At 35.4% G+C, this 72,089-nt stretch overlaps 2 protein-coding genes across 4 annotated transcripts; one reads left to right on the top strand and one right to left on the bottom strand.

Annotated features, from left to right (window-relative positions):
* The first annotated feature begins 21,568 nt into the window (after positions 1 to 21,568).
* On the top strand, positions 21,569 to 35,640 carry LOC116023491. Of its 3 annotated transcripts, XM_031264495.1 has the most exons (11): positions 21,569 to 22,358; positions 22,580 to 22,671; positions 23,028 to 23,130; positions 23,358 to 23,623; positions 23,888 to 24,019; positions 24,263 to 24,385; positions 24,836 to 24,874; positions 27,596 to 27,700; positions 27,800 to 28,017; positions 29,064 to 29,220; positions 35,245 to 35,640. In XM_031264495.1, the coding sequence occupies exons 1-11, from the start codon at positions 22,136 to 22,138 to the stop codon at positions 35,461 to 35,463; spliced, it is 1,677 nt and encodes a 558-aa protein (XP_031120355.1). In that variant the 5' UTR covers positions 21,569 to 22,135; the 3' UTR covers positions 35,464 to 35,640. The 3 variants fall into 3 exon arrangements, with proteins under 3 accessions (XP_031120355.1, XP_031120359.1, XP_031120365.1); XM_031264499.1 differs by lacking the exon at positions 24,836 to 24,874 and having other exon boundaries at positions 27,569 to 27,700; XM_031264505.1 differs by lacking the exon at positions 24,836 to 24,874 and having other exon boundaries at positions 21,570 to 22,358.
* A 14,319-nt stretch (positions 35,641 to 49,959) lies between these two features.
* LOC115998428 (transcription initiation factor TFIID subunit 15-like) lies at positions 49,960 to 51,605 on the bottom strand. Its single transcript, XM_031238012.1, has 4 exons — positions 51,547 to 51,605; positions 51,013 to 51,394; positions 50,395 to 50,532; positions 49,960 to 50,297 (listed from the first exon to the last, which is right to left on the bottom strand). The coding sequence occupies exons 2-3, from the start codon at positions 51,378 to 51,380 to the stop codon at positions 50,439 to 50,441; spliced, it is 462 nt and encodes a 153-aa protein (XP_031093872.1). The 5' UTR covers positions 51,381 to 51,394; positions 51,547 to 51,605; the 3' UTR covers positions 49,960 to 50,297; positions 50,395 to 50,438.
* Between the last annotated feature and the right edge of the window lie 20,484 nt (positions 51,606 to 72,089).

The following is a 72,089-nucleotide window of genomic DNA, read 5'->3' on the forward strand; positions in this document are numbered from 1 at the left end:
ACCACTTTTTTAAAAGGCTTAAATGAAAGCTATGCAGGTGTTAAATCTCAAATTATGTTTATGATGTCGTTGCCTATAGTTTGTAAAGCATGCTCTTTGGTTCAACAACAAGAGCGTCAAATTTTCCATGGAGGTCTAGGGACTTTAAATTTGGTTAATGGTGATTGTAATGCTCTTTTCTTGCGAGGAGTACGAATGTCGGTATTAGTAACGTGGCCTAAATGCAACATAAATACAATAATAAGAAATCTATTTGTAGTTTCTATGGATTGACTAGGCATACAGTAGATAAATGTTACAAATTTCATGGCTATCCTCCGGGTTGGAAAAGAAAAAATAAACAAAGCACAACAAGCATTTCTAGGCAAAATTTCATACTCGCGACAGTAAACTCTGTTGCTAGCATAGTCACACCAGTTTATAATCAAACTTTCCCTGGTTCAGCACTAACATCTGGTCTTCCTTCAAATTATTCTACTAGTCTTCCCATTACTAGTGTTTCTAGGCAGGTTGCTACCACAAATATAGGTGAGTGTCAAAACAACACGGTTGCTCCACTTCCTAATACACCATTGGATGATAGGCCATGTGATGCAAGTGAAGGACCAATAGGAGCATTTACACGAGCAAATGCTTGTCTTACAACTTTCAAGCCTATTGCTCAAGATGGTAAGTTCTCCCTTTCTGCTTGGATAATTGATACATGTGCTACTAACCATATCATAAATGATGTTGGATGGTTTTCAAATTTTCATGAAGTGCATCATTTTTCAGTCATGTTGCCAAATGGTGATCATGCCATGGTAACTCATGCTGGTGATGTGTGTTTATCTGCTGAAACAGTACTACAAGATGCATTATGTATTCCACAATTTGAATTTAATTTAATCTCAGTTAGTAAACTAACGAAGGATCTGGGTTGTTGCATGGTGTTTTGTGCTAATGGTTGTAAAATTCAAAGTGGCAAGAAGATGATTGGCTTAGCTAAGGAACATGATGGATTGTACCATTGGGTAAGGAGCAGGCCGAGTTTGCATCCTAAAAATAGTTTGGTATTCGCTTCTGTCACTAATTCTAATATTTGGCATTTTAGATTAGGTCATGTATCCTATTGTAGAATAAAAGGTTTGCAGGACCTTGATAGTTCAATAAATTGTCAACCAAATTTATTTTGTCAAGTTTGCCATTTTGCTAAGCAACGACGTTTACCATTTCCTGTTAGTGTCACTGTCACTACGAAATGCTTTGATATTATTCATACAGACATTTGGGGGCCTTATGGTATTCCTTCGTTGTATGGTCATTATTATTTCTTGACATTAGTTGATGATTTCAGTAGAGCTACCTGGGTTTTTTTTATGCGAACAAAGAAAGAAACACGTCCTTCCTTGCAAAATTTTTGTCAATTTGTATCAAATCAATTTGGAGTTAATATCAAGTGCATTCGGTTAGATAATGGGCAAGAATTTAATATGCAGACTTTTTATGATTCTCTGAGAATTGAACTTCAGACTTCGTGAATTGAAACCCCAGAGCAAAACAGTGTAGTAGAAAGAAAACATCAACACATTTTAAATGTAGCCCAGGCAATGAGATTCCAAGCACATTTACCAGAAGAATTTTGGGCTGATTGTGTGGCACATGCAGTCTATATTATTAACTGTTTGCCTTCCCCAATTATTTGCAATAAAACACCTTATGAAGTACTATTTCATAAACCACGGGTCTATACTACATTAAAGGTGTTTGGTTGCCTGGCTTATGCAAGTATCAGGTCGAAAAATATTTTCTCCCCGTGCACGACGATGTCTTTTTATTGGATATCAAAAAGGCACCAAAGGTTACAAGTTGTATGATACCAACATAGGAGAAATTTTTGTCTCCAGAGATGTTATATTTTACGAATATCTTTTTCATTTTGTAGAAGAGACTACTGGACAGCTACAACATAATGATGCTCCTCTACCAATTGGAGTCCGATTTCTTGGAGATGATTTCAGTTCACTACGTCAAAACCAAGTACAGCAGTCCTGTCTTAGACTTGGTAATAGTGAACAAGGTGGTACAGATGGCAATTTTCCACAATATGGTGCATGCGATGGCAATTTTCCACAATATGGTGCATGCGATGGCATTTCATCATCTCCTTCTGCAGGTAGTCAAAATTTTTTAAATGAGTTTTTCCCTGCCCCAACAATGGACAATGGTAATGAGCAACATGCAGACACCCCGTCATCATCACCATCTATTTTTCAGAATGACCCTTCTATATTTATTCATCAAGAAGGACTTCATGAAGTAGATATGAGGGGTTCCAGAGATGATATGAGGGGTTCCGGCGTAAATCTACAGAATCATGGTGGAGTAAATCAAAATGGGTTAGGGCGTTCTACACGTACTCGAGTTCCGTCGGCTTATTTGAGAGATTATCATTGTTAGTTGAAAAGAGGTGCTCCTTCTAGCTCTTGCGTTCAATTGTAAGATACTCCGCATACTGTTTCCAAAGTGATAAATTATGATAATCTTGCTATTTCACATAAAAATTTTGCACTAGCTACATGTAGTATTTCTGAGCTAAGGAGTTATAATGAAACTATTAAGTCTGAATGTTGTTGTCGAACAATTAGAGTTGAATTGGATGCTCTTGATGCTAATAAGACATGGGTGACCACTGATTTGCCACCTCCTAAGAAACCCATTGGTTGTAAGTGGGTTTATAAAGTCATGTTAAATGCTGACGATTCAATTGAAATGTTGACAAGGATGTAGTTTATGGGGTGAGGTGGTGATAAGTGGTATGGAAGTGGTAAAACGAAGAGTCAAGACTCCCCGAGTTTCGTGTCTCTCAAGGATGACAAATTGGAGCGAATACGTGTTGGCATTTAGGAGGTTGAAAAGAAAGAGTTACAGGAATAGCTAAGGCTAGAGGTCATTTTGTACGAAAGTTGGAAGGTTTAAAATGGTTGTGTTTAAGGAAAAAGGAAAGGTGGAGATTGGGGCTCGTGTCATCAAACACCTTGTCTACCACTCCTCTCGGACCTCTTCCTTTCGGACTAAGGGCGGAGATGTGGGTGAGTTGGACTCGTGAGTGGCCGCTATCGCGCACACACTCACTTTCACTGGGTTTGCTGCCTAATGTGGCCACACTTAGGCACAAAGCATAATGAACATCATCCACACAAGTTTTATCATCCAACTATCACAAAGCTCACATTTTTAAAGCAATGTTATATCAAATCAACCACATAGTTAGTTTCTAGGCCACCAATCCCCTTTCAACTACAAGTAAAAGACTTAATGAAATATAAGATAACATTGGGAATGCCTCCCAAGTGCGCCATGGGACATTTCCAATTGAAATCATGTCTCTTAGCTTTAGGTACTTCGCAAAGGTAATCAATTTCATCATGCACATAATCAACGTAAAAACATTCATCACCATCTAAAGGATATTTCATTATTTTAGTCACGTCGAAGCTAGCAGACTCGTCTCCTACACGGATAACGAGTTTGCCTTCTCCCACATCTATTAAAGCTTTAGCAGTCGCCAAGAAAGGTCTGCCCAAGATGAGAGGAATCTCCACATCTGGGTCCATATCTAGGATCACAAAGTCCACAGGAAAAATAAATTTATCAACTCGGACTAAAACGTCTTCCACTATACCCCTAGGGTATTTGGTAGATCAGTCGGCTAACTGAATGCTCATGCGCGTGGGCTTAAGGGTTCCTAGATTCAACTGTCGATATAATGCAAAGGGCATTAGATTGATGCTAGCACCTAAGTCTGCCAAGGCTCTATTAAAAGTCGTTCCTCCTATATTATTTTGACAAGGATTTTCCGTATGGGTGAGTGGATGGTTAAGGTATGGAGGGTGTTAAAATGAAGAGTCATAAACTCCCCGAGTGTCGTATCTCTCGCGGATGACAAATTGGAGAATATACGGCTTTGCTACCTTGGTTGGTTTGAATAACATTAAAATGGATCATGTGGATTTTGGTAAAAAGGAGATATTAAGAGGGCAAAGGTTAATGAAATGAAGAGGTAAACAAAGGGAAATAGAGGCGGATGGGGCGAAGATATCATGGAGATTGGTTAGAAGGTGTAAGGTAGAGTATTGATTTCTATTGAGTCATGATTGAAGGAGCTTGAAACATAGTCTTGAGTGACGTCACACTCAAGCTCCCAATCCTCAGTCGGTTGGGGAATTTTATCAAACACCTTGTCTACAAGTTCCCTCCGGATCTCATCTTCTCAGATTGAGAACGGGAAATGTGGGTATTGGGCTATATCTCTTTGCGATATCTCGCCAAAGAGATGATCCTACACTCTTGGAGAGATCGGGGCCCTCGATCCAACAAGATCATACAAGACATACTCACAAATTCAATATTCCCCAAAGAAATCAAACTCATAATCAAATTAGATCATGAACACCAATCATCCATTCAATCTAGCCCCTATCCTAGGGATTAGCCTCTCATAGGCTTTAACAACATCAAAGCATCAAAATAGAAAAGCATATCTACAAGATCAATATATAAAGTAAACAACTTTAAGGAAAGAGGAAAAGTAAGAGGAAGCCAAAGAGAAAACAAATCTTTAATGAAAGAGGTTACCCAAAAGATCTTCAAAGCTATGGAGATCTAGTTCTCTTCTCCAAGGAGCTCCTCCTTCTCCCCTAATCCTCCCTAAACCTAACCTAAAATGTAGAATAGAAAAATGTGACAAAAGACTCCCTAAACCTAGCTGAAATGTCCCTTAAATACTAAAACATCGCGCAGGTTTTCTGGTGCCGTCCCACGTCTGCCACACGCGTGTGGACTGGCGTGGATAGCTACTGGAATAATTCCACGCCAGCTCACACGCGTGTGAGGCTCGTGGGCGTGGTTTCATCATTTCTGTTTCCTTTTGTTGTTTTCGGTTTGGTCTTTGTGTATTCCCCTGTGGATTGATTCTTCCTTGCAACGATTTATGCTCCCTTTTGGTTGATTTCAGCCTTCATTCCTGTGGGAATTCTACAAAACACTCCACACAGAACTCATTTGCAATTCGTTAGTAAAATAGCATGTAAACACGTAATTGCACTCTCTAAGACTTATTTTAGCAAGAAATCAACTTAATAAGTTATAGAAAAATAGGTACTTTCGGCGTCTATCAAAGTTTCCACACTTTAGATTGCTCGTCCACGAGCAAATTGTTCATTCAAAACCTTCTCATTTAGATGCCAAAAGTATCTAAGCTAAAGGTATGCTCAATGTTAAACATTCATTCAAAACACAATCTACCAGGAGATGTGAAATCCTTCACAATATCTTCAAGGAATGATATAAATGTGCCATACACTGCTATGAATATTCAAACAAAGCGAAACCCCTTATGGTCATAAGTTGGACAGTTAGTTAGTTTCCACAATATCAAGCATACAGTCCAAAATTTCATTCACCTCTCATTGTGCAAAGGCCTTAAGCTGATCTTCCTAGTGGGAACGATGTACAAAACCTAATCAATCGACCTCCCTTATCGCCAAAGCCCAACATAAAAGTAAGTGAAAATAGATCCATGGGCCTCTCTCCGCCAGTGGCTTGGGCGATTACTCATTTTTCTCACTTCCTAGGATAACATCGTCAAGCAACCCGACTTCACATGGAGTTCCATGCTTTATTTTTCGAAGGCAGTGCAATGGGTGCTCGAATCCTAGCGAAGCGGCTTCCCTCATCTCAATTTTCTCATCTCCTAAGGCCATTTTATTGTGAACAACCGACTCCAGATATAACATTTGTGTATTTAGAAGACTATGGTTGTTCACCACCTAGCGAGATGGCTTTCCTCGTATCTTATCTCGGGGATTGGCCTTATTGCCTTTTCTACTCATTTCTCCGAACAACAACCCCTCATGCCTTTTACTTGGGAAGCAGGGATATTTCTCTCAATGCTCACAGAAAGCTCTCCTTTTGCCCCATGTTCTATTCTATGATTATTCAATTCCGGGCTTCGCTTAATCTTATCTTTCTGAAATTAGGGGTTGCACACTCCCACTTCGAGAGATCTTTAACTAAGGTCTTTACAGAATATGAGGTGAATACCACACAAGCATACAACGTTTTCAAAATTCTTAAAGGTCAAAGTAGGGGTACTTCTAAGGTTATTCAAAGAGTAAACTTTTTTTGGCACAGATTTAGCATTCTTCGAAGATAGAATGAATAACAACACATGCTTGTGGCTTGATTATTTTTCAAACAAATGAGATAGAGCCCTTAATTAAAATTTTCATTTCAAGCACAACTCTTTCCACACTTTTAGACCAAACATCGTCCTCGATGTTGACTTAGAATATGATAAAATAAGGAAACAACAAGGTATGCATTTTTCCACACTTTAAAATGAGAACATGAGGTTCAAAGAATAGATAAACAAGGGATAAGAGGTAGATAACCTAGTAAGCATCCCTTGTCATGTTGCTCGAAATGCCTGGATGGGTGCTTCGCATGTTCCTTTAACAAAATCTGCATGGAAATATGGAATCTACAAAAATAGGGAATTTCAACTCGGATGTTATTTCGACATAATAAAGTAAAGATAGTAATTGTCAATGGTGACAATTCTCTCTCCTTGTCCCTTCTTTTCTTCTATGATCTCTAGCAACTCCTCACCCTTCCATGTAGGATCATCATATTCATAAAACTCACTTTCACAAGAATAAAAAGATTTTATATCATCATCACTCCCCAAATCATCACAAAATGGTAAGGAATCACACTCCCATGAGCAAAAAGAGGCTTTATCACACTCATCAAGATTACCATTATAAATCGTAAAGGAGTCATCCTCACAAACATCATAAGAATTTTCAATAAGAGTTTGAGTGAAAGTCTTACCTTGTGTGGGTTTTTCTTCTTCCAACACAATTTCAATGTGATCTTCGTCTTCACTCTTAATCTCTCCCCATCGTTGCGTGTTTAACTCAAGAGTCGAAACTTCTTGAAGTACCGGGGCATCAAGCTCTGTGGATTTTTCTACACTCACCTTTTCATCATTAATCCTTCTTTCCATCTTTCCATCACTTCGTGGTTCGATTTCCATTGTCAAGGAGTCATCTATGAATGGGTTGTTAGCCCGTGGTAGCATCTTCTTCATGAACTCTTCCGACATTGATAACATTTTAGTCTCAATTTCGTCTAGTGGAAGTCCTTCCTCGCGAAGAGTGACAAGATTCTTGTAACACCCCGTAAATTCGTTCAAGCCTTGAGACCGGTAATCGTTTCCGCCGAGTGATTTATTTGATTTAATTGGGCTTAGTCTTTCCAATTGATATATATATTTCTTGAACCCAGAATTAATTATTTTATTCAAAAGGCCCAATTCTTGATTTAATTCTTGTAAGGGATTTATTTATTTTATTGAATCCTTACAATTTCTATGGAGCATTTTATAATGGCCCAATATATATATATATATTTAATTCTTGAATGGTTAATTTCCTACAACTAGTAGTATAATACATAATGTGAGACCCATTTCTTTTTATAAGGGCCCATTATTTCATGTCTTACCCTAGTTGATACATACATAATATATGTAATGATCTTTCCTTACTAATATAAAAGCCTTGTACTTCCAACCCTATTTCCCTTTTCATCCTCCTGCAAATACATTTCATCCTATTCTTTCCACTTCTAAAGAACCCTAAGTAAATCCTACACTTTCTTCTTCAAGATCCAAGATCAAGTTTGCTCTTTTAGGATTGATAAGGCTTGGGTAAGTGTTTATCTTTAGGAATATACCTTGCATCATGTTATTTTCATAATCTTTATACAAGTTCTTATGTTGTTCTTTTGGGGATCTTTTGGGAAAAGATGATCAAGGTGGAGGTGAAGCTTTGTAGGGAGTTTTGAGGGTTCTTGGTTGAAGTGTGCTTCAAAGAGGTAACCATCATGTCCACTAAAATCTATTTTACCCTCTTAATTTATGGATATTATTTGGTGTATTGGAATCCTGTGAAATTCTTTGCTGCTTAGCCTATTTTGGTTGTCTGTGAGATATTTGGATGGATTTATGAACTTGTGTTCTTGATCCTTTGCATCTTGATGTTTATGAACATTTGTGGGTATAGATTCCATGTTTATTTGGCTTCTGGGAGATGTAATCTGGACAATCTTATCTTATTTTTGTATTCTGGAAATGAACATTCGTATTCTGATATGAGTCTGGGAATAGTGCGTTGGGTTTGCTCTTGCGGTGCACCCTAGCGGTATAATGTGTCCCGCTAGAGTCTTCCGCAAGAGTGTGGTGGTGGAGGTTGGCGGGGGAAGGTCTTCCGCCGGTGTACTCCATGTGCTTCTTGCGGAGAAGGGTGGCGGAGGGGGGAGTTCCGCTACTCTATTCCGCCAGGTCTTCTTGGACTCTGGTTCCAGTGAGTTGTCCTGTGATCTGTTGTTTGGTTGTTCCACCTTTGATTCTGGATTTTTATTGGGATACCTTGTTGAGTATTTTACCATGCTTTTGGAGTGTTTATTCATATCTCTTGGTTCGTTATATGAGTCTGTTGGATTGGTTGAATTCTTGGTTGTACTCTCTGGGAGTTTGTTGTGTTCATAATCTGAGATGAACACTGTGGTGGTTTGTGCTTGGGTTGAGGCTATGGTTGGATATGGAGTGGTGAATCTTTGAGTATCTCTTGGGCTGTTTGAGGGTGAACTAATTGTGGAACTAGCCTTGGGTTTTTACCCCTGTGATTGGACTATCGTCCCTGTGATTGGACTACCGTCCCTGTGATTGGATTATCGTCCCTGTGATTGGACTCTCGTCCCTGTGCTTGGGCTTTTGCCCCTGTGTTTGGGTTTATACCCCTGTGATTGGACTTCAGTCCCTGTGCTTGGGTTCTTACCCTTGTGAACTAACTTTCGGGCTTGGTGTTTGGTGTGAGAATTGGTACTTGGGTTGGAAGTTAAGGTTTTGGTGCTTATCCTTGGGTTGAGGTCTGTTTGGTTCTTTGTTGACTCTTGAGTTGTATTGTATCTTGTTGATTTTTGGTTATTCTTTGATATATCGCCGTTTGGTTGTTTCTTATGAGTATTCGGTTGAGTTTGTGATTCGGTTGGACGTTGGTATTGATGAGGAGTCTTGGTTTATATATTCATTCAGCGTGTTGTTGTTGAGTATCTGATTTAAACTTGAACAGTTCGTTGGTGTGTATATTCTATATGGGTGCGTAAACCTATTTACAAACTTACTCTATATCTATACTTCCTTGCGGGTGTGAATGGTGGTTGCTTAGCAGTCTTTTGCTAATGGTTTCTTGTATGTTTTCTAGGTATGCAATAGGTCTAAGCGTGAGCGCGATAGAGATATATCCGTATGAGGCAGCTTAGACTAGTTTGTTATGTTTTAGACTTATGTTTTGGGCCTGTGCACCAATATGAGATTCTATATACCCTTGTTTTAGATTTTGGATCTTTTGGATATGTTTGAGGATTTATATACTACTTGGTTTCAGTTTTTGGTTAGCCTGTGCATCTAGGCCGTGTTTTCTTACCTAGATGTGGCATGATACCCCTTAGGTTATAAATCGCTTCCGCTATGTTATGTTTTATGGTTGAGATAGGCAGCTTTTGTGTTAAAGTTTAGCTATCTCAGCTTGTGAAAAGTTGGGGTGTCACAATTCTTCTTCAATTCGCTTCTAATTTCATTTCTTAAGTTGATAGTATCTTCATTGGCCATTTGTATGAACACTTCTAATTTGTCTTTCAAGATCTAGATTTCGTCATTGACCGGCGGAAGATACTCACAAGATGGTCTCTCATATGGCATAGGTTGGGTGAAATTCTGAACGAAAGGTGGTGTTTCATAGAAGTATTTTTCATTTTGTCGTGGTGGGGGCGAATAACTAGTATTGATGTAAGAATGAGAATACCAATTTCTCTCAGGATTATGGTTCGATTGAGGGGTATAATGAAATGGAGGCTTAACAGTTGAAGGAATTGTGGCCTTCAATGCCGGTTCACAACTTGGGTCAATCTCCTTCATGACTTGAATAAGCCGGTTGTTAATACTCTCAGCTATAGAGCTCAATGATTCCTCTCTGTCTCGTAATGTTGGTCTCTCAACTCTTCCATGATCAAGCATAGAGGAGGTAGCATATGGATATGGTTCGTAGTTAGGATAAGGTAGAGTATTTGGGTAGGGTGAGTAGGTATATTGTGGTGGTGGATATTTATAAGGATTTGGATAGCAATATGGGTGTTGTTCATAGGTTTGGGGTGGAATATTTCTTGTATATGGTCTTCCATGGTATGGGTAACCATGGCGATACGTATTAAGCACTCATTTGTAGCTTCAATTGCTTGATGGTAGAAAATTTCCTGCTCAAAGCTTAACAAACAACAAATATTTCGCAACTAGAAGTAGTTGCAAGTGAGTAGCAAGATTTTCAAGGAAAAATAAGCTCACTTCTTCAATCAAGTAACCAAAATTAATAAAATAAAACAAACAAAAAGAAAGCAATTCAAGAACTCTTAAAAATCTACTTCAAAAATGTCAACACAATTCAAAAACTGTTTGCCATCCCCGGCAACGGCGCCATTTTGACAAGGATGTAGTTTATGGGGTGAGGTGGTGATAAGTGGTATGGAAGTGGTAAAACGAAGAGTCAAGACTCCCCGAGTATCGTGTCTCTCAAGGATGACAAATTGGAGCGAATACGTGTTGGCATTTAGGAGGTTGAAAAGAAAGAGTTACGGGAATAGCTAAGGCTAGAGGTCATTTTGTACGAAAGTTGGAAGGTTTAAAATGGTTGTGTTTAAGGAAAAAGGAAAGGTGGAGATTGGGGCTCGTGGCTAACCTATGTGGTCTACTATCTAGTGGTTTTGTAAGCAAAGGATTTGGATTTGACTAGGGAGTTCATGGCACTTCACCAAGTGGCGTCACACTTGGACTCCCACATCCTCATTCGATTGGGGCATTTCATCAAACACCTTGTCTACCACTCCTCTCGGACTTCTTCCTTTCGGACTAAGGGCGGAGATGTGGGTGAGTTGGACTCGTGAGTGGCCGCTATCGCGCACACACTCACTTTCACTGGGTTTGCTACCTAATGTGGCCACACTTAGGCACAAAGCATAATGAACATCATCCACACAAGTTTTATCATCCAACAATCACAAAGCTCACATTTTTAAAGCAATGTTATATCAAATCAACCACATAGTTAGTTTCAGGGCCACCAATCCCCTTTCTAATCTAAGCTATCATTAAAATAAAGAAGCAAGAAGAAGAAATGGAAGTCTCAAAGAAAACAAACATTAAAGCAAAATAAACATTGAAGAGAAGAGTACCATCCATGGTGAATGGTTATTTTACATTTTGTTCTTGAAACTTCAATCCTTCTATCTTGATCTTGAATCTATTCTAAGAGAAAGGAAGTTTTCCCCCAAGAGGGGAGAAAACCCTAAGAAATTTCAGATCTAAAACTATTATATGGCTCTTTTTTTTTTTAGGTTTTCGGAAAAGGGGTTTAAATAGGAGACCCAAAGCCAAAATTCCCGAAGTGGCCCCTATGGCCAGACCACGCCATCACCACACGTGATGGGGGGCGTGGACAGCTACTGGAAATGTTCCACGCCCATCCACACGCGTGTTGGCCGCGTGGGAGGTTCCTGCTTTGCGGTTTCTTTGCTTTTTGTTCAGTTTTGGCCTTGAATCCCTTTTTGATCTGTGGAAACACTTCAAAACTTTTTCTAAAATTTGTGTTAGAAGATTTTGATCACATCCGAACTTAAAATGCATGAGATTGTTATAAACGGGTGGCAAAACTACGCATTCTTATCCTATTTTTGACCCTTAATATGTACTATTGTTGGTGCTTATCAAATGTACAAAGTGAGGTTGGTTGCAAAAGGGTATACACAGACCATAGGCTTGAATTATTTGAACACTTTCAGTCCGGTTGCAAAGGTGACTACGATTCGTGTTTTTTTTGTTGTTACTGCTATGAAAGGTTGGCATTTACATCAACTTGATGTAAATAATGCTTTTTTGCATGGGTATTTAGATGAAGAAGTTTATATGACTTTGTCACCCGGAGTATAAACTGAGAAGCCAGGAAAAGTTTGCAAGCTAGTTAAGTTTTTATATAGGTTAAGGCAAGCTAGCAGACAGTGGAATGCAAAGTTGACCGCAGAATTGCTTGCCCAAGGTTTTTCACAGGCTTCTTCGGATCATACTTTGTTTACTAAAGGTTCAGACTTTTATTGCATTATTGGTCTATGTAGATAACATTGTGGTTGCTAGCAGTGATATTGAACAGATTCAGGCAGTTAAATCTCATTTGGATTCAGTATTCCATATTAAGGACTTGGGGCTTTTAAAGTTTTTTTGGGGTCTCGAAGTAGCACGTAGCTCTCGTGGGATCAATATTTGTCAACGTAAGTACGCTTTAGAATTGCTTGAAGAAACAGGTTTTCTGTGTTGTAAACCAGGTCATAGTCTCATGGTTGTTTCTTCTAAACTTCTCCATGATGATAGCCATCTTCTTAGTGACGCAACCCTTTTTAGAAGAATTATAGGGAAGTTGTATTTAACGATCACACGCCCAGATATCACTTATGTCATGCAACAACTCTCTCAGTTTGTCGGTGCACCTACAGAGGTACATCTTAAGGCGATTCATAGAGTGCTTCGATATATTAAAAAATCTCCAGGCCAAGGTATTTTTTTCACCGAATCCAATTTTTCAATTGAAAGGGTTTTTCAGATTTAGATTGGGCTACCTGTCCTAAAACAAGGACATATGTTATTAGTTATTGTGTATTTCTTGGAGATTCTTTAGTTTCTTGGAAGTCGAAGAAACAGCAAACTGTCTCTCGTTCATCATCTGAGGCGGAGTATAGAGCACTTGCTACCACAAGCTGTGAGATACAATGGTTGCTCTTCTTGCTTGATGATCTTGATATTGTGCCATCAACCTCTTCGGTTTTGTTTTCTGATAGTTAGTCTGCTCTCGCAATTGCTGAAAATACTATGTTTCATGAGCGAACCAAACATATCGGTGTTGATTGTCGCTTCGTTCGTGAGCGCATTTAAAATGGAATTTTAAAGGTGTTGCATGTTTCAAGTTCCAATCAACTTGCAGACTTCTTTACTAAACCTCACGCTCCAGCTGTTTTTAACAAGTTCAAGTCCAAGCTCGGCATACATTCTATCTATGATCCAGCTTGCGGGGATATTGAAGCAGCATGTGAATTGACTACTTCTTGATTTTTTAATTAATTTAAATTATTATTTTTGTTTTGTGTTAGTCTAGCACCAAAGTAGCATGGAGTTAGTTGTAGCCTGATCTATTTATTTTGGCTTTGTTTAGTCTTTGTAAATCATCAGAGAATTCACGAATAATATTTTTTCTTTCCCTTCTTCCTTTGTCATTTTATATTAATTACATATAATATTTTTCTAAAAAATGTAACTTAAAAACTAAAACAATAATACTATATTTATAAAACAAAAAACAAAAAAAAAAAAACAATGCAATCCATGCTCCTTATAACATTTTTTCGAATAAATGTAACGACATAAAAACTAAAAAATCAATGTAATTCACGTGGTTTAAAATCCATACATAACATGCCCTCCTTAGATACATATAACATGGCCTCACCGAGAGCATGTTATGTAAATATTGGTTAAAAAAAAGAACACAGAAAGAACTTCAATGTTTAATGCAAATAGAATGGGAAAACAATTATAGCTACATGTCATGCATGCCTTTCAAATGAAACTGGGATGTGCAAAACATGCATGTGAACGTCCTCAATCTGTGTCTATGTGCTATAAAAGCTTCACGTATAGAGCTACCCAGTGCCAAATTACTCTATCATTTGCATATATATATTTCTGACTTATTTTTCTACATCTAAGAAGCACTGCTTCAAAGTTCACCATGCTCTTTCCTCAATACAGTGAATATAATGCAGGTAAGCTACATTGATTACCCTACATATACATGCATGTGTGACCAATAATTTCCATTTCGTCAGAAAGCTATATATATATATATATATATATATATATATATATATATATATATATATATATATATATATATACTTATGCACTACAAAGACAGTAACTTTAATTTGCCCCTTACATTATCATGATAGATTTTCTGTACAGTGTACTATGAGTTCAAAGTGCATTCTAAGTTGAGAAGTTTCTTCAAGTCATTCAAGATTTCAAATCATGATGAGAACTTTTACAACATGCATAATATATGTAGCAAAGAAGGAAACAAATAAAATAGAATGACAAGAATTAATAAAGGACAAAGACTCTTTAATTATACAAAACACAGAGAATGACTAAAAGAACCAACTAAATTTTTTCTGCTTAGTGTTAATGCAAATTCATTCTTTAAAACAAAAACTCAAAAACAAATTTCATCATATTTGAAAACAAAAACCCTAAAGAATTTTCAAAAAAAAAAAATTAACACGGACCTGCAGTGGCGTGGCAGGCGGCGACACAGTGGGCGGCGACGCAATGGTCGCTACGATAGGTTTTACAATAGTCGCTGGGATGTAGTAGAATTAGGACAGGTGGTTTTGGACTCTCTATTTAGGTATTTATTATCCTTATATTTCAAAAAAAAATAGAAGTAACTACGTATTTATTATTATGTATTTATTTACGTATTCTTTTCGTATTCTCTTCGTAGAATGTACCGTATTCGAATTTGAAACAAATATTATAAAAGATAAAAATGCATGTTAAAAAGGTAAACATGCACCCTACATTGTAGTTTTTCCCATATTTATATCCCAATAATATCCGTCCTATTTTTGTATCCCACCCAAAAAACAGGCATAACCGGCGAAACCCCCCCAAAGGAGTGGGATGATCTTGCGGTCATCAGGAAATTGTCTAACAATCTTTCGGAAAAGCTAAGTATTTCGGTTTTAGAACAAATATCTATACATGCATGCATATATTTATGGTTATGTGCAAATGATTATATATTTCATTATTTCCCTAAAATCTATCTTTTATCAAATAATTGTGTCAACTTGGAGGGTGTGGTTAAGTGAAAATGACTCATTCATCCTTAATCAAAAGAGGGTTCGATCCTTGACTTTGGGTATGGAACAGTGCGAGGGGATTGGTCAAAAGATAAATTTTCACTACGGCTACTATTTAAGAGGAAGATATATGCCAATATGTAATTCCATTTAATTGATGTCAGATTTTGAGAATTTGTTTGAAACATAGTTTATTGTCACATGTTACGTTGCTCTCTTATGCTTCATGGCTATGTGAACCGTCATTAAAAAAAAACATCTATTAATTAGCTCTTATTGATAACAATTATTTTCTATAGGTCATAAATGTTAAAATTTATCTCACATTTCATAATTTGAGAATTTATTTAACTATTTTTCCTAAATTATAATTAAAAATGAATGAGTTGTGGCTGGTATATGTATAGATAAAAAGAATGTTCGGTAAAATTATAGAATATTTCCATCCTCAGGGGAACAAATTTTATCTAATATTTGATTGTCAAAAAAAAAAAAATTTATCTAATATTTGGGGCTCAGAGAATATACATTTATTTTATATTTTCACCTCTTGGCATGAAAATAATTTTTTTTATTCATTGACTTTTATGAATTGGTCAAGCTCACATAATATTAAAACATGAATCTACTTATTAATAAATATAAAGAAAAAAATAACCAATCAAATATATGAACATAAGGTGGTAAAATAAGAAGAAAAAATGCAATATTACTTTATGCATTAATACTTTACGTGACTTAATATAGGATATAATAAAACTAAATGTGTCATTTAATTTATATTAAATTTTACATCAAATGTATGCAGAGGACATATTATATTAGAACCTGCACACTTAAAGTCTAGCTTAAATGTGCTCAACTACATAAAAGCTGTTGGAACTAATTGATAAGCAAGCCACACTCTGATGGATAGGGTACACTATAGGGCGCAACCGACTGATTACATGTTGACCGATCGGATCCACTCTTTAACAAGTGATTGGAATCATGGGTTCGAGACTGGGGCGCGCTGATAGCAAGTCCAAAAAATTATTGGGCTATACAGGCAAGGGTCGTAGGCCCCACAACCCTGCAACGGCAAGAATGAGCATCTTGGTCCTATTCTTAGTATAATTGGATTGAGCTTCTTATTCATAATGTAACAAGGACTCACAGTATGAGGCAACTTAAACATTAGTTTCATTTTAGGCTCGAAATCCACTCGTATACATATTCCCTCCCAATGGATAAAACATATTCAACTTTTTTCATTATAATAGACTTAATTATTGTCTCGATATTCCTTTATACTTGTTATTTTAACGGTTGTTTGGATTACTAGCCAAAAATCATAAAGTCAACACCCTCCAATATTATACGGAGTATTATTTTATCTCTTCACAATTTAATAATTGGGTAAGTTATAAACATGCAAGTCATAATAAACTTGTACTATATAAGTTTCCTAACGCGTGGTGTTGGAGATGTTTAAGAAAGAATAAACAATTTCATATAGCACAGCCACACGGCCAACAACTAATCGTGATGGAGACATGCCTGCTGTATTTTTTTATTTTTTATTTTTTTTTGAGATTTGTGTATGTTGTTTGTTTTATCTCTGACGCAAGCGACGTCGTATTCGTTAGTCATTATATTCATGTGTTTCCAGTTTCTGCAACAATTTGAACCCATATCTTTAAGCTTTAATATACTTGTTTAATTAGTATCGTACTGCCCACGAAAACACCTTCATGTTTATATTTTTTAAAAAGTTTTGGTGCTCGTATCAATAATTTATGTTTACTGCATACGTAAGTATGTAACTGGGTGTTCATAACTGATAGCTGCAATTATATATATGTTTGACTAGCTATTTACTCGTTTTGCGCAAATTGCGCGCCCAACGCTAATACTTTATAAATTTTAAAATATTGTTTAATAAATATCAATACACATAAATATTATATATATATTGACTAGTATTTTCATCCGTGCGATGCACGAAATAATGAATTTGTTATAAGTGGATTGAGGAAAGAAGGAAAATGTATAACTGCATTTTATACAAAAGAAAATAGGCGTGTAGGCTATTAGAAAAATAAATTTGCTCACCATTAAATTTCTAATGAACTAGATTAAATGTTGAAGAACAAATCGTTGTTTGTAATACCGACTCATTTTCTTAAAAAAAAAACATAAAAAGATTAGTATTTAGACGATTCTTATAGAATGATTCGTACTTTAAATACACAACTATGAATGCATCTTCTATTTGAAATATTAAATCTTATATATTAATTGCATATATATTATTTGGTTTGTTAATTAATCACTGCAATATTTTTGAGAAATAATAAATCAAATAAGTACATAATAATTAACACATTAATTTGAGTAAATCAATAATTTAAAACAACAAATAAATCAAAATTTGTATATAATAAAATGTAAAGTTTATTACAAATAATTTAAATTTGAGTTGTATTACCATTTTTAGGCATATTAATAGGTGTTCTTGGAGAGCAAACCATAAATTCACCGTACAATGCTCCAATACCAGCCATTGCAATTATTTATATCCAAGGAAGAAAAATTACAAATTGCATTTTATTTAAATAAAATAGTTATGTACGCTATTGAGATAACAAATTTGCTTACAATTAAACTGAGATTAGCTTGACTAAATGCTAGTGCATCAACAGCTGGTTCTAAAGCCGGCTGAGCATTATCAAAGAACATATTTGGTTGGAGCAACGAGTCTTGTTTATTATTTTGATTACACAATGACTCGTTTTCTTAAAAAATAAAATGTTTGAGTTAAATCAATTATCAATGAATGACTCGCAATTAAATAAATAACGAAGAATTCATTCAGTAATAAACATTTCATTTTATAAGTTTATTAGATATTTATTACTTAATCATTTTTATTCAACAATTTTCAATTACATATTATATTCAAGATGAACATAGCTGCCAAAGACCTTGTGGTCTAGTGGCACCAGTGTCTCGGTTTACTCCAACATAGATGATGGGAGTGGGTTTGAGCCTCAGTGGAGGCAACTGTTTTCATTTGGTCATTTTCTTTTCGTTCTCCTACTCAGTGGAGGCAATTTCATTTGGTCATTTTCGTTCTCCTGCTCTGGGTGTCTCAATTTGAGAAACCCTAATCTTTTTTAACTTGTAATCTCTCTCAAATAATTTAAAATCCGCGTTTCTCAAATTTTTAACTTGTAATCTCTCACAGATAATTTAAGATCCGTGTTTCTCAGTTTGAGAAACCCTAGTCCGAATTTGGTCCAGTCTCCGGAACACGGATGCGTGTAGGAAAGAATATATTGTATTAGAAATTGTATTTGAGTAGGCTAGTAGTAGTTTCAATCAAGGTAGGTATAGTATGACTTGCCAGAATATGATCTCGAACATGAACCAGATCAAAACGAAGGGTAGCCAAGGCAAACACCATGAAGAACTCTTCACATTGCTTTACATGACCATCAACAGTCTTCTCATGCGATATCAGGTTATTGAATTCAAGTCTCTTTGAACATCATTAGTGTAAAGAGACTTGCTTTATTCCAAAAATCATAGCAAGTTTCATATGACTTGTAAATGTTATGGAGTTTGGGATCAATTGACTGCCATAACATATTGCAGAATAAGGCATCCACTTTCTCCCATTCACCTTTGTTTTCTGCAATTTCCTCAACCTTCGTGTCTAGATGGGTAGGCATACCTTGGCCTTTGAACCAAAGTTTCACCGATGTAACCCAAGATGCATAATTTTCACTCCCAACCAACTTATCTATGGTAATAGTCGTAAAAGAGGTAAGAGTAGTTGAAGATGATACCATAATGACGAGTAGGAAGAAAAACACACACTATTCTAGACTCTGACGACAGCGACCGGTGGCCAGTAGTGGTGACTAGCGAAAATAAGAATCTAAGAACATAGGCAGCGGCGTCTTTAACGGAGATTTGACCGGAAAACAGTGGAGGTTCTCGGCGACGGCAGTAGACGATGATCAAATTTCAGCCCTAGGCTCGCAATGAGGCTCAAAGTAGGCCTGTGGTGTTGGTTTGGGAGAAAAACCACTAGGCAGATGTCGAAACGAGAGAAAGAGTCGCGGCACTCTGGTGGCGGCAATGATCGGGAAAGAAAAGGGGTATTTAAGGTTTATGCTCTAATATCATGTTAAGATGTGAGAGAATAAAGTATTCATATATTTCACACCCTCCAAGAACTGTACATACAACCACTATTTATACATGAATAATCTATCAACCTAAAAGGTTGTTAAACGAGCTTAGGGTTTCAACACATACCACTAACAGATGCTCATAGAGTTACAGTCTCACAAAGTCACTCAGTCATAGACAGTAAGGACAACATTACAACAATAATAAGTAACTAATTACTAATTACTAATTACTAATTACTTAGAAAATATAAATTACTAATTACTAAATATTATTTACTTATCAATTACTTGGAGCAGTGGATAGATTAATTATCTATATCTATTATAGTACTGCCATCGGAAAAGGGAGAAGGAAGATCGATCAGAAACACTGATTAGTGCTGCTAGAGTCAAAAGTGATAATTTCAACCATATGCAGAGCTTGTCCCAAGTGAAACATGCGCATCAATCTCAACCACTGATCTAATCCAGATCAACTGCCCAGAATGAAGAAAAGTAAAAAAAAAAAATGTGGTGGCATTTTGATAATTTTTTCTAACTTTGAAGTGCACAAGTCTTGTTACTTAGTTCTACAAGTTTGAATCAATGCGTGTATACCTTTGAACCTACGGGTGCATAACTTTGAATGTATGGGTGCATCATTTTAAACTTTGAGCTGCATAACTTTGAACCTTCAGGTGCATGTTGTTGTGCTTTCTAGTGCACATTGTTGTGTCTTCAAGTGCATATTGTTGTGTCTTCGAGTACATATTGTTGTGTCTTGGGTGACCATTGTTGTGCCTTCATGTGCATATTGTTGTGCCTTCATGTGCATATTATTGTGCCTTCGGAAGGAGAGGTTAATCATATATCTCCTTTCAAAATTAGAATTACACCTTTAGAAGGAGTGCGTTCCTTCCAATTCGGAAGGAGGGATTATTCTTTGGGTGCATGAGTCCACTTTCAGAAATAGTGTACTCTTCCGATCTGGAATGAGAGATTGTTCTTAAGTGCATAATTTTTGTTTTTTAGGTGTATAAGTTTGTTCTTCAAGCGCGATTTTTTATTATTTAGAATCCCTTCGCACCTGGGAGCTTCTGTGCACCTGATCTCATCCCTACACACTGTTAATAATTTTTTGAATATCAATAGAGACTTTCTAAAAATATGGATAGAATGCCTACAAACTTATAAATACTCTTTAAAGGTTTGAATTGAATACCAATAGACGTTTTATTTAAAGACTCTATAAAAGCCTAGATTGAATAACACCAGATTCTTAAAGTCTTTGAACGATTTTAAAAGTCCATACAAATCCAAATTGAGTGCACTCCCCTTAGTTAAGCTTTACCAACTCATCCATACAAATCTAGATTGGATACACCTCTCATAGTTAAGTTTTAACAACTCATCAACTGTCATTAATATCGCATTAAGAAAACTTAATTTATTTTAATATTAAAATGGTTAGAACATGATTATTATTTTAAATTATAACTATCTACAATAATACTTAAATACCCAATATAGTTATCGACTATAATGATTTTACTCAATTTAGTCCAAAATGACTTTTTGTGCTCAATTTAGTCCTCGACTTTGATTGTTTTACACAATTTACTCCTTTGTTAAAATTATGTTACTTGACTATTATAAATAGGATCGTAATAGTGATTTCTCATCCTTCATCCCATTTGGGATGATTCCTTCTTCTTCCCCTTATTAAGATCCATGCAGAAATGTAAATTTTCGTACCCAAATCAAGTTCAACCCTAAATAAATAAATTAGAGTAAATAATAAATATTTGGGTATAGAGATTTACATTCTGTGTGGATCTTAATATGGGGAAGAAGAAGGAATCATCCAAAATGGGACGAAAGATGAAAAATTACTATTAGGACCCTATTTCTAATCGTCAACTAACATAATTTTTAATAAAGGACTAAATTGTGTAAAATCATCAAAGTCAAGCACTAAATTGAGTACAAAAAATTATTTAGGACTAAATTGAGTAAAATCACTATAATCGATGATTATATTGAGTATTAACTCATAGTTATATCTACTACTACTTTTATCACAAGATTGAAAATAGTTATTCCGTATCTTTATTTTTTATTAATTAATTCTCATATTTTAAAATAATATTAATTAATTAATTATTTAGTTGTTATATTGGACATTAATTTAATCTAGGTATTATAACCAGTATATAAAACGAAATAAAAATTTTTGGTGAAAATAGGAAGTAATAATATGGATATGTGAAAATCATAAAACTCGAATGGCAAGAACGAAATAACATAAAAGGAGTCGTCCATTTAAGAAATGTGTTTGAAGTTTGTGTTCTCAGCCTCTGAATCTGCAAAGTGCGAAGTGGGAAAAACGCGAAGACGGGTAGGAAGGATTGTGATTTGTGAGTTCCTTGAAGAAATGGCATGTTTCCCGTTTGAACTTCTCCAAAGGGTCCCCTCCTTTTTCCCCTTCTGTCTTCACGCCAATCCCTCTTTTCTCTGACCCCTCAAAAAGCATAAAGAAAAAGCAAAGGAGGAGAGGAAGAAGGAGACAATCCCACTCCCAAACCCACCCTCTCTCTCTCTCGCTCATTTTCATCATTCCAAAAAATCCTTCTTTGTTTACATTATCTTCTTTCCCGTTTGCTCACTTGTATGAAACAATTGCCAAGATTCGAACTGGAAAGATCCTTGAAATCTTCAACATCTAACCCATTCTTCCAAATCTTTACTTTTTCCCCTCGAATCCTGTATATTCAATTCATTCTTTCTCCTTTTTCTTTTCCTCATAAACCCTTTTCCTTGTCTGTTCCCATTCTTTTCTAATACAGGCGCATATATAGAGTCAGAAACACAGTATGCGGGTCTGTTATTGGATGGGGTGAGTTGAGATGGGTGGCGTAGGAAGAGTGGAGGTGATTGGTAGCAAAGGGTGTTCTAAGCTGTTTGTGGATATTTCTTCTTCATTCAGAGGGCTACAACCTCATTCTTTAGACCCACCATTGCCCATGAGCCCAGCTTCCTCTAACACTGTAGTAACAGAATCGAGGGTCGCAGCTCGATCCGTTGGCCCACTTTCTGGGCTTGTCATCTGTGTCACTGGATTATCAAAAGGTATTCTATTGCCTGCTTTCTTGTATCAGGATAAAATTCACTATTGTACTTTGTGTCTGATGGGTTATGATTGGATCATGGCACTTGTTTGGTTTTGCAATTTTGTGCTTCTTTGGTATACAGTATTACAGTTTGGAGGTATAATGTGCACTTTTTTTTTGTTGTAATTTGATTAAATGGTTTATTGATGATATGATTTTGCTTTGATGTTTGGTTGGCAGAAGCCAGGATGCAAGTGATGGAAGCAACAGAGAGGTTGGGTGGTCAATACAGCCCACATTTGCATCCACAGTGTACCCATTTGGTGGTTCAAATATCCTTTCTTTCCTCAATTTTTCACTTTCCCCTTTTCTAACTGTGAACTTGATTACCCATTTTGATTACACTATTAAATGATAAATATTTCCCCCTTTTTCTGGTTATCTTCTTTTGCGTAGTATACTGTGTCTTATTTTTTTAATAATCTTTTCATGGAATGGTGATTTAAGTACAAATGATGGGCAATCATCAACAATGAGGGCATGAAATGGTGGAAAGAAATTGCTAATTAGCTATCATTTTTTATATAGTATATTTTTTCACTTAGCTGGTTTCCTCCTCCTGTCCAAACTGATTATATAGTTAACATCTTTAGTGCTTGTACTTGTATGCTTCCTTAATGTCTTTTACAGCTTTTGTGGCCGCAAATTTGAGCATGCCCTGAAACATGGATCCAAAATTGGTCTTTTGATTGTTACACTGGGTTGGTTTGTTGATAGTGTGAGAAATAATGGTAATAAGTTCTATCTTTCATACATAGTTCTATTTCTAGTATATGATGAATACACTTCTTATTCCATCCCGTTCTTTAGCTTGTTGGTACCATTTTGGTTCAATTGGCCACTGAAATAACTAAATCCCTATTGCATTTTTTCTGCAGTGATAATGATGATGTCCTTTTAAGCTTTACTATTTCTGCCATTATTTGATGAACATTTTTGTTGCTGTTGTTTGCTGCAGTTAGGTTGAGTGAATCACTTTATAGTGTCAAAGTTGCCGGAGAAGGTGTCTCTTTGGATGTTTTCAACCGAATTGGTCAGAAAGATGACACTCAGACTTCTTGTCTTCCCAAGGGAGCACTTGAACATCACAAAAAATCCAACATGATTGAAGAGCCACAACAGAATGTTTCAGAAAGAGAATATATGAAAAGAACTACAGGCTCTCCTTTGTCTGGTCATTCATTTTATGTAGATGTTGGTGTGTCTGATGAGCTGCGTAGGAAGGTATACCTGGGTTGTATGATGATTAGAAATTATGGTTCATCATCTAGATTTGTTTTAGGATTTAAAGTTTTAACATCCATCCTTTTATGCTAGTTTGATTCTAGATGCGTTTTTATACAAATGCCAATGTGTTAAAAGTTATTCCAAAGCCTGCAAATTGATGTTATATAAAGCTGAATGCCTCTAACTTAGTTACTTAGATCAATTAAATTTATTAGAGCTGCAATTGAGTGCTTCTCTCAGGCAATTTGTTGCTACCCTTAGGTTGTTGAGGCTGCTTCTGCCCAAGGTGCTACTTTGGTGGATCAATGGTTTGTTGGTTGTGGTGCCAGTCACATAGTGTGTGAGGGAAATTCTATTCGGAAATATCTTGGTCATTCTACAAATATTGTTACAGTAAGTGCTTTTGCTATATGAATGTTTAAGAGCCTAAATAGATTCCTTGATATGTATTCAATGGAGTTTTAAGTATAAATATTTGAGGTATTGGTAATCTATGTCTTCCCAAAATACATCTCATCTTCTTTACGAAAAATTTACCAGCTCTGTATAGTAATGCAACAATGACTGGCAGTGGCATCCTCCTGTTTCATTTTCTCCATCTAATATGATCTGCAACTTATCTCTTTCATGTCTCAGCCATTATGGGTTCTGAAGACTGTGAAGGAAAAGCAACTGCAAAGACTTGTTCACATATCTGCTGATCTAGCTAAGCAAACAGGGATAATGATTGATAGTATTCAATCTGGCATTTATAGAGAGGTGTGTGTGCTTTACTCATTCTCTCTTACTCTTCCTTTGTCATCATTTTTTATGAAGATTTCCCGACACTTGTTGCCTTGCCATTTCAAAAGAATGCATGTCAGATATGTAAACAGTACTTTAAGATGCATATGAAAAGCTTTGAAAGACATCCTTTTGGTGGGGCATGCCCATGGGTCAGTTTTGGTGGTCTGTTACCTATTATTGAACACAGACTGTTAGTGAAAATCTGTTAGTTTCTCACTTGTCAAAAAGTGATCGCATTGTCACATAAGCAATCGTGATTGAGGGGATTGCACTCTGCTTCATTGCGAGCAACACAAAAAGTGTAACCCTAAGTGCGCATTTGAATATTAAGCAAGGTCAACACAGTCAACAGATGAAATTGAGGGTTCAAAATACCTTATCTCAGCTCCAAATCGCTTATTACTCCCTTTTTTGGGTTGGCAGGGGAAGAAGATGATAATAATACCGTCTCAACCCTTCCTAGTTAAGCATACTTCTCTCACATGCTCCTCTCCCTGGGAGGGTTTTTTTTTTTTTTTTTTTTTTTTTTTAAATCCTTTTTCTTTTTCTAAAAGTAAATTTAAATTAATTAGTACTCTGGATATTTAATTTGTGTTTAATTAATTAGTTTGGGCAGTAGGCAGTGGGGCTCTCCAGACTCCAGGAAATGGTTTTATTTTATTATATTTTAAATGAAACCTTAATTAATTGATGTATTCAGTATGATGCTTGTGTTAAGATAAATATTAATGATTGATGAATGATGGAATATTATGAAAATATGATTATATTAATTTTTATTATGTTAATTGTAGAATTTTGGATGCTTGTCAAAGGCTGTTTCATCTCTTAATGATGTAATATGCTTGTATTGTTATATAATGGTGTCAATTATAAATAGAAATTGCATTATAAATTATTTATATATCATTCTAGATTATGAAATTTAATTTTGCCACTTTGCATTGCTTTGTATACAGAAGTGACACTTCGCTTTGTGCTTTAAAGTGATGCGGAGCTTTGTTGCTTTGGTACACTTTTCACATTACAAAACATTGGTTGGTTTTATTAAGTTCGAAAGTGCTTGGTTTAGTTTGCACTGTTTTAAGATGAACATGCGATTTGAGTGATTTACAATAACTGCCTGTTTTCTTACCAATTTAATTTAGACTAACCATCATGCTTTTCGATTGCCCATAAAAGTTATGTTTAAAAAATACATGAAAGTTGAAGAAATGGTAGAATATTAATGACCTCAAAGTGAGTGAGAGAGAAAGAGAGATAGGAGTGCCAGAAATAGATCAGCAAGAGAGACATTCTGGTTGGGAACAGAATTAGTAATTTGGGTTTTAGGCAGCAATTTATAGTTGGCAAAAAAGTTATGAATATCAAGTTTGATATTGCAATGTATTGAATTGTTCTTGAATCTGTGAGTTGTTAAGGTTCAATTTGGATCAGTTCAGTTCCAATCCACAGGTTATTGGTTCTGTTAGGCGCCTCTACTTCTTGGAACCCTAGTTATCGACTTTTGGAGTAGTCTTGGCTGTAGCTGTCTGAGCTAAAGGTGCCTTATAGGATAAGATTTTGCATATCACAATTAGTATACTAAAAATGGTCAATTAGATGACTAATACTAATTGATGTGTACTGCTTGGCATGCACTTGATACAACCTTGCTGGAAACTGCCAAACTGGGATTAAGATATTCATATGCTCAAGAGAGATTCTACTTTTAGACTTGCAAATGACAAATTTCTAGACAGAAGTAGTTTATAATTTGACATTATAGTTTCTCTTCTTTTGATGAACTATATAACATCTATTGCTAATGATGGTATCAAGCTAGACAGGTAGGGAAGCAAAGAGAAAGTAGCAGATGGGCAATTACTCAAAGGTAGGATGGAACTTTAAATTGAAAGTTGGGATATCTAGACTTCCAGAGAGTTGCCATTGGAAAGAAATAAAGCAGCAAAGATAATGTGTGAAAAATATTAGACATGCCACTTTCTTTAGAACCTATATTAAACAAAGGTGTGCAAGGCATCCCTGTACACTAGGTCAATTGTGCTGCCCTGCTGTCTTAACATTTCTGCATGTACTTGTTGGGGGTGGTTACTTAGCATGCCTCTTGCTTGATCGTTTAAAAATCCTATGGTGGTTGAGTAATAAGTGCAAGCATGGTTGAATTGCTTGGTTTATAGATATCAAAAGCCAGTTTTATTTAATTATTATATTTGGTGAATTTATCCAAAGTTTCTTAACTGGCTTTCAACATAGCCGTAATGATTTCTTTGAGGCAAAATGGCAATAAAACAACCATATTAAAAGGTCTATGTGGTGGTGCAAATGACACTTTCTGTTTCCCTTTACCCTCTCTCCCACGCCCTTACATGTAAATGAAGAGAAGAATTAATTGTGTCTCCCATATTGTGCTCAGTACGAAACTTCAAAAACTAGGATCAAAATGTTTCTAATGTCTAATCATCCATATATTAAGTTGGTTATCTTTTAATTATAAAGCTTCTAGCAAGCAGAGTGAAAAGGAGAAAGAGCTCTTGATTCTTCAATCTTGGTTTTGTGCATTGCAAATGACACTTTCTGTTTCCCTTTACCCTCTCTCCCACACCCTTACATGTAAATGAAGAGAAAAATTAATTGTGGCACCCATATTGTGCTCAGAACAAAACTTCAAAAACTAGGATAAAATGTTTCTAATGTCTAATCATCCATACATTAAGTTGGTTATCTTTTAATTATTAAAGCTTTGGCAAGCAGAGTGAAAAGGAGAAAGAGAAAGCTTTTAGCTTGATTCTTCAGTCTTGGTTTTCTGCATTGTATACTGGATCTTGTAAAGCAAAGTGAAAGTAAATAGGTGCTTTTTAACTTTGGGTAGTAATGAATTTACTATGATTTGTTTTTTCTTTTTGATCAGTAATTTTGTAGTGGTAGTTTAATGTAGTTCAGAAGTGTAGTAGAGTTTTTGTTCACAGCACTGAGTGGCTTTTCTGCTTGAATCTGCCATGCAGCAAGAATCTCAATGGGTTTTATGTTAGCCTCTAAATGTTCTATGCTTGTTCTGCATTCTTTGGCTAATAGCACTTCATCTTGAGTTCTGTGTTTTCCATATTTTCCTTAACAAATTTTGGATGTTGAGAATCCCTTTTTAATTGCCTTCAGGAAATAAATGAGGTTGTTGTTCTGCAGGATGATGCACCAAATTCTATGTCTAGAATAAGTCATGAAGAGAGGCAAAAGATCGTAAACCTGGCTAAAGATGGAGTAAGGAAGAGACGGGGTAAACGTATGCAGGTAGAGATTACATATTCGCATCCAAGATGGTTTTGTAGTTTTTAACATGATTCATCTGCATGAAATTGGATATATTCGTTGTATCTATTTCAATTGCAGACATGTCAAACCCCAATGCGTCCAATAACACCAAGTAGCCTTTTGGATTCCATCTGCTGGTCAATTTCTGAGCCAACTTCAACTGCCTCTATTTATATGGACTCTTCTAGCGTTGAAGATGCTAACCTGCAAAACACATCTGTCTTCTATGACGCTAAGGAGGATGGGAAGGAATCTGAATTTTCATTTGTGAACTTATCCCGACCACTTAAGGAAAGGTTAGGTTACGTATAAGATATGAGAAGTTATTTCTGCTAGTGTAACTTGTCTTTTATAACTACAGTTGTGTATGTATCTGTCATCTTTCCATTCTACTTCACTCGATGAAACTTTAGGCCTCAACATCTAGTTATTTCTTTCAGTAAAAGAAATTACTTGAGGGGAACTAAACAAGCCATAAACAAATTGTCTTTATGATATTTAAACTGAAGTTCTGTTTCTTGAGTGGGGAATATTGAAACTTTCTTGAATCAACCTGCCCTTTCTTGATTTTTGCAGAATAGACAGATTTAATTGTTCATCATCTGTTTCAGTTCCTTTTTCTGAGTTGGTCATGGGTTATTAATTGTTAATTGTATTTTTGTGAGCATTTCTTCAAATATTTCTTGTTTTTATAGTATGAACGTTAAACATGGCATTCGGACTATAGTTGCTATAACATTTTAAACTATTGAAAACTTCTAAAATAAATTTGACGTTCAAGATGTAAAAATCTTGAATTAATGAGTAACAGTGGCCTATGTATTGAAATATAGATTGATGGGGATGATTAAATATGGAAAGTAACAGCTAAAGGTGAATAAATGATTAAATTGACTTGTTTAGATAGGAATGCCAACTGATCCTAAATGGTATAATGGTATGTATGCATGTATTGGTGTGTGTGTATACAGTTCCTTTGGGATTGTTAAGAGTCCTATATTGATAAAATAAGAAAGAACATATAGGTTTATAAGGCTATGGGTTAGACTAGCTAATTGATTGGATTCAGTCTTTCAGTGTGGTTTGGCCCATATGCATTATAGCCCAGTTGAGTAACCCTAGCCCAATCTTAGATTATAACAGGGATATTGATGGTATAATGTATAACTAAATTCATCATTATTTATAAATGGTAGTACAAATATCATCCTTTGTGATTCTTCTAGTTTTTGGTTCAGTGAAAAATTAAGTAATGGTTACTGGGTTTTATGGCATTTATATGAAGCAGATCTAGCATTCATCTACTGATTTCGTCTTAATGTTCGTTCATGTTCAAATGCAGTGAGAAATCAGAGCTGGTACTGAAGAGCCACTTTCTTACCATACTGTTTCCAGTTGACCGGTTTTCAGAAATGGGCCCTTGCTCAAGAACATATTTCAGTGATAATAATGGCTTTAAGTGTCTGCAGGTCTTGGATTATATATATGCCTTTTACCAGGTAATTCATGCTATTCCCCCACTACTCATTTTAAAATGAAATGCTTCTGATTTGTGGACCCAAACCATAACACCCCCGGCCTTCCCCCTTGATACGCACCCAAAAGAATGGATAGTGTATTCACGCAGAAAAAGGAAGGATGGAAATTAGGCAAATCAGAATAAACAAGGAAGGCTTAACTCATGGGATTTGACAAAATAAATCAGGGGGCAATCATCTCAACAATCATCTCCTTTCTATAATTATTTATTTCCTGCACTATAAATTAGAATGTCTAGATGAGAGTAAGGCATCGAATCCGTTACCATTAGTCTTTTAGCTCTAAGTAGCTGGGCAAGAGCCTAATACTCTTGTTGGGGAAGTCTTGTGATTTCCTATTTCTCCCTTTCAATCAATAAAACACCCCTCCTTGTTCTTTTCTCTAACAAATTGGTCTGACCTGCCACTGAATGACGACCACAAGGATAGAGAATCGAATGGAGACGTTAGAGAAGAACCAGGAGACATTACAAACGAACCAAGAGGTGATCCGTGCTGAATTAGCCACTTTGAACGATCAAATGGCTAAGATTTCTGACCTCCTCGCTCTCTCCCTCCAAAGCAAAGGGCACGGCGATGCCAGTGCATCATCAATAGCAGTCCCAACAGAAGATTCAACTCCCCCATCCGTTCCAAGAGTGGATTCCAATCCGTCATCAGAACGCCGGTCTCAACCAGACAACACTATCCTTCCTACAGGTAAACTAGAACTTCCTACCTTTGATGGTGTAGACCCGATTGGATGGTTGGCCAGAGTTGAGCAATACTTTGCCATACACCACACCCGGGAAGATCTGAAGGTTCCGATAGCCTTTATCAGTATGCAAGGACCAGCACTGCATTGGCTCGGGTGGCTACAACAGCAAAATCCTACTCTAACATGGTCCCAGTTTACTCATGACCTGTTAGAAGAGTTTGGTGAAGACCTACCTGGTCCGCTGTTTGAGCAGCTTGCGGCTCTTCGTCAGATGGGCACGGTTGATGAGTATATCGCTAGGTTTCGTACTCGAATTGCTCAAACCACAGGACTTGCGACTCACATTCAACTGGGACTTTTTCTCAATGGATTGAAACCGGCGATTCGGGTGCGACTGCGACCGAATGACGTGACAGACCTATGAACTACAATGCGGGTGGCTCGCGCAGTGGAACGCGAGATTGACTTTGTTTCTACTGGTCGATTCCCTGGCCGCGGTGGGAACGAGGAAGAACGATCGCATCTGAAGGGTTCTGCAAATACTTGGTCCAAAGGTTATGGGACCAAGCCCAAGCCCAAGCCCACGTCGGCCCACTCCCAATACTTTACTAATACCCAGATATCTCCTTCTGAGTTACAACCTTCCATCCATAAAACACAAACTTCTGGTTCCATACGCAGCTCCGGCTCAACAGCATCATCGGCTCCGACACGACGCTACTCGAACAAAGACTATTTGGACATGAGAGCGAAAGGGCTTTGTTTCCGCTGTCAACAGCCCTATAGCCCATTACATGTCTGCCCAAATAAGTCCCTCAGGATGTTAATCGTAGGTGAAGATGAAGACTGTGGAGGTGAAATCAATGAAGGTGATGGCGATCAATTCTTGGATGGAGACCCGCCAACAGAAGTTGCACATTTGTCTTTGTTAGACCTTCCATTAACTGCCATGGGAGGAATTGATGGTCCTAAAACAATGAAATTTCGAGGCCAAATTGCAGGACTTGATATTCTAATCATGGTGGACAGTGGAGCAAGTCATAATTTCATCTCTCGCCAGTTGACCGCCGTTCTGCAGCACCCACTGGAACCAACCACTACCTTTGGAGTCCGACTGGGGGATGGTCGTCGGGCTGAATCAGACGGTAAATACTCCCAACTACGTGTTGATTTGGGCCCCATTGCAATGCCGATCGATTGTTTTGCGTTTCCCTTGGGTGGAGTAGACTTGATTCTGGGCATAGCTTGGCTAGAGACATTGGGAGATGTTAAGGCAAATTGGGCTAAGTTGACAATGGAATTTACCATTGGCGATATACCGGTTCAATTGGTTGGCGACCCATCTCTGGCTCGACTCCCTATTTCCCTCAGCTCATTGGATAAAATTGAAGACACTGCGTATTGCTGGTTGTTGTGGGAGCTCTCTCTGTCACCAAATATTTAGGCTACCAGTGAAATTTCTGCAGTCCAAAAATCTCAATTGACGGAACGACTACAGCAGCACCAACATATTTTTGGGGAACCCAAAGGCTTACCGCCTTTCCGAGCGAATGACCACCGGATTACCTTGCAAACAGGTTCTTCTCCAGTAAGTGTTAAACCTTACCGTTATGGCCATAATCAGAAAAATGAAATTGAAAGATTGGTGGGTGACATGCTCACTGCGGGGATCATCCAGCCCAGCTCATCCCCGTTTTCAAGCCCTGTTTTATTAGTCAAAAAAAAAAAGATGGGAGTTGGCGATTCTGTGTCGACTATCGCGAACTCAACAAAGTCACTATGCCAGATAAATACCCCATCCCAGTTATACAGGAGATGCTGGATGAGTTGTATGGTGCGCGATATTTTTCCAAAATTGATCTTCGCTCCGGGTATCATCAGATTCGGGTGGCTTCTAGTGATGTGGCTAAAACAGCGTTTCGTACACACTCCGGGCACTACGAGTTCCTGGTCATGCCATTTGGCCTAACTAATGCACCAGCCACCTTTCAGGCTATTATGAATGACATCTTCCGGGCATGTCTCTAAAAATTCGTACTGGTTTTCTTTGATGATATCCTTGTGTATAGTTTGACTTGGGAGGACCATCTGCAACACTTAGAAGTGGTCTTGGGGACTCTGCAAGTTCACCAATTGAAAGCTAATGGGAAAAAATGTCAATTCGGCCAAACTGCTGTTGAATACTTAGGCCATGTTGTTTCTCAATTTGGGGTAGCAATGGATCCATCTCAAGTCTCCAGTATTATCCGTTGGCCTGTTCCAAAATCTATCAAGGCTGTTCGGGGTTTCTTAGGCCTCACAGGATATTACCGCAGATTCATTAAAGACTATGGGAAGATAGCACAACCTCTTAAGACCCTTTTAAAAAAGGAAACGGGGACAAATTTGCTTGGCCCGTTGACGCGCATAATGCTTTTGAGGCACTCAAGACAGCGGTGACAAATTCTCCAGTATTGGTCACGCCAGATTTTTCAAGACCATTCATCATCGAATGTGATGCTTCGGGAGTCGGGATTGGCGCAGTATTACACCAAGGACAACGGCCTATAGCTTATTTTAGCAAGGGGCTCTCAGGTCAGACATTGGCTAAATCTACTTATGAAAAAGAACTAATGGCCCTAGTTTTGGCAATTCAACACTAGAGACCGTATCTCGTAGGGCGTCGATTTACAGTGCGGACGGATCATCGTAGCCTCCGCCACTTGTTACAACAACGCATCACCACACCATCTCAACAAAATTGGGTGGCCAAGCTCATGGGCTATGACTTCGAAGTAGAGTACAAGCCCGGGAGGGTAAATAATGTAGCTGATGCCTTGTCTCGGCAAAATGAAGAGTTTTCACTATCAGCTATCTCATTGCCCATTTGGATCGATTGGACAGAATTGGCTACCACCATCTCTACTGACCCAGAACTGAGCTCTATTGTTCAAGCACTACGTCATGACCCAGGCAGCCGACCTCCTTTTCAACTGCTTCAAGGGTGCTTATATTATAAAGGACGCATTGTTCTACCAGCAACGTCCTCTTGGATCCCGCGGCTATTGGAGGAATTTCATTCTACACCAGTAGGAGGACATTCCGGGGCTTATCGCACTTATCGTAGGCTTGCTGCCAGTATTTACTGGAAAGGAATGATGAAGCACACTCAACAATTCGTAGCAGAATGCCTAGTGTGTCAAAAGAATAAATATGACACATTGGCGCCAGCTGGTCTACTCCAACCTCTTCCTATACCAACGGCTGTTTGGGAAGACATCGCAATGGATTTTATTACTGGCCTTCCACGTTCCTACGGGTTCGATTGTATATGGGTGGTCATAGACCGTTTCACCAAATATACCCATTTTATAGGGCTGAAACACCCCTTCACTGCCAAGTCTCTTGCTGGAATTTTTGCAAAGGAGATAGTTCGCTTACATGGAGTACCAAGGTCAATAGTAAGTGATCGTGACTCAATTTTTCTGAGTATTTTTTGGACAGAATTTTTTGACAAATGGGCACCAGGTTGCGTATGAGCACTGCCTACCACCCTCAAACGGACGGGCAGTCCGAAGTCCTGAATCGGTGCCTGGAGCAGTACTTGCGGTGTATGACTTCTGAACAACCGAAGCAATGGGGACGTTTCCTCCATTGGGCGGAATACTGGTACAACACTTCATTTCAAAGTGCTGCTGGAATTACCCCATTTTAGGTTGTCTATGGACGTGTCCCGCCTACTTTGAAGCAGTCTTTACCGGGAGAATTCAAAGTTGAGGCAGTTGCCGAAGAACACAATGATAGGAATGAAATGTTGCGGCAGCTGCGCTACCATTTGGAGAACGCTCAGAATAAGATGGCCAAAGCTGCAAATACCAAACGCCGTGAGCTCCAATTTTCTGAAGGGGACAAAGTTTTGTTGAAGCTTCGACCGCATCGTCAATCTACAATCCACCATCGCATTAACCAAAAGTTGGCTCCCAGGTTCTACGGACCATTTACAATTCTCCAAAAATATAGTGCAGTTTCCTACAAGTTAGCTCTGCCTGATACTGCAAAAGTTCACCCAATTTTTCATGTGTCACAACCCCGTAGGGTTACAGGAAATCATACTGCAGTCACCGATCTCCCTAAAGACATGGCAGTTACCGAACCAGGTTTTGACCCTCAAGACATCTTGAATGCTCGCCAACAGAATGGGGTGCATCAAGTCTTGGTGAAATGGGAAGGCCGCCCTGAAGAAGAAGCTACTTGGATAGACGTGTCTGACTTCAAGGGTCAGTTTCCCCACTCCAACCTTGGGGACAAGGTTGTTTCTTTGGAGGGTGGCAATGATACGCACCCAAAAGAATGGATAGTGTATTCACGCAGAAAAAGGAAGGATGGAAATTAGGCAAATCAAAATAAACAAGGAAGGCTTAACTCATGGGATTTGACAAAATAAATCAGGGGGCAATCATCTCAACAATCATCTCCTTTCTATAATTATTTATTTCCTGCACTATAAATTAGAATGTCTAGATGAGAGTAAGGCATCGAATCTGTTACCATTAGTCTTTTAGCTCTAAGTAGCTGGGCAAGAGCCTAATACTCTTGTTGGGGAAGTCTTGTGATTTCCTATTTCTCCCTTTCAATCAATAAAACACCCCTCCTTGTTCTTTTCTCTAACACCCCTCCCCACCACCCACAAAAACAAAAACAGGAAGCAAAAAAGAGGGAAACTTTTTTGAAAATATAAGAGAGAATATATGGGTTTATAAGGTCATGAGTTAGACTAGTAATTGATTGGATTCAGTCTTTTAGTGTGATATAGCTCAGTCGCCCATGATTATAACATGGTATCAGAGCCTACCTGACTCCCCCCTCCCCGCCTCGGGGTTAAATCTAAAGACCCATGCTGGAAATGCTAAATTATTGCATAACATATATATATATATTTCCTCATAGCCTAGGCGACTAGGCGGTCAGTGGCACCTTGCCTTGAAAGTCCGCCTTAACAACAATGATTATAACAATCATCATAATGGCCTAAGGGAATATGGGCATATTCTTTGGGCAACTTCTATAAACCAATTTCAAAATTGTGCAAGGTGAAACTTTGGCCTAATAAATGGTGGTGGCTGAAATCACTTGCTTGCAAAATGTAGAAATATGGATATATTGTAGTTCTTGCCAGTGGTTTTGGTTCATTCTCCATATCATTGTTTGCTTTATAAGGAGCCTTGCAAGTTTAGGCTTTTGTTCTTGGAGATGGCTGATTTTGCTATGCAATATAACGATGAGTCAATGAATATCATTTGCCTGCACAGGAAAACATGTCTATTCAAGAAATCGAGGTAGCCATTCACACCGACTCCAGATACGCTGATAGGCTGCGTGCTGTATATTGCAGCCGCGAAACCACAGAACGTGGCTATGCGGAATTCAAAAGGATCGAGTTTATGGGTAGCCGAAAGAGCTTCGAAATGTTGAAGCGAGTTTCTGGGGATAATAGTAGCAATGTGTATGAGTTGCTGATTAGAGCTTGAAGGCAATACAGAAAACTAAATCACTTCTTTGGTTTCATTATGAGTGTCTTCTTGAAAAAAAAAAGTTGTAAATATTTGCTAACATAAAGAAAAGTTTTCATCGTGTTTATCCTTTTACATGCAATCTGTACAATTATATTTGTTTTCTAATTGGAACACAACCATTGTTGTTATTGATAGCTGTTTCTTGTGTAACAAATCATATTAACTGATTGAAGTTGACAGAAAATTAGTGGCAGTCTGGCTTGTCTTGGCGGTTAAAGTTAAACAAGTTACATACTACCTCCGTCCCAAAATGGTTGTCTGGTTCGTTTAACGAGACTTGACTGAAGTAATTTTTAATTCAATTTTACATATTACTACGTATTAAGTTTAGCATTAATATATAAAATTTATATGTTTAGAAACTACATTAAAAGTACTATTAAACACGAAAATTAAATTTAAAAATAATAAAAAATTATTAAAGAAAATAAGCAAAAAAGGAAGAGTTGGTTTGACCAATGAATAGTAAATAGGACAGGTAAAATGGGACAGAAGGAGTATATGATTTACCAATCATTATCTTGGATATATGGGTAAATACATGTTCATTTTTTCTTTTAATAATTTCTTTGCATTGTTGGATGAGAGAGATAATAAGTTGGAGGAGAGAGGAGAGAAGAAAGAAAAAATTTACAGGAAGAATAATGGTTTTTTTTTTTTTTTTGGTAGGGTCTAAGAGGAAAGGAAAAATAAAATTACAGTGCGCCTGTTGCATACCAAGTGCGACCAATGGGGTCTTTTTTATTTTTATTTTTTTATTTTTCTCTCCCCAACCATGTTACGTGACTTACAAAAATTGGGCAAAAGATCCCACTCTTAAAGATGCTCTTAGTATATTGTGAGTTTAATTTGTGAATTACGTAATTTTTTTAGCATTACTTTGATTATACTACAAAAATAAACCTATACTTTGATTAATGTCCTTAGGATAATGAAAGATCTTATTAAATTAATGAACCAAAATGCATAATTTTGAATCTATACAAATTGTTAAATAAACATGTGATATACTATAAATGAATTTGTAGTATAGATTAAAAATGAATTTAAAGTATATAAAATATGGTCCTTGGGGTTTGTCTTTGCATATGATTTACCTTGAATGTCCTTTTGTTAAATATAATGCATAGTAATTAATTGGTATATGCATTTAAATAATTTTATATGCTCTTTATACAAATAAGTGTAGGAACTTTTATTTTTTTAGTACTATCGACTCTATTACAACCTATATGACATCGCATATGAAAAAGTCACTTCGTGCAACTAGATCACCAGATCATTGGCAGGAATGTTGATTCTTGTGTGAATTAATTAGCAACTCATGGAGTTATTATATTAGGGATAAGTGTAAGTAATAACTTTGTTTAGAAGAGTTCAATTTTGAACATTCCAAATGAGGTATAAATAATAGATCAGAGGTCATGCCAAAATTTAGAAGATATATTAAAAGAAAAGTTCTTTAAAAACATATCAAAAAGTCTTGATTTAGAAGAAAATAAGAGACTCTACCAAAGAACAGAAAAAGCATCAGCCACAAGATAAAGTACTTCAATTCAAAGGACTTCTAATTGCAAAGACAAATATTCATCGTACTTATTAGAAAAGAGTTGTTGAGTACAAACAATAGGACGGATTGGTATGAAAAATCTTGAAAACTTTTATCTCATTGTTAAATGAAAGAGTGGCAATGAGAAACATTTTAATAAGTTTAAATATTGAATGAGCTGAACTTATTCAAATTCCTTGTTAGAAAAGGAAACCTAAGTAGCATAGAGATGGTTGATGAGAACACAAATGAACTAATCATCACATACCCAATAAACACATTTGATTTCTCTCAAAGTTCTAAAAATACTGTTCCATCTAGTACTTAGCTCTCCAAAACTAAAGTATAAGGACTATTGCATACCCAATGAACACCTTTGATCTCTCTCAAAGTTCTAAAAACACAATAATTATTCCATCTAGTACTTAAGACTCTAAAGCTAAAGTATAAGGGATTATTGCATACCCTATAGACACTTTTCATATCTCTCAAAGTTCTAAAAATGCAATTATATATTCCATCTAGTACTTAGCACTCAAAGCTAAAGTATAAGCACTTTAGCTTTAGAGTGCCGAGTACTAGATTGGATTTGATCTTCTGACCTCTAGGTTAGAGAGTTTAACTTTTAACTATTAATTAGAAACGTTTAGTTCATGTTATATATTGCGTAACCATAGAATGTGAATGATAAAATGTTGTATATCTTTGTTTAGTTTAAGGGAATGAGAGATCTCCAAACATGATTTATTGTCACGTCTATGAGAATCCCATTTAAAAAAAAAACAAAAATTATGTGAGATTTTCAAAAAATATTATATTACCTAAAAACATTCTTTCCACGAAACTCTCCCTAAAAGATTAATTTGTATTCTTTTTCCTAGTCTAAGTTTTGTTTAATGGAATCTTACCATTAGAACCTTAAATGAATCCCAATGTCACGTCGTACATACCTTAGTTAATTGACTCAAATTATGAAAATATCTCCCTCTCTTTTTTCCTCATTTTTTTTACTTTACTATTACACAAAATAAAATCCAGTAATCTTTATCATGACAAACATTGAATAAATTTTAGTCTTTTATTTATTTATTTTTTGCAACTCAAAGTATGTGGTCGATATGTATGGTTGCATGCACACTTGTGGTTTGCTTGAATCCATTGAAGTCAACTCCGCAGATGGATATATATATAGCTAATTGTATGTTAAAGTGAGGGATTAAAGGTAAATCTTTTACTTAATTGCACCGAGGATGGGGATAAAAGCTTGCCTGTTTTTACTTCATTGACTATCACAGTGCACATTTAACTTTGAGAAAGCCAACTTTGAGAAAGCTAGCTTTCAGGTACAATGTATTAATGGGGTCTCATGCCTTGGGGACCATTTCACACTTTAATTTGCTCATTATTAAAGTTGGTCATACGTAGACTTCCAATTCTAAATGTATTGTCCTCTCTCTCTCTATATATATTTATTTATGGAGTATTTATTTTTTAAATCTTAAAAAGAATGAGAATTCAGCATGATTTTTTTTTTTTTTGGTGTAAACTATGAGGTGTTCCGCTTCGGGTTCACCCGATTAATCCTCGTTCACTCCGGGAAGTATGGGAGCTAGCCCAAGGAAATTGTCACTTGTGAGATGCTCTTTTGACACTTGAGCAGTTGAGTTACCCCTTTGAGTGACTATTGCGAAGATATGTTGGGTGGCAAGTTGTCTTTACTGACCCTGTTACAATGTAGCATCTGTTCATAGCTACTTTCTCAATCTACTGAAGCAAAAAGAGACAGTTTACACCGGGTGCCACTAGACCACAAGGTCTTTGGCAATACTTAATTACTTTATTCAATAAAAAATGAAAAAAATTATTATCATATTATTCATTCACGTTTATTATTTGTGTTTGAGCATAGTTTTATTTTTTAACCAATCAATTACGGTTGGTAAAAAAGACTTGTATAATTTTATTCGCACCTCGCTTTTATTTTGGAAACACATTATGATATTTTAGAATCTTTCAATGATAATAATAATGATAAATGAAAGACAGGAAGCCGTCTTTTCTCCATGAATTTGAGAGCTTTGGTATGATTGGTACTCAGATATGATGATATATGTGAATGATTTGAAAATAGGTCCACAATGTATGTAATGTTTGTTACAAATTCAGCAACAAATTTTCTACGCAAAGGACGTTTGGTTGACACCATGCTTATTAAATGGAACGTAACATAGTTCACACAGCTATGTAGATCATTTCTACAGTATACTATTTTTATGTATGAGATATATTATTTTGGAATAAGGGTCAAATAGGCCACCGAACTACACACAAAACTACAATTAGGCCATTGAACTCAAAAACAATGCAATTGGGTCCCTGAACTACACAAATCCATGCAAATTAACTCAAAGTGCCTTGTTTGACTTGATCTTCCGGTTACCAATTTTAAAAATAATATTTTAAAACAATTTTAAATAAAATAATTAATTAAATTTAAATTTAAAATTTAAAATTAAAAAAGGACCCAATTGACTTGTTCCTGTTTTTTTTTAATTAATTAATTAATTTAAAATTATTTTAAAATATTATTTTTAAAGTTGGTAACCGGAAGATCAAGTCAACAAGTCACTTTGGGTTAATTTGCATGAATTTGTGTAGTTCAAGGGCCCAATTGCATTGTTTTTGAGTTCGATTGCCTAATTGTAGTTTCGTGTGTAATTCGGTGGCCTATTTGACCCTTATTCCTATTATTTTTTATGCATAATTAGGACATTATTTATATTCTTGATTATAATTATCTACAACAATATTCATCTTTACTATTACTTTTATTATAAATTGAATATACTCATTTATTTTATATTAATTATTTAATATTCAAAACTTGTACGAAGTATTTAGTGATTTTAATTTTCGTGTTTGATATTAATTAATTTAATCGTGCAAATGCATGCGATATATATATATATNTTACTTCTCTTATTTATATAAATAAATAAATTTAATCATATATAAATATAATAAAATATTAACAAGGTCGACTCTCCCGAGTTAACTCGGCTAACTCTGCAAAGTTGCGCGAATCAACTCGGCCGAATTTTGTTGAGTCAGCCGCCAACTCGACCGAATCGGCAAAGTTAGGCGCTAGGCAGCTGCCTAGTCGGCCGACCACTTAGGCGACCACCTAAGGAGCAATTCGCCTCGGTCTAAGGGCGCCTAGCGTCTAGGCGGCCAATTTTTGCAACAGTGATATATATATATATATATATATATATATATATATATATATATATATATATATATATATATATATATATATATATATATATATATATATATATAAAATAAAAACATAATAAGTGTGAATGAAGGTTATACCCTTCATTTATGTCCGTTTTTTCCGTTAAGTTTTTTTTTGTACATTATGCTATAAAAGTTGTACTTTATAATATATTAGACAAACATACCCCTACCGTTATAACTTCCGTTATGTTTTCCACAATTGTTACCATGCACATGCATCCACTATATATTTTCTTATTTTCTTCAATAATAATAATATATACATATTATATATTGGAGTTATATGTTAGTTATTTTCTAAAATATAAATATAAAATTTATAAAAATATTTTACATTATTATTATTATTATTATTATTATTATTATTTACAATAATTTAAATATCTAAAATATAAATAAATTTAAAATTTTTTAATATAAAATTTTAATATTGGGCACCTATTTTTTGCGCAACGCGCATAAGAAAAACTAGTATATAAATAAAAGCTAATGTTTAAGTGCATCCACCTGTTCCCGTGCATTCTTGCTAGACGAATTGCATACAATCTAGTATGTGGTAATTTGTGTAGTAGTTTGTGTGTATTTACGAAAAGTCTCACAGGACTCAACATCATATATACACCAGTGTAAATAACTTTATTGGTTATCAAAGTTTCGACTAAGTTAACAAAGTGACATCAATGTTTTAATTTAATTTTAACATCATATCATTAGTCACTCTATCGTGGATAACAATTTAACAATTTTCAAACGCTTAAAACTTTGGTTAAGGATATTGCTTTTTATTTTAGTTGGAAGAATGAGTATATAAAATGTATTACATAATACAATCAAATAACTAATGAAACTCTATTATAATCATGACTAAGTCATTACGATATGTTAGGATCAAATGCTTATCACACTATGCCAAAATAATGTATATACAACTAGTAGTGAAGACTTAACTTTTTATTTTTTATACTTGCATATATAGCAGTCAACATCATATTTCGATAGCAAGATACTGAGCTCGGCCCTCAAATTAAAATATTTGCCAACACAACAAATTCTAAAAACCTCCAACCAAAGCATGAGTAAGCACCTAAAAAGAGATGAACAATTACTTTACAAATGATGATTATATACAATATAACTTTTAGTGATGTCCAAACACATTTAAAGAGTCCTTTAAAATTCTTATTACTTAAGCAAAGTTTTAAGGCTAGCGTATCTCACATTTATTAAGGACGATATATTGTCATAAGAGATATGAATTGAATTTTTTAAATTTTATTTTATAATTGTTTGGTGCTTAAACATAATTAGTACTAAAATTAAGATCAATTAGAAAAATGGTAAAATGATTTCTTTGAGGAACAGTGGACCAAAATGAAATGACAGCGTGAGATACTTGACTAAAATCAGCAAACCATAACATGAGATAAAGTCTGCCCAAAGGGAAACAAAAATCTAGCTAAAAGCTAAAGAATGGAGTGTAGTAGGGGACAAAATTTAATGTGTTGTTACTTTTTGACCAATATATTTGTGCCATGGCAACAACCTATGCATGCTTAATTATGAGGTCAATGACACAAACTCATAAAGAGAGGGTTGCTCAAAAGCTTGGGAATCCTATGCAAATTATATTTTGAATATGATTAGTAAAGACATTATTACTAGAAATCACTAAAACAAGCTATATCTTTTTTTTTTTTAATACCATTTACTCCGTTACAATGTTCATACATACTTTTTCAACTTACTGAAAAACAAAAAGAGCCAACGTCCCTACTGAAAATTAAACCCGTGACCTCTCACTTGGAAGGGCCATAGCTATGCTATTTGACTACAAGGTCTTTGGCAAAAAACAAGCTATCTTAAGCTATCTTAAGGACCCTTTCAAATGGAAGCGATAGAGTTCGGATATTTCCCTCTAATTTTCTTTTCTAATAGCAAAAAAAATTTGATGGTTGTGAGTGAGTTAAGACCAAAGTCTAGAAGGGAAGTGAACAAACTTTGTTAATCTTTCCTAAGTATTGAATTTATAAAAGACTTGGTGTTATGTTAAACTTTCAACTAATTAGCCTTTGAAGATTTTTAAAGTTTACAAAACAAACATAAGAAGTCTTGTCTCTAAATTTGTAAAATATTATTGACACACAAGTTTTGTGATTTTGTATGAAATTCGAATTAGTTTAAAAAGTACTCAAGGATATATAAATGAAATGCTAAAAATGTTTTTTAGAGTTAGAATAGAGAGATTTTATAGCGGGTTTAAGGATAGTATAATTCCTCTACTCCACTCTTTTCCTTTCCGCTTAGGAGGAAATTCACTATGTAGGGTTTCTCCAAATAAATGCAATACTGAACCATTTCTTTCCTGGGTTCTGCTCCATTTTACGCTGTCAAACACGCACTTAGCCCCATTCTAGAAAATAGCACACCTCCACTTTCCTAAACGGGTTCCTCATAGACAAGGCCACCAACCTCAATTTTATTATCCTTGGGTCGTGCCCCTAGGGATCATCTCGAATCTCTCACTTCTTCTAGTTGTACAACTAAAGGAAGTTGTAGATCCTGACTTCCCTGTCTCACTTTACGGCCTCAACATTCACAATTTAAACTCAAACTTCCCTATCGTCTTGTAGTCATTCCTAGGCTATGTTCTCAACCTTGACCCCACCACTGTCCGGATCTGTGAGCGCTTCAAAATAAAACCCTCTCTCTTTTTGTCTTTAGATAGCTATAGGAATTGTGTGCCCTAACTTATCCCTCTTGCGAAGCCTCAGGGCCCATTAAACTCTTTTTGTACCCTTAGGTCAACAGATAATCCTTTTAGGACATCTAGGCACTCACTGCCTTACTTACACGCGGGGTGTCCTAGTTTTTCCCCTTATGCCTTCATTTTTTTGTCACTTTATCTTCTCATGGACATTGGCTAGCTAGTACCCTCTCGACCATTCTCCTTAGGGTGCGGGATGCCCTAGCTTTCTCCACTTACGCCTTCACTCTTTTTTTAATGTTTTTTTTCTTTTGGGTGCTAGGTAGTTGGTACCTTCTTAGCCATTCTCCTTAGGATGTGGAGCGTCCTAGCTTCCCCCCTTATACCTTCATTTATTTCTACTTTTTTCTCCTGGGCGCTACGCAGTTGGTATCCTCTCGACCCTTCACCTTGGGACGCGAGTTGTCCTACTTTCTCCCCTTATGCCTTTATTTTTTTTTTTCATTTCTTTATTCTCTCGAGTTCTAGGTAGTTAGTACACTTTTATCCCTACTTCTTGGGATGTCGACGTCCTAGCTTTCTACCTTATGCCTTTACCTTTCTCTTCACTTTTTTTTTTCTTGGATGCTAGGTAGTTGGTACCCTTTCGACCCTTCTCCTTAAGACGTAGTGCATCCTAGCTTTACCCGCTTATACTTTAAATTTGTTCACTTTCTTTTCCTCTCGGGTGCTAGGTAGTTAATTGGTACCCTTTCGACCCTTCTCTCTGGGATGCAAGGCGCCCTAGCTTTCCTCCTATGACTTAACTTTTATTTTATATTTTTTTCTCCCAGGGTAGTTTGTATCCTTTTAGCCGTACTCCTTGGGATGCGGGGCATCATAAGTTTCCTTCTTATTCCTTCACTTTTCTTTTTCTAGATGCTGGGTAGCTAGTACCCTTTCAACCTTTTCCCTTGGGGCGCAAGGAGTCCTAGTTTTTCCCGCTTATGCCTTCAATTTTTTTTCCTATTACATTTTTATGCTCCTAAGTGTTGGGTAGTTGATACACTTTCAACCCTTCTCCTTTGGACACAGGGTGTCCGTTCTTTGCTCCTTATGTTTTAACTTTTTATGCTTCTCTCGAGCGCTGGGTAGTTGGTATTCTTTCAGTCCTACTCGTCCTGACATGAGGCATCCTAGTTTTTCTCCTTTTGTTTTTTTTTCCCTAAGGCTCTAGGTAGCTAGTACCCTTTCATCCCCACTCATCTGAATGCAAAACATCGTAGCTTTCCGCCCTTATTCCTTCATTTTTTTTACACTTTTTCAGGTGCGTTTCATCTTTGGGTTGTATTCCTTACCTATGGGCCTACCAAGGATATTCTCTAATCACCTTCTCTACGTGTAAGCTCCTTGGACTGCCTTCTTTGAATTGCCTGCGAGGACCCACTAACGATGTTTTACGTCCATTTTTGTCTAAATGTGGGCCTATCGAGTCAGCATCCCTACATATCATAATGAAAATGAGAATACAAAAGAAACCTTTAATAACATGAATTTTGATTTTGATTACTAACTTCGACTTATTAACATCTTAATTTTTATTTATTTGTATCTACAAAAATTTAGGCTTCAAACAAATGTGAAAAATACTTTTTAGAAGAAGTTGTTGGAAAAAATGGCATAAATGGCATTTTAAGTGGCCATTTTGTGGTATAAATAGATGTGAGGTCCACTTCCGATTTGAGTCGGGTCAAAGTGGATTTGTGTTCTTTGTAGTTAGACGAAGAGATCGATATATTATACGCTCAAAATGAATAAGGGGTGAATGAGAAATTGGTTCTCAACGTAAACGCATTTGAGATGGAATTTGGTTGTGGAAAAGCTTTAAGGAATTACCGTCACCCAAGCATATCTCATCTGGACCCTTGTACTCTGAAAAGGTTTGTAGAGGAGCCATATTTGGAGTGGCATGGTGAGATACCTCACTGTCAAACAACCACGGTGAGGTTGACCCAACTGCGGAGTTGGCTATTGATGACTGATTGGATGGCGTTGCCTACATAGGAAAAATGTTATTATCCTTTAAGAACCTAGCAAATTTGCGACAAACACGGGTTTCATGGCCGGCAATATTGCAGAACTGGCAGACAACACTAGACCGATTGTTGTCATTTTGCAGCCAATTTGGCCTGTTATGTCCATTCGAATTGTTGTTGTTGCGGAACCTCTAGTTGGATGAGTACTGATTAGTGTTCCGGGAAGCCGAGGGACTGCGTTGGGTGACATTCGTAGTAGTCAATAGGGACTGCCGAACATCGTCCGTTTCTTTCAAGTGACGTTCATGATCCGTGATAACGTCAGCTAATTTGCCCAAAGAGATGGGCTTGTCACGGATACGAATAGCATAAGTAATAGGACTGTATTCGTCTCCAAGTTGTGTGAGGATGTACACAACCATGTCGTCATCCGAAACTAGGCATTGAGCCAAGGCGAGATCGTCGGTTATGGATCGCATGTCATTCAAGAAGGCAGTAACCGACCGATCGCCTTTCAGGTTTCTGGTGAGCTTGGCTTTGAGGGAAATGATCCGTCCTCAACAGGCACTAGCATAGTTGGCAACGAGACATTTCCAGGGATCATACGCTGTTGAAGCAGAAGAAATGAGAGGTTGGATGGTGTCCGAACAACTCCCTAGTAAAGCATTAGTAATTATCTGGTCCTGCTTGTACCAAGTTAAATGTGCAGGGTTTTGGGTGGTTTCGGCAGTATCATTGAACTTGGCTGGTTCTTTAACAGAACCATCGATACAGCCAAGGCGATTGAATCCGATTAACATGGATTGAACTTGGCGTCGCCAAACAGGGAAATTGGTAGGGGTGAGTTTGATTGGTAAATTGGATGGAGCATTAAGCTGGATAACATCAGTAGTAGTCACAGCCGATTGGGAAGCCATGAACTCACAAAGTGGCGTAAGGAAAGGAAAGGAGAAAAAGAAAAAACAAAATCTCTTAGGAGAGTATGGCTCTTGATACCATGTGAGGAAATGAATTGTACTTTATTGAAGTAAAGCTACCTGGTATAAATAGTATACAAAGGAGAGTTAATAACTAGGGAGTTGTAACAACTAGTCTAACACACCTATTCTAAAGGAGTATAATTAGAACAAATACGAAGATAGAAAACATTAGTCACATATATCCTTATCAACTTCAAGTGTAGAAAAAGAAAATTCTTGTGGATGAATAAAAAAGATGATCATGATTTTCGTAGCTCAAATTCTTCAAGAAAAGATGTTAAAATGAAGCTTAGAAGGTTTGAGTATGATGGGCCATCAACCATCTAAGATTCTAGCCAAGTTTGGTATTTATAGGTGTTAAAGATTGCATTGCAATGGCTAATAATGACTAGTTCTAAAATGAATTTGGCTGATGTTTTTACCAAAGTAGTTGCCAAAAGTTCACTCTGACAAAATGGAATGACTCTGGTTTAGGTTTTTGACTAATAGGATGCCCGAAGTGGATGTCCAACGTTTACATAATAACTTACTAGAATGACTTCGATTAAGGAAATTATTGGCTAATGGAATGCTTGAAGTGGTATTTTGGGAAGAAATAATTTTATACAGTTGAGCACACAAACATGAAATATCAATATTTGTTAGGAAGATTTGTAATAGATTTTGATGATGTGAAAGTGTATTCATATAAGCACTTTAGCCCCTCATTCTTTGTTGTAAATTTGGATAGGTTTCGTAGATAGACTGATCAAATTGAAGCATTTTCAAAAGAAGGCTTCAAAAGGAATCAATTAAGCAAAAGGAGTCAGGTCGAAAGGAAGCTAAGGGATTGGAAGAAGTCCAAGACCATAAGAAGTCATAACTATTATTCCAAGCATTTAGGAGACCCATTAAAGGATATTTTTAAGGAAGATCAACCTCGAAAGGAAACTAGTCAAGGAAGAACAAAAAGAGTCGTTTGAAAGGTGCAACTTGTTTGACACAAAAAGACAATTTGGTGATAAGGAGGATCAACTCTTTTTGACTTTGGAGTGCTTATAAGCTAAATAGGGAAACAGTCATTAATTACCCTACGAATAAGTTGCAGAAGTTATCAAATGGCAAATGGTTTTAGGATATTGTGGAAGCTTTTTGAACGACTACCACTTGTTTAGTGACAACATGGGATTCAAATTCAAAGTTAGCACTCAGCCCTCCTCTCGTCTATAAAAGGAGGACCACAAGCTTAAAGAGAATAAGCTGAGAAAGTGTTGAGTTTATGCTGAAACTGGTGTGATATAAAGTATTCTGTGCAAGTATTCAAGGTGATCAAGTTGAATCAAACTCTCTTTGCTAAAAATGAAATTTGGGGGATTTCCAAGTTTAGTACTCAACAAATCAACAACCATCTTTCACTAAAAGGAGTTGTGAAATCAACCTACCAAGACGACTTAGTGGACGACCCTTAGCTAACTCTGATTGGATAGTCAAAGATAGGGCAACTTAGTGGTTGACCCCTATTTGAACGACTATCACCCGTACAAGCTGAAGCTTCTTATCACTTTGTATTTGTAACAATATTTAGTGGAACCTCCTTGGGGTTGAGGAAAAGAGTGGAGTAAGAAATTTTTTGAACCACTATAAAAATTATTTATGTTACTTTACATTATGCATTTCTTATGTATTAACCTACGAACTAACCCCATACTTAATACACTAACTTAGCTACTTATTTATTAAGGCAAGCTAAAGACTTCCGTCACAAGAAAACTTGTTTCCAAGCTTTGTTATAAAATTTTTGATTTCGAAATTCAAGCTCACTTCAAATTAAGGGCAACAAATTATTTTAAGAGTGGGAATAAGTATCTAAAAGTTTCAATGCTTTTATTTGTTCAGAGAGAAAGACAGAGTGTGTGTGTGTGTGTATAAAGAAGCTAAGGGGTCTCATATGAGAACATTACCCACGTGAGAATATGTGGTGTAATCTAGACTCTAGGATTTAATGGGTATGTTTTAACAATTTTGTAATTTATTGTATTATGGGCATTTAGGTAATTTTTCACATAGTTTCCTTACAAGTAGTTTTTTTAATAGATTATACTGGGTGATATTAGAGAATTATAACCATGATTTTAAGATTTTTTTTTTCGATTTTTTCTTTCTTTCTTTTGATTTTTTTCGACGCCGGTGGTGATGGCTCGACATGACTTCATATTTGTTCTGTTTGTTTTAATATTTTATGTGGTTTGTTGGAGTATGCTTTTGATTAGGTTTGTTGATGAATCTTTGATTTTAAGAAGGGTACATCGTAGGCCGTTGAGTTGCAATGTAATGAGGCGCTAGGTGTGGTGTAACGTAGAACTGTGGGTTGTGCATTGGTTGGAGGGCATTAGATATCGTTGTTGGCGTGAGATTATGCATTTAAGTTATTTTGTCGGGAATAGGTGCATCATAGAATGTGGGGACGTGCATTGGTGCGCTTAGTGCAGTGCATCGTAAGATGTTGGGATGCTCATCAACTATCTACCGCGTGGTCAATTTTGTGGGCTTTAGGGGTTAGGTTTTAGTGGTTTAAGGTGTGCACTTATAGAGTAAAAGTTATGCATTGTTAGTTGTAAAGGTGTGCATTTTGTGGGGCAATGTTGTGCATTATGTGTTAGTATAGATGAGTCCTGAATTGGAGGTCAAAAATGTGCATTTACAAAATGTTGTACACCTTTGTGTACTCCAAGAGTAATGGTTCTGCATTGCTAGTAGTAAAGGTGTACATTCTGTGGGGTAGTGTTGTGAATTTTGTGTTGTATGACTAAGCCCTAAATTGCAGGTCAAAGATGAATGATATTATATTTTAGAAAATTTTGATTCACAGTACATAATGATAATGAGGTGGTGGAGTAGGAATAGGAATGTGTGGATGTTGTGCCGATTTGGTGGTTAAAGGTTTATTGTTCTAGACAAATACTCTTAGAGTCCTAATATGGATGATTTTTTAGCCTAACGTAACACATAATTTATTTTTTTTAAATATGGGTTAACGACCAACCATAAATGGAGAAAAATAGACAACTTAGACTAGACCACATGTTCTCCCCTATATATACTAGGGTGTGTGTACATAGTCATCGTGTAAAAAGTGAAGACGGTTCTCAGCCGTCCATCAAGGTTCATCAATGGTTGACAATTTTAGTAAAAAAAAAATTTGGGGTCAAATTTATAATTATTAAAAATTTTTAAGAGAAGAGTTCATTTTATAATTATTGAAAATTTGAAAGTTTAGTAATAATAAGATCCTATTATTTGATTTCTTAAAATGAAAAGTGTGGATCTGTCTACGCTTTTACGTAAGGCATTAATAACATGATAAATTATTAACAAATGTCACAATCAAATTTAATGGCGGGGAAAATTATAATTTATGCACCTGCGAATATGTCAATTATCAATATCACTCCTGAATTATTAGTTGTGTAATGTTATCCCTAAATTTTCACAACGTGACATATATTGCCCCTCCCTTAAGGAAGAAGGAGAAACATTGTTGATGGCGGAAGGAGAACAAACGAAGAAAGAAAATGGAGGAAAAAAAGTGGTCTTCGAGCAAGGAAAACGGCGGGTAATCACATTTACACCACTAATAATTATGGGAGGGGCAATATATGTGACGTTTTGAAAATTGAGAGACAACATTTACACCTCTACTAATTTCGGAGTGACATTGATAATTGACATATTTGTGAGTGCATAAATTACCATTAAAGAATAACGCTATGCATGCCAATCTTAAAACTAATCCGCAATGGGATTCAAGAACCATACTTTCTTAAGTCTTCATCTTTAGTTGGGCAAATTTGATATGAGATCTTATATTTATCTATTTTCTTCAATTTTTCAAAAATAAAAAAATAAAATTGAAACGATACATTTTAATTAATAACACTGACTAATATTAAATAAAGTGAAACAAGCAGAAGTACAAAAGCTAGTTGTGTTTGACACTTCCACTACATGAAGTAAACAAATGCATAATTAAAAGGTACAACTCAGTTTCAGATCCTCACTCTTTTTGGTGATAAAATAGTCTAAAGCTGCCTAGCTAGAAGATATATAGAATAATATAATTTTTAAAAAATTAGAAATTTAAAAAAAAAAAAAGGAACAAAAAACTAGGGAAAACAATAATGTTGGCAGTAAAGGGCATGAGCTCTAATAATCATTTCTTGACTGAATCGCCTTTCTTGATTCTCTCTTAGATGCGAAACCTGAAAGGTAAAGAGAAAAGCAAAATCCCATTATTTAATTGGATTTAATATAATGAAAAAAATTTAAATAAGATTTCGAAAAATACAATTTAATTACCTAGAAATTGAGAATCAATGATGAATTATTATATTAATAATTCATCAGAAATTGTAGGACTTGTTACCGGAGTCACGAGGTGCATTGCATCGGAAACACTCCATCCTATTTGCAAAGTTGTGCTCATTGCACCCTGGCCTGTTTTTTTGTTATTACACCAATTACTTTATTAAACAACAACGGCAAATTATTCGGTGGATCCGGATCCACTTTATAAGATAGATTTGAATACAAAATACACAATTTATATACTAAATATTCAAAATTTACAAATTAGATGTTCACAATTGTGAACATTCAGTATGTAAATCGATACGGTTCCACTTTACAAGGTGAACCCGGGTCCACGATATAACTATTGAACAACAATAATAAGGGTCATACTTGTGTGAGACGTACTGTTTCACGGATTTCAATTCGTGAGATGGGCCGAGTCAATATAATTTGAATCATAAAAACTCATAATACATTAATATTAACCATGACCCAAATTATGTTGACCCGACCCGTCTTACGGATTGAAATTCGTGAGACAATTTACACAAGTTTTTGCCTAATAATAATAATAATAACAACGAGGAGAATAACAAAAACAGCAATAATATTGAATTTAATTACCTAGTGCAAATCCAGTCGCCGGACTTCCAGCCAGAGCGGCTGCCGCCGGCGAAGCCATAGCCTCCTCTCTGACGCGACATATAGTCGCCGGCGGCCACCTCACCGCTGCCGAAAGAATAATCAAGGTCCCTGAAGGCGCCGCATTTGAAGCAGCTGGAGCGGCTGGCGAAGTTGTGGGTCCCGCAGTTCCCGACAGCGCAGTACCAGTCGCCGGGCCTGACGTCCGGCCCAACGCCGGCGGCGGCCCTCCCCAGCCCGAAACTGCCATAATCTCCGGGCCTTGCCTCTCCACACCTCTGGCATGAGTCTCTCCTCTGGAAGTTCAAGTGCTGGCACGACCTGCAATTCCAGTCCCCTGGCCTGTTCATTTTCCCTGTCCAATCTTTTTTTGTTTTCACAAAAAAAAACAAAATAATATATAATTACATTCATCTTTAATGGCGTAATATATAATATAGAATTACATGCATTTTTACTGACGTAATAATGCTATGCATGCAGATTTAAGCAGAGTTAACAGAATAAAGATATTACCTAGTAAAATAAGAATTCGGAAAAGACGAGATATTACGTAGGCTAAGAGAAGAGAGAAAGTGGTGAGAAGCTGTGAAATTGTTGTAATGACAGAGAGGTTTATATACTGGGAGTTGCTCGAAAATCGAGAGGATTCGATCTCCTTTGAACGGTGGAATTATATATTCTTTTTCTTTTATTTCTTTTAGTAGAGCTAGCAAGTGATTAAATTAAAGTAGGCCATGGGATAAATTAAAGGAAAAAAAAAATGGATTGGATTCAATTCCAAGAAAAATGTGCGGTGTTACCCATACATTTGTGAAATTTGATAAAGTTGGATGTTGATGTAGGCTACAGTGCATTGTAACTTTTAAGGCTATCAGAAATGGGATATATATGTACGTGCATGGGTGCATGGAGCCATGATTGAAGAATCAAAATTTGGATACTTTTATTTTGGGGTCACACTTGTGTGAGACCGTCTCACGGATCCTTATTCGTGAGACGCGTCGGATCAGATCGGGTCGGAGCATCATGCAAATGTTATACTTATATGCTCAAATATAAAACTAATTAGGAGTACAATTTTTGTTACTTAAGAAAAAGTATTACATTTTTCATAATAAGTAATGTTGACAAGTGTCCCTCACTTATAAGGGAAAATATAATACTTTTGAGGCAAAATGTAATTCTTTTAAATCGAAATGTAAAAGTATTGTATTTTCCCTTAAAAGTATTACATTTACCCTTATAAGTAACAAAATTTTTATTCCTAATTAGTATTACATTTGAGCATATAAGTATGACATTTGTGCGTATAAGTATTACATTTTCATCTTGACCCGACCCGCCTCACGATGAGACGGTCTCACACAAATTTTTGCCTTTATTTTGGTATGGTAGATGCATTCAAAATTGTGTATCTAATTCTAGTTTTTATGAGTTAAAAGGATATATATAAGTATAAATGAATAAGAGTTATAAAATTGTGATGAGGAATTATCTTTGTATTGATTTTTATGATCGATGTTAATGGGTATAATTTAAGAATTGAACTTAGACCCTATAAAATTTGTATTGTAATTTTGGACTAATAAATATCATTTGAACCTTGTAATCGGAAGATTTTGTCCGATAGGCCTCATAGATGGAATTGTATAATGGACAAATTATATTATTTTCACCTAAAAGTAAATTGTTTTTGCTCAAAGGTCAATAACGTGCTATGAAAAATTGAGGAGATGACAACTTTTGGACACCTATCATCTCAAAAAGCGCTAACAAGAAAATTTCGGAACATTCAAATTTTTGACTCCTCAACTCTGTAAATAGAGTTCTTCCTGATTGAGAAAGTTAAGAAAATTAGTCGAGCAATATTCCTAAGTACATTAACTCATTCTCAAGCATTTAAATGCTTCAAGAATCTTCTTGATTCTGCATGCCCAACTTAATAATCTTCAAGACTAAAACCTTCCTTGTTCTAAAGATTGATCAATCTTCTCTCAAAACGATTTGGTAGACTACCCTTGACGATGAAGATTGGCAATGAAGAATGTTGAACTTTGTGATGAAAGTCATTGGAATAATTATTAAGAAAATGAGTTTTAACAAGTAACTTAGATGGCTTGGCAACTAAGTATATAAGGCTAAATTTCACTTGTTTGGCCTAGTTGGACTATCTTGCCAATCAGCAAAGTTAAAAGTGAAATCCACTAGCTATCCCTGGTCAAATAGAAGAGAGCAATATCTCTACTCAATCAAAAGAGAAGTCAACTTCTATGAATTTCCACTTATTTTTTAATTAAGGCAAAAACTTGTGTGAGACCGTCTCACNGAAATAAAATTTTTGTTACTTATAAGGGTAAATGTAATACTTTTAAGGGAAAATATAATACTTTTACATTTCAATTTAAAAGTATTACTTTTTTCCTCAAAAGTATTATATTTGCACTTATAAGTAAGGGGCACTTGTCAATATTACTTATTATGAAAAATGTATTACTTTCTCTCTTATAAGTAACAAAAATTGTATTCTTGATTAGTGTTATATTTGAGCATATAAGTATGATATTTGCACATATAAGTATGACATTTGCATGGTGCTTTGACCCGACCCGACCCGTCTCACGAATAAGGATCCGTGAGACGGTCTCACACAAGTGTGACCCTTTAATTAAAACCCAAGGTTAAGGCTCTATTTGGTAAATGGCTGTTAGCTGATTGGGTTGGCTGTTTGGGTTAGAAGGTATGATTTGTTGATAATATTAGCTGATTGCAGAAAGTTGTTTGATAGATTAGTTGTTAGTTGATAACTGTTTGATATAATTTCTTTTATCAAAAAGCTAATTGAAAAGGCTGCTTTGAGTAACCTTTTGAATTTTAGCATTTTGGAGTTACAAAAAGCTTATTAACCAAACAACTAATAGTAGTCAAATAAGCTAAAATTGGCTGATAGGCTTATTATGTTACCAAACAGGGCCTAACTCCTTTGAAAAATCAAAGGATTAAATTCTTTGAATAACAAACTAGAGGACCAATATCCAGAAGATTAACTTCTCTGAATAACAACCAACCCAACATTTCTAATCAATAAAATCCCTACCAAGCTTAAAATATATTATTTAAATTTTGACAGTTCTGTCTAGAAAAAGAAAAAAAGAAAAAAAAAAAAAAAAACAACTCTNAAAAAAAAAAAAAAAAACAACTCTGTTATCACAGAGTATATAAATTTTCAACAACTTGTTAGATTTGTCTCACTATCATTGCCAAAATCATCTTTAACACAACTTATTTCATCTTCTTCAATACTCATTATTAATATAAAATGAACTTACTTTTGCAAAACAAATTTAAATTAAACCTATGCACCAAGATAACATTTTTACCAACTTTAAATTAGATTCATAAACTATTAAACTAAAATTTTTATTTTCTTGACATGACTCATCTTCAACATTAGCATCTTCATCATCAAGAATATCAAAGAAATCATGATACCTTGTCATAACAAAAAAACTTGTTCATTAGACTCTTTAATATTTCTTAAATCATTATTATTTTCCTAAGATTAGAATTTAACTGCACAATTTTTAAAGATTCCAACCTAATTGTAAGAAATTAAATTTTTAAACCTTTAATTATATTATTTTAATTGAGATGCTTGTAACTTAAGGCAAATTCTCCTATAAGACCGTCTCATGGATCCTCATCATCCGTGAGACGGGTCAGATTTTTTAATAAGTATTACATTTTTGCACATGAGTATTACGATTTTTATCATAAGTAACTCATTAATTAATTAACTCTTAATATTACATTTTAATTTAAAAAATATTACATTTTTCATCAAAAGTATCACATTTTTCGTCATAAGTATTATTAGACTTTCTCTCACAAGTAACAGTTAAACAATTTATTCATAATTAGTATTACATTTTTTTTTCTCAATGAACTATTTAACCCTAAATATTACATTTTAATTTAAAAATATTATATTTATTTTCTTCAGTATCACATTTTTCATTATGAATAACAAATAATTTATTTATAATTAGTATTACATTTTTCAAACATAAGTATTACATTTTCATCATAACCAAACCCGTCTCTCACAAATAAAATTAATACAATCTCATAGGAGTCTCACTCATAACTTAATTGATTTTATTTTTTTTTGGGTATAATAACTATACAGTAATAGTTTTCAAAAAAAAAAAAAAAANAAAAAAAAAAAAAAAACTATACAGTAATACTGTTCGGATTGTATTATAGCAACAAATTTGATGATTCTGTCAGTGATTGGTTTTTGCGGCCGGTGGCGTACCACTATGTCAAATTATCGTGTGGACCATGGTCTAAAATAACGTTGTTTTGATATTAAAAATAAAAAATCTTTACTTCACACGCGTGTTATAATAATGAACATTTTGGAGTAAGATAATGTACTTTATGTTTTAGAATAATATACTTTATATGTGTTAGAATAATTAAATGACTCAATTTCTTTTTTGGTCCTAGACTTATAGGCAAAGACAATTTTAGTCATCCATAAAACAATTAGACAATTTATAGACACACTTATGGTGACAAGGAAAATTTTGATCATCCGTCTATTATCTCGTTAGTTGACTATTTAAATGAGGGGCATTTTTGTCAAATTAGCGAAATTCAAGCAGTTCTGGACCGAGGCTTAGCAGATTGCGACCTCTCACCTGCAACAATAGGCAGCGACAGTGGTCTGTTTTTTCGACGGGGTCTTCTCCTCCGACCGAGGCTTAGCAGCCGGTGACCTCCTCACCTTCTCTTATTTATGTACCTCTCTCTCTAGTGTGGGTTGTTTCTCCTTCTAGCAGCCGGCGACCTCCTCACCTGCAACAATAGGCGATGGCAGTGGTCTATTTTTCCAACGTGGTCTTCTCCTCCGACCGAGGCTTAGCAGTCGACGACCTCCTCACCCTCTCTTCTCTCTAGTGTGAGTTGTTTCTCCTTCTAGCAGCCGGCGACCACCTCACCTGCAATAATAGGCGACGGCGGTGGTCTATTTTTCCGACGCGGTATTCTCCTCCGATCGAGGCTTAGTAGCCGGCGACCTCCTCATCCTCTCTTCTCTATGTACCTCTCTCTCTAGTGTGGGTTGTTTCTCCTTCGACGAAGCTCAGCGACGAACAGAGCTACGATAGCCACTCCAACAATGGCGTCCCTTGATCTCCTTTTTCCCGACGAGGCAGAGCACTCTAGAGGCCGCGTGAACGGTCCATTTCAATGGGTGAGGCAGGACCGTTAGAGCTTCCCTCCTATGGTTTCGGTGACGCAAGGCAACAACGACGGGGCTGGAATCTCCGGGTTCAGCAGATTAACGGTAGCAACGGCATGGACTCTTAGACGGGGAACGGTTGCGGTGTCTCCCTCCTCTATTTCTGGTTTTTCTTCTTCTCGGCGAAGGCTTCAGCGAAAAGAGGATGAAAGCAGATTCATGATGGATTAAAAGATGTACTAGAATTTCTAATAAGGTAATTATCTGTTTAATTATGGTGAAGATTGAATGTATTATAGGTTAATGAAGATTAATTAAGGAAAAATGGATTAATGTATTTCTATGGATTAATGATATTGCGAAATGACACAATTGCCCCATCTCAAACGGCCATCTAACGGGGAATACAAATGGAGGACTAAAATTGTCCCTATTACAATAACTATGTCGATAAATTGTCTAATTTTTTTATGGAGGACTAAAATTGTCTTTGCCACTATAAGTCTAGGACCAAAAAAGGAATTGACTCTAATTAAATTTATGGGGCAAGCTAATGTACTTTATGGCTTTCAAAAAAAAAGTAATGTATTTTATGAGTTAGAATAATGTACTTTATGTGTTAGAATAATGAAATTTGTGGGTTAAGATAATGTATTTTATGAGTCTGAATAATATAATTTATGTGTTAGAATAATGTATTTTTGATTTAAAATAATGTACTTTATGTATTTTTGGACCGTTTTCCGCATCCACACAATTATGTGGATCACGGTCCACGCACGCAATAATGATTGCACCACTGTAGTCAATTGTTAGATGGTAGACTTTAAGTAAAGAACAATAGTCGTTAAAATTTAACAAATCTCGTATTTTTGTGTATTCGAAACAAAGTGAAACTACATGTATCTAAAACGAAACTAAAAAACTTGTTTCCGATATTGTGTGTATATTATCAAATGAAACAGCAATTGGATTGAAATGATACTTTAGTTGTGTTGAAATGAAACTGTAGTATATATAAAATGAAGCTAAAGGGAAAATGATCAAATAGACCCCTAAAAATTATACAAAAGTGGAATTACACCCCCAAACTTTAAAAAAGTTCAATTAAACACATAAACTTATCATTTTGATACATCCAAATCCAATAGACGGTCACCTACGGATAATACCCGGTAATTCAACATCATATGGCTAAATTGGTTGTCGGCGACCGTTTTTCGGCTGCGCTCTTCCTCAATAGAAGAAGGCAACCATTGTCGCCTTCTTCTCAGTTCAAGAAGGCGACGCGGTCACCTTCTTCAACAGAGGAAGAAGGCGATGCTGATCGCCTCCTTCTCCAGGAAGAAGGAGACTGAATTGGATGCCGACACAGTTTTTTTATTATTATGTTTTTATTTTTTACTGTTCAGGTGGCATTTTGGGTTTCTGGCGGTCAACAGACATTCACAAATGGTATAGTTACCAGTAACCTATTAGGTGGACTTATTTGATTGATTTTATGAAGTTTAAGTACCTAATTGCACCTTTTTTAAGTTTGGGGGGCTTAAATGCACTGTCGTATAATGTATAGGGGTGTATTTGACCCTTTTTCCCGAAACTGAATAACATGTCTCATATATTGAGTACTAGTTTTATACGCGCATTGCGCGAATGGGTTAATGCCCAATGTTTATATTTAAATAAATATTTGAAAGTATATCAATGCAAAATTATATAGGAGAAGTTTATACATGGGTAATTGAATGTCGAATTTTTTTTATTTAAATATCTAACTCAAAGTATATGAATCCAATATAATATAGAAAATTCATTATAATTATTACTAAAATAAATGTTTGCAACCTCATAACTAATTAGATATAACGGGTGTCGTTTCTTTTGTAGTTGATAAATTTTGTCCATTCAACATGTGCGTAAATTAAAGGACATGCATTCTATCACACTAACCTTGGGATGTGTGCATTCCAATAGCATAATCCACACAGCTATGTGGACCACGGTCCAATATACATTTTTATAACTCACAATGTACATTATTCTAACACATAATGTACATTATCTTACCCCAAAAGTTTCATTATTCTAACTCATATTTTTTTTTGGGTGGGGGAAGGGACCCAAGGGTCACAAAATTACTGTCATCTACTTGAAGCAGTTCCATGAGCGTCTCTGGCCAGCAAGACATTTAGGCCGTCGGGGGGGGTGATCCAACAGAGTCGTACCCCATGCCGAGTGTTGCCCGCAATTTGCTAGGAAATCTGCGCATTGATTTCCTTCCCGGAGAATGTGTCTGATCCTGAAGTCCTGGAATTGGCGAAGAAGAGATTTACAGTCAGCAACTAACGTGGAATCGAAGCTCTCCCCAGCCGAGTTATTTTCCAGGACTTTGACCAAAGCCTCTGAGTCCGATCCAGCAATAATATGGGTGAATCCACGGTTGGAGGTAATGATCATACCCCATAATAATGTACATTATTCTAACACATATAATGTACATTATCTTACCCCATAAGTTTTATTATTCTAACTATGGTTGAAAAAATCGTTAGGCGCTCGGGGAGCGCTTAGCGCCTAGGACGCCTAGCCGGGGATTAATCGGCGCTTAGGCGTTCGTGTATTTTTTTATTTTATTTTTTATTTTTTAAAAATTTGTTTAAGTATTTTTAATTTTTTAAAGACTAATAATTATAAATTATATAATACTTTAATAGTTAATACTAAAATATTAAATATTAACCTAAAAAATGTCTAAAGTTTGTATAATTTAGGATTATTTCGCTCAAAACGATGTTGTTTTGAGTGAAATAATAACCCATTAAAAAAAAGAACAATAGTTAATTGACCGACTAGAAGGCCTAGTCGGTCTAGTCAACGCCTAGGCGGTGCTTTGGCGGCCTAGGCGGAGCTTATGCGGCCTAGGCGGTCGCCTAGCCGGCCAGTCGCCTAGACCACCATTTAATGTGATACGCTAGGCGGTCGACCAGCGCCTAGCGCCTAGGCGGGGATTAAACGGCACCTAGGCGGGATTTTTGCAACACTGATTCTAACACATAATATACATTATTCTAACATATAATGTACATTATTCTAACTCATAAAATTCAACAATGTCATTTTGGATCGTAGTCCACACACATAATGGTTCTCCACCTATCTTCCCATTTTGTGGGCCTAACACTTCCAAATCATCTTAGGCTGACTTTATCCCTACAAGTCTCTCAATTTGCAAAGATGGGTCACACTTTCACATCACACATTTTGCAATTCATTTAATATTTACACTACATCCCTGCAATTTAATCAACTTTTAAAAGTGGATCCCAATTTCACATCACTATAAATAAAAAAAAACAAAAAAAAAAAAACAAAAGAAAAAAAATAGAGTACAAAAAGCTGCCGCAGCCAGCTTTTTGTAGGAATGCAAATTTGCATTCCAAGTCACCATTAAAAAAAATAAAGAAAGAAAATTGTGATTGCAAATTACACATGGGATTGCCAATAGGGGAATGGCAGGGATAGGGTTAGTCTTATAATCTCCCCTCTTATTTTCTCTCCAATCCTCTTCCCCTTTTCTCAAGTTTTAGTGGGTCATACTCATTTTCATAACTACACATCATTTATTATTTTATTTACTTTTATATAATTAATCATTTCAACTTCATAATTATAATTTTATTTTTAAATAAAAATAATTTTAAATAAAGAAATAAAAAAAATTCATTGAATTATAAAATATAATTTCATTAAATTAGCATTTTATAACATACAAAATTTTAAATACTAAATATAAAAATTAATATAATTAAAAATTTAAAAATAAATTAAATTCAAAATATAAAAATAAAAATATAATTTTAAAAGTATAATTTTTTTGAAGAAGATATATGTGTATATATAATTTTTTTAAAAATAAAAAATAAAAGTGACCTCGACGGTCAAATCACCGTTGTGGTCATAGAAATGAAACAAACAGCAGTGTTTGAGGCTGCTGTTTAATAATAATAATAATAATAATAATAATAATAATAATAATAATAATAATAAGTAGTAGTAGTAGTGAAATGTGGCGTGTGAGCGCCACGTGTTACGTTACTGGTGAGCGCCATGCGCTTTGGCGGCTTTCTCCCCCTTTTAATTGTTTCCGGAGAATAAAGTTTTCTCCACTCCAACCACATATTTCTCTCCTTTCTCTTCCTTTTTTCCCCCTTTTCTCCCCTTTAATCTCCTTAGTTGGAGATGCCCTTATGAGGGTTATTAATTGTTTTGTCTCATTGTAGTTGTTTATTACAAATCAATTTTCATAGTATTCAATTTAATATTAATATAAAAAAATTATATTTTTAAAAACTACTTTAAAAAATTATTAAATACAAAAATATTTAAATATTTGTTTAACCGATGAATAGTAAATAGTACATGTAAAATGAGAGAGAAACATTATTAATATTTTATTTATGTTCCCTTATATTCAAAATTAAATAAAATTGATACCAACACAAAAATGAACATATTAATAATTACACGGTCTACCCAAATTTCTCTACTCGTCTAAATAATACAGATACGAAAAATAAGAAATTGAAACATTAGAAAACAATAATAGTTTTCAAAAGTGTATGCCACTAAACAAGGCAAAAATATAACGTGTGCTTACAAATATTCTTTTTCTGACATGAATATTAATGATATATTGGTTCTATTATAATATTTATGAAAAAAATATAATGTTTATGAAAACTCAACATGCCTCACACGGTCTCACGAATAAAGATCTATGTGACAGTTTTATATATATAGAAAATTTTCAATTACAAAAATAAGTATAAAGCATTTTGATTAATTTTTCATGAGCTTTTGAGAGAAAAATGTGTTAGAACTTTGAAACACAAAAGCATTCCTCATAATAAATAATATATTCGTACTTTCATGAGCAAATCAAAGAGAATAAAGACTTAATTTCAGTAGAGGTCCATTGCCTTTTGTGACAGTTTCAAATTTAGTCCCAGACTATAGATTTTGTCATTTAATTAACACTCCAAATTATAATATTTTGTACACTTTTATTTGGTCCTTCCGATAACTTTTCCGGTCAAACTCTATTTTAGGCAATGATGTTTTCATCTCTTCAATTTGTTTCCCAATGAGTTAACTCCAACGATGGTCCCTTGTCTTTGGTGATATTTTCAAATTTAGTCCTAGGCAATTGTTTTTGCCATTTAACACTCCATACTATCATATTTTGGATACTTTTGGTCATTCTGATGACTTTTTCAGTGAATTCTTATTTTAGAAAAAGTGTATTTTCCGATGACAAAGAAGAGACTTATTTTATTTTGCTCTACAGCTATAGTAGATGATTCACAGAATCAATGGCTAGACCCATATCGATTAGACATAAGCTGACTGGATAGCGACATCCTTGCAAAATGAATTTCCCGTAATCGGAGGTCCTCATGTACTTGGTATTGCCATTGACAAAGGACAACTTGGGGCTAGGTTGAAGGAGATGAAGACAAGAGCTGAGTGAAGGAGATAGTGCACTCCACGGCTGAAGAGACAATGCAAAAATTAGAAGAAAAAAATTGGCGCAGAAAATCGGTAAAAGAAAAATTGAAAAGACGAAAATGCCCTTGCCTAAAATAAGATGTCACCTGAAAAAGTCATTGGAATGACAAAAAGTGTCCAGAATATGATAATATGGGTTGTTAAATGAAAGAATCAGTTATTTGGGACTAAATTTAGAATTTTCACCAAAGACAATGAACCTCCGTTGGAATTAACTCATTGAAAAAATATTTTAAAAGAATTGAAGAGACGAAAATAACCTTGCCTACAATAGGGTTTCACTTAAAAAGTTATCAGAATGACCAAAAGTGTGTCCAAAATATAATAGTCTAGGGTGTTAAATGATAAAAACAATAATTTGAGGCTCAATTTAAAATAGTCTAGCGGTGCTTAGGCGGCCTAGATGCGGGATTTTGGCAATAGTGATTATAATTCATCATTATTTTATTATTGTTTATTTATTCAATTCTGGTTCATAACAAACAATTCCGTTCCAGATTCAAATCAAAATAGGAATCCTATAACTAGTTCTGGTTTTTTTTTAAATCAAATTAAGATAATTTTTCTTTTAAACTTAGGTGATTCCAGTTTCACCGGACTAATCCTAAGACCACAGGACCCTGCCCTTAGAGTCACTACGAATGTAAATCATGAGTGACGCAATCAGCCCACCAATCGAATCTTTAATTTTCATGTGCGCACAAGGCCGGGATCCAATCCAGACCTTTTCCAGCATCTTTGAACCTTTTTCCCATACATGCTTACCGTGTCTCCAGTCATGACCTTTAAGTCAGGCGACGAACCAACTACGCTATGTTCCTGAGGCTCAAATTAATATAATTATAATTACAAAGAGTTATCTCTAGAAATAATCCCTCAACGAAATGTGTAATTTGTATCCTTAATTTTCAATTATTCCATCACAGCTAGTCAAACTATCAATTTTATTTCATATTTAGTCCTCCACTAAGAAATTGATTAAGAATGTGTTAATTATAAGGACAAAAGTGTAAATTCTAGCCTTTTACACCTTCTACATTATCGTTTGTGTATAAGCTCATTGTCGCAAATTGAGTACATTATAGATAACATACTAAAGATGGCAAAAACTTTAATGAATTTAAAATGTAACACTTATACTGAAAAATGTAATATTAATCATGAATAAAATATTTTTTCACTTAGAGCAACCTCATTAGTTTAAGATTTTTCTTGGTTTTTGCAAGTGTGATTAGGAAAGAGAAAATGGAAGAAAGCATAGAAAAAAAAAACCTAGAACCTCCTTTAACGCGCCCAACACTGCACGCATCAGCTATGCGCAAATTTTGTGCTTAACGCACCTCAATCTCATCTTTTGTTGTTCTTTTTGTTTTCCTAGTGGACCTCACAAAAACTCATGTCTTGCAAGAGAACCTCAATTTTCTATCTCCTATACTTTCTTTCCTCCACCTCATGTTTGACCCCACAAAAAACCAAGAAAAAACACTTGTGTGGTTTCTCTTAGAGCATTATCAATAGTAGGGGTTGGCAATTCGATTTTGTTTATCTGAACCGAACCAAATCGGACTTAATCAAACCATACCAAACCAAACTTGTAATAAACCGAAAAATTGAACAATTCAAGATTCTTGTAAACCGAACGATTTAGTAAAAGCCAAGCCGAATACCGTTTGGTTTTAATAATAATAATAATAATAATAATAATAATAATAATAATATGCAAATACTTGTGTGAGATCGTTTAACCGTGAGACGGGTCGGGTCAAAATCAAATGTAATACTTATACGCACAAATGTCATACTTACATGCTCAAATTTAATACTAATCATGAATAATTTTTTTGTTACTTGTAGGGGTAAATGTAATACTTTTAATAGAAAATACAATACTTTTACATTTTGATTTAAAATTATTACATTTTTCTTCAAAAGTATTATATTTTCCTTTATAAGTAAAAGGCACTTGTCAACATTACTTATTATGAAAAATGTATTGTTTTTTCTCTTATAAGTAACAAAAATTGTATTCCTGATTAGTATTATATTTGAGCATATAAGTATGACATTTGCACATATAAGTATGACATTTGCATGTTGCTTCGATCTGACCCGACCTGTCTCACGAATAGTGATCTGTGAGACGGTCTCACAAAAGTGTGACCCATAATAATAATAATAATAAAAGAAGTAAATAGTCCCTTGATGCCTACTCCGTCGTTCAGTTCCTATTTTCACTAGTATTTCTCTTAATTTTTTATTTGATTTCTTTATAGCTTGTTCTCTGCTTTGCACTTTTTTTGTTTGCTGCAATTGTTCTTTATCTCACAATTAATACTTAGTAGTATGTTTGAACTTTGAATTGCTATTTTGTTATATAACGTTTAGATTTTGGATATGAATTAGGTGATTATGTAAATATGTATTGTTTGGTAATATGTTCGGAAAATTAAGAAATGTTGAAATTTGGGGATCTTAAACCGAACCGAATTAAATCCAAACAAAAATGAAATTGTTTCAAATCGAACTGAACTATAATGTTAAACCGAATGGTTTAATTTATTAAAAACCGAAAAAAAAAAACCAAACCGAGCCCGAAACGCCCATCCCTAATCAATATTATAGTTTTTTTCACAAATTTTTAGGTGTCAAGTAAGAGGGAAGAATAAAAAAAAAAATTGTTAGAAAAAGAAAAAAACGTGATGGTTAATGTGCCTAACGGGTGTGTGGGGTGCACGCACCCGCCTGGGCGCTTCTAGTCAATGCACCAAGGGCTGCTTTTTAATTATTTGGTGGGACCCAAAGTGGAAGCAAAAAATCAGATCCTCCTGCAAAGATCTCTCGCATTCTCTCTCCTCATTCTCTCTCTTCCATCTCACATTTGGCCTCACAAAAAAGACCCAAAGCCATCTATTGGAGATTATAATGGAAAGTGTATTACATTTGATTTAAAAATGCAATACTTTTAAATCAGTAGCAAACACTTTATTCCTAACTAGTATTACATTTTCAGTATAAGTATTACATTTTTATCTTGACCCAACCTATTTCACGAATAAGTATCTGTGAGACGGATTTCACAAAAGTGTCAGTTATACAATATCGTTGCAATTTTCAAATATTTTGCTCTTGAATGACATGCTTTTACGCTTATACATAAAACAATAATGAAAAAGAAAGATGTGAAAGGCAAAATTTTACACTTTTACCTTCATAATTGACACCTCCCAACTAGATTTCTTAACGGAACACCAAATTTAAAAAAAAAATGATAGTCCTTGAGGACCAATTATGGTACGTAAATTAAAAACAAAAACAAAAACAAAAAAAAAAAACAAAAAACAAAAAAACAAAAAAACAAAAAAAAAAAACAAAGTCAGTAGTCAGGACACTATTTCTAGATCGAACTACTCTAATTAAAATTTATATTGAATAGTTTCAATTTTAATTTCAACCTTCCAATTAAAATAAGAATTAATTCAATTTGAATGGTTAGATTTGAACTAAATTTTGAGCATAACTAATAATAATAATTGTGTATATAGTGGTGTAAGTGGGAATTCCAAAATGTGGGGAGGGTATAAAAGAATGTTGAGCAAATGAAAGAAAGTGAAAAATGGCATTAGAGTTTCAATAAAGAGAGCGAAAGGTGATGATGGAATAGGAAGTCTTTGAGGCTCAATTGACCATCTTTTTTTCTATCTTTTCTTTTCTTTTCTTTTTAGTGTTGTACTGTGTAAGAGTAGATGTTTTCTTTTTCCCTCAGCCACTGTCTTGCCTTTTTTGCTGTCATTTTTCTTTTTCCCCAAATATGCTTCTTAGTATTTTTGAATGTATGGATCTCTTTCTTTCTTTCTTTCTATTATAAACACAAGATATATCACTAGCACACCATTTTCGACCCAATTTATGCTACATCATATCCAACGTACATTAATTATTTGTTTGTTACACTCACATGGAACGCACAATTTAAATATATATATATATATATATATATATATATATATATATATAATGGGTTGGATTAATTATGAGATAAACTTGGAATTTTTCTAGCTAAGTGTTGTTGGATCTAATTCGAAGAGATTGCAACGGTTGTAGAGGTGATTGCAGAGTGGATTTGGGATGAATTTGTATTCAATCCGTTGAGTGCGGATTTAAAATTTTCCATTTTCTATGAATGTTGATCCAATTCATCTGTCTATGACGGATTGGATGCGAATCGGATGAAAGATCCTAAGTTGAAATAAAAATAAAAATAAAAATAATTTAAGAACTTAAGCATATATTCAAAAAAAAATTAAAAAAAAAAGTATTTTTATATGATGAGAGAAATTGGCAACCACTATCTAAAGACTATGTGCATTCGATAAACCCCGGATTGTACCCTAGCCAGCAAAGGAACACAAGGATGTAAACCCCCACAACACAACATGACCAACTTAATTGGAGTTGCTCCAAATAACAATATAATTTTCAAACATCTCATTCAAAAACAAGGGATCCAGTCCAAACCTTCCAGCATAATGCATGCTTTCAATGAGATCCTCACATTATCGCTTCCAGTCATGACCTTTAAGTCAAGTGACGAACCAACTATACTAAGTCCTGGGGCGTGATTCTCCAATGTTATTAATAGGAGTACACTACAAGATTTTATGTATAGTTATATATTTTTTCTTTAGGGCTGTAATACCCTATTTAAACGAAAGCCAGAAAGATGGATTAAGAAACTTAACCCCAATCATTATTTCATGGACTATGGTCCACACATTTGTGTGAAACATAAATAAAAAGTACATTTTTAATATAATAAAAGTACATTATTTGTATACATAAAATACATTATTTGAAAGTATATAATTTTTATATATTATCAAATAATGTAGGTTTAGTACACAAATAATGTACTTTTAGTATATTAAAAATGTATATTTCATTCATGATCCACACAGCTATGTGGACCATCTAACAATTTGCCACTTAACCCTAAGTAGGCCCAACCCAAATCTTAATCACCTATCAGAATATGCAATCGTTATATCGTGGAACAGGGTCCACATTGCACTGTGGACCCTGGTCCGAAATGACGTCGTTTCGATGTTAGTGGACGTGGACGCGAATGACTTCAGGGAATTTATTGTCTATAATACACAAAATCCTTGTCTAGAATACACAGAATGACTTGAGTGAATACACAGAATATTGACACAACTACACAGAAATCATCATCCTAACATTCGAATACACGAAACACGTCACAACCTATGTTTAAGTACCCCTAACATAAATACACATAATTGTAGTCTACAATACACAGAATGCCTTTAAAGAATACACACAGAATATGAAAACACCAAATACACAAACACATCACCCCTGTATTTAAGTACCACTAACATGAATACACAGAATCCTTATCTAGAATACACAGAATGACTTGAAGGAATACACAGAATATTGATACAACTACACAAAAATCATCCTCCTAACATTCGAATACACAAAACACGTCACAACTACCCCTAACATGAATACACAGAATCGTAGTCTACAATACACAGAATGTCTTCAAAGAATACACAGAATATTAACACAAATACATACACAGACCGGCCGAAACGCGAAACGTGATTTCCAAAAAAAAAATTATTAATTAAAATGACCAAAACGACGTCGTTTTGGTACGGGATGCACAATGCATTGTGCACCCTGGTCCACGATATAATTTGCCCACAATATGAGTTATTATCAATTGTTATATTATAGACTAGGGTCCATCATGAGTATGGTGAACCATATCCATATTATGTACATGTAGTTAACATATTATATATTTTCAGTTAATAAATTATGTACTATTGACATATTATGTACAAGCAGTAGTTAACATATTATATATCTACAGTTAATAGATTATGTACATATTATAATTAACGTATTGTGTACATTCAGTTAATATATTATATACCTTCAGTTTATTTATAGGTGTATAATCTTTTAATTTATATAATAGGTTAATTGTATGTACATAATTTGAATGTCGTTTTGGACGAAGATCCACTCATCCACAATGTAAAATGAACTCTGGTCCATGATATAATTTGTGAGTTATTACTACTATACACCAAACTCTAACATATCCATGCTCACCCCGGCTTAGCAAGTTGTTAGAAAGAGTGGGAAAAGAGCTATAAAGAGGGTGGGGAACGCTGTTTTTGGGGTTTGGCTTGTGGAGGAGATGAATTATCATTATTCTAAGAAAACCTTTGTAAACTTATCCTCCAAATCATCTATAAAATGTACTACATGAGACCAAATGGATAGTAACTATCTAACATCTTATAATTCAAAACTAGAAGGGACAGTGTGATTATCAAGTCAACAATCCAACCAACTTGGTTAGGATTGTTCTGTCTTAAGATATATATCTCTCTATTTAGTATTAGATTTGCATGCGTAAGCAATAAATATATAATGTATTTATGAAAAGTACATTTTTTACATCTCAATATAGCAAGAAAGTCATTTTTATAGACAAATGGATGTATGATTTATGTTAGTCTGATCTATTTTACATAGTTTACATTCAAAACAATTTTTATATTTACATTTTTTATCTGATTATTTCATATTTATAATCACATTAAATTTTGATTAAGCCAAAGACCTTGTGGTCTAGTGGCACCCGGTGTCCCGGTTTACACTCCCACATGGATGATGGGAGTGTAAATACATTGTAAACTAACTGTCCGTTTTTTTGGAAATTACATTTCCCGGTTCGGCCAGTATCTGTATTTATGTTAATATTCTGTGTATTCCAGGCAATCATTTTGTGTATTCTAGGCAACCGTTCTGTGTATTCTACGCAACCGTTTTGTGTATTCACATGTTGTGATGTGTTTGTGCATTCGAATGTTTAGGAGGATGAATTCTGTGTATTTTGTGTCAATATTCTGTGTATTCATGTTATTAACACATGTTCTGATGTGTTTGTGCATTCGAATGTTAGGAGGATGAATTCTGTGTATTTTGTGTCAATATTCTGTGTATTCTAGGCAAACGTTCTGTGTATTCTAGATAATAATTATGTGTATTATAGATAATGAATTCCCTGGAGTCATTCGCGTCCGCGTCCACTAACATTGAAACGGCGTCGTTTTACGTTCGTGGTGCACATTGCTATGTACACCGTGGTGCAGGGTATAACGATTGCTAACGACAAATTATTGTGTGGACCATGGTCCACATAATGCTGTGTAGACCATAACAAAAAGTACATTGTTAATATACTAAATGTACATTGTTTGTGTAATACAATATAATGTATATTCAGTACACGAATAATGTGCATCCCCTAAATACAATGTATATTTTTAATATATTATAAGTACATTATTTTTATACTGATCGTACATTATTTAATAGTACGATCCACACAGTTGTGTGGACCAAATAATGATTGGAAGCTAACCAATAAGACATACTAGCCAACAATCGTTATATCGTGGACCAGGGTCCATTGTGCACTGTGGAACCTGGTCCAATACACAGAATTTGACTTCATAAGGTACGAAATTCATGTTCATAATACACACACATAAACACGATATAATGAACATGATTTCTTTGCATTATAAACATGAATTCTGTGCATTATGTTAAGTGTTTACGTGTACTCAACTATATAATTTTGTGCATTATGAACATGAATTATGTACTTTATTAAATCAAATTATATATATTGGACCAGGGTCCACAGTATTCTGTACTTTATTAAATCAAATTATGTATATTGGACCCTGGTCCACAATACAAATTGCCTACTAACCAATGACCAATGTCAAACTAGGTGGAGTTAGTTGGAAGTTGCCAACCAACAATCCATACTAACCTAGCTACTACCAATGACACTAGGTGATAAAGTTAAGGTGGAGGACTCGATGCTGGTGGTAATGTTTGGAAGGGACAACCCCACCCCTCCCCCTTTATATTATGTCTAGGAATGAACACTTAGTGAGAACTAATAGCAGACCAAGCTAAGATGTTTAGCAACCCATAACCACACACATGCCCCTTGTCAATCTGCACATCTCATAAGGAAGTTGGAAAGGTGCTGTTAGAGAGATTAGTGGGAGGTTGAGAGATTATCTCCTAGCCTAGGATTTTTGAGTTTGAATGTGTGGTTTTTTTCCTCTATCACTCTATATAAATAGCCTAGACTGACAACTCCAAGAAGTCAATAAATGCACGCGCCTTGACGCGCCAGCTCGTGCGGTGTTTTCCAGCGTCTTCTCCGGTCACTGTTTGTATGGCCAAGCTCGTCATCTTATGCTGAGTTTTCCTAGGTATGGTTTGGGTATAAGTTTGTGAAGGGGTTTGGGAGTATTGTTAAGGTAGTACGCGTACGATAATTGTTATTTGTTTCTTTGTGATTTGTTGAGTTTATTTGGGAGAATGGCTAAAGGAGAAGAACAATAACTGTAGTGTCTACCCCTTCTAAATTAATTGATATAGTGTTTGCTTCATATGGGTCTAGTTTTGCTAAGTGGAAATTTTTTGTTAAAATGAATTTGGGTGGTATGGGTATGGTAAAGACGAGCATCTAACTCAAGAGTGTCCAATAGAACCTAATGCTACTAAAGAATGGAAAAATGATGATAAAGCTCTTTTGTCCCGAATAATTAACTGTATTGATAGAAAGATTATATTATCAATGCAACATTGTACGACTGTGAAAGAAGTTTGGGAGTTGATAGATAAATGGTTTAGTGGGACACAAAACTTGAGAAAATTATATAATTTATCCCAAGATGTTTATCGTTCTAGTAAAAGAGGACAAGATATTAGGGATTATTACTATGCTTTTAAGAATTCAAGTGAAGCTTTATGTATTGAGATGCACATAACAAATGATGTGCAGACAATGAAGAAACAACATGATGAGTTGCTTGCTTTTAGTTAGATTTCTGGGTTAGACAAGGAATATGAGATTCTTAGATCTCAATTACTAGGGAATAAGGAGATGGAGAAACTAGATCAATTATTTTCTATGGTCTAGAATGCTTCAACACACGGTAATATTATTGATGAAAGTTCTGAAAGAACTATCTTTATGTCAGAGTGAAATAGTGGTGAAGACAAAACTCTTGTGTTGTCTAGTGGTAATGAGAATTATAGATGAGGTAGTGGTGGCCGTTTTCGAGGACATGGTGGTTTTGGGCGAAGAGGAGGAGGTGGCCAAGGGCTAAGGGTTTGTTTCAACTGTGGAAAACCCGGCCATTTACGCAACTAGTGTATGAAGCCCTTTAGACCGCAAATGTTTGCTAATGTAGTTACCAAACCAGAAGGGAATGTAGTGGTTCTGCCTAATGAAGAGTTAGCTATGCTAAATAAAATGAAGTTGTCTCCTTCCTCGCAACCTTTATCCGGTCCAGAACCTTCGTCTTCTGCTTCTGCTACATTTGTCCATTCAGGTAATCCTACTGCATGTGTCTCCTCTACTTCTTCCTCTCACCAGTGGGTCATTGACTCTGGAGCAAGTAATCACATGTCAGTTAATATGAGTTTGTTTTCTAAATACCTCTCGTTTAGTCGTGCTGTTAGAGTTACCCTTGCAAACGGTTCAACCACTCTAGTTATGGGTAAAGACAATGTTGGTGCCGCACATGCTTTACCGTTGTCGTCTGTGTTATACATTCCCCAATTCCCATTTAATTTTCTCTCAATAAATCAAATTACTCATGCCCTAAATTGTTGCGTCACATTCTTTCTTGGTTATTGTTTGTTTCAGGATCTGTTGACGAAGAAGATTGTTTGTAGGGGAAAGGAGGTGGATGGCCTGTATGTGTTGGAACAAGCTAAGTTCTCGTCTTCTGAGGTTGAACGGGTTGACCTCTTGGGAAGTACATCTTCGTTCCAGTTGCATTGTCGGTATGGTCACCCATCCTTGTCAACGTTGAAGATGTTATGTCCTAGTTTAGAGTCTGTGTCTACTTTACAATGCAAGTCTTATCTGCTTACTAAACACTATCATGTACCCTATCCTCCTAGTGTCATTAACCGGGTAACGTCTTCGTTTCAATTAGTTCATTCGGATGTGTGGGGCCCATGTCCTATGGCATCTAAAAATGCTTTTAGATATTTTGTTACATTCGTAGACGATTTTTCTAAATATACATGGCTCTATCTTATAAAGTATAAAAATGAGTTGTTTAATATTTTCAGCAATTTTTGTGCCATT

The sequence above is a fragment of the Ipomoea triloba genome, chromosome 1 (genome assembly GCF_003576645.1).
Source record: "Ipomoea triloba cultivar NCNSP0323 chromosome 1, ASM357664v1".
NCBI classification, from domain to species: domain Eukaryota; kingdom Viridiplantae; phylum Streptophyta; class Magnoliopsida; order Solanales; family Convolvulaceae; genus Ipomoea; species Ipomoea triloba.

Bases quoted from the DNA above. Each gene is read 5' to 3' on its own strand.
- LOC116023491 (XM_031264495.1), top strand. From the start codon at position 22,136: ATGGGTGGCGTAGGAAGAGTGGAGGTGATTGGTAGCAAAGGGTGTTCT. The intron at 23,131-23,357 runs GTAATAAGTTCT...TGTTTGCTGCAG, and splicing joins TGATAGTGTGAGAAATAATG to TTAGGTTGAGTGAATCACTT. The intron at 27,701-27,799 runs GTAGAGATTACA...TTTCAATTGCAG, and splicing joins GACGGGGTAAACGTATGCAG to ACATGTCAAACCCCAATGCG.
- LOC115998428 (XM_031238012.1), bottom strand. From the start codon at position 51,380: ATGAACAGGCCAGGGGACTGGAATTGCAGGTCGTGCCAGCACTTGAAC. The intron at 50,533-51,012 runs GTAATTAAATTC...ACAAAAAAACAG, and splicing joins GGCGACTGGATTTGCACTAG to GCCAGGGTGCAATGAGCACA.